The following is a 58,343-nucleotide window of genomic DNA, read 5'->3' on the forward strand; positions in this document are numbered from 1 at the left end:
CAATACGTATGCCCTGTTATCTTGCAAAATTGTTTACTTAATTTTATATACATTAGGGCGAGTTTCACCATCATTTGTAATTTAGTTGCTGATTTCCATCACTTCTTACTTCCTATTCAGAATTTTGTGTTGGCCTTTTTATGTAAGGCCATGCTATATGAGTAATACCAATAGTGTTTACAAGCAAGAAGACTCTTATATGATAGGTGCATTGAAATTCTCCATTTCCTTTGTACAGATCGAATTTTGCCCACGAGCGTTTGAGTAAATAATCTGTTTGTATGTGCATGATGTTCATTAGCTTTAAATTCCAACCAATTTTTCTTTTTATATTACCAATTTAACTTTTTATATCATATGTGAGGTTTTACCAAGGCAACATCTTGAGTGGTGCTTCAACCCGTTGGGTTGATGGCGCTTTTTATGCACCACTTTTGTTTCCAATAAACTTTGTTGTTGTATTTTACTGCATTATCACATATGTATGTTGTAACAATATTGTGGCTGGGAGACCACTGTTTTGTAATCATTTATTGAATTGCATTTCTGGTCAAGCTTTCCATGATTCTGTTATGTCTCCCAGCCACATTCTTTGGTAATTGTTTTTATAAATGGATTTCATTTGTCGTCATTTAAATAAATGACAAGATTTTTACACATAACCTGTCTTCTGTTATGTATTTTGGAAACAAACAGAGCTGCTATGTTGCCTTGGTCTGCCGGTAAAGTTTTAACATAAAAGTATTTGATATGTTAAATAGGCTTGACATAAACAAATTTGCTGGAATAGACTTTCTTGGACCAAGATTACTTAAACATTCAGCTAGTGTAATATACAAACCTCTAACACACTTAATAAATTCCAGCATAATCAAAGGGTCCTTTCCTTCGCAGTTAAAAATAGCAAAAGTAACTCCTCTATTTAAAAAGGGGGATAAATCAGACCCAGGAAATTATAGACCAATCTCAATCTTACCAACTATTTCGAAAGTCTTAGAGAAGCATGTAGCAGAAAATATACGAATCTTTACTTCTCACTATGATTTATTAATGAAAGCACAATCTGGATTTAGAGAATTTCACTCTTGTCAGACAGCTCTTACAAAACTAACTGATAATTGGCTGCATGCAATAGATCAAGGAAATTTCATTGGCATTACTTATTTGGATTTTAGCAAAGCATTTGATCTCGTAAATCATGATATACTTATTACTAAACTTAAATGCTACAATTTTGATCTTATATCGATTCAATGGTTTGAATCATATTTAAATGATCGAACGCAGAGTGTTAAAATTGGTGCGTACACATCTGAATCACTGCCTGTCACAGCAGGTGTGCCACAGGGATCTTTTTTAGGTCCTTTGTTATTCCTATTATATATTAATGATTTACCATTATCTGTTGAACATTGTAATATTGATATGTTTGCTGATGACACTACAATGCATTTTCATGGTGACAATATTTCATATATTGAAGCAGCTCTGAATCAAGACCTTTTTCAAATACAAAACTGGTGTCAACAAAATCAAATGATTTTGAATACGGACAAAACTAAGAGTATGTTAATGGGAACACATCAAAATAAATCAAAATTAGAAAACGTTAATCTTCATTTACAACTTTCTGGCCAACCCCTTGAAAATGTTACAACAGAGAAATTATTAGGTGTTCACATTGATCATAATCTTCAATTTACTAGTCATGTCGATGCAGTTTGCAAAACTCTTGCATGTAAATTATTTACTCTACGAAAAATTAAGAAGTTCCTTCCATTGCATACTAGAAAGCTATTTTATAACGCATTTATTTTACCATCAATTCTATATTGTCTATCTATTTGGGGTAACTCTCCTCAAACTCACATTGATAGAATATACAAACTACAAAAACGAGCAGCTAGAATTATTTTAAATGAAAAATACGATGCACATTCAATGCCCTTGTTTAACATATTAGGCTGGTTAACAGATCATGAACTTCTATATTTACAGAAAAGCATTCTGATGTTCAAAACATTCCATGGTATGACTCCTGATTTTTTTGAATTTCAAAGTTGTGGATCATACACAGTACGATCACAGACAAATTCAGAACTTCGTTTACCAAAATTTAAAACTAATTTATTTAAAAATTCTTTGCAATATTCAGGGGTTATTATATGGAATGAATCGCCTATTAGTATAAGGAATTCCCAATCCCTTTCAATATTTAAAAGTAGGGTAGAACATTTTTTACTTATGAAACGTTCTTCATGAAAAAAAAAATTATTCCTCTGAACTTATAATGAAACGAAAGTGTTTAATTTATTCTAGTGAAACATAATGTGTGTTTATATCTTATTGTTCCATGTTTGTGATTTTTGTCTTTATTATGTGTTTATATCTTATTGTTCCATGTTTGTGATTTTTGTCTTTATTATCGTATAAAACATTGTGTATGTGTTTTTAAGAAGGCCCCGAGGAAGACTAGTGCTCGCACTAATCGGATTACCTTTCTATAAATAAAGTATTATTATTATTATTATTATTATTAATAAATTCTGCTTCATATGAATATAAAAATAAGTCTGCTAATAACGGAGCGCAATTTGTACCCATGGGAATTCCAATAGATTGTTGGAATACCTGGTCTCCAAAAACCACATAGATATTGTCAATCAGAAACTCAAGCATCTTCTTGATGTCAACTTCAGAGTACTTATGTGTACAATCAGAATCTGTTTTAACAAAATAATTTTTCAAATGACTAATGACGAGGTAAGTAAACTTACGAATTCCATTTTTGTTGAAGAAGCAGCTGTCAATGATATCAAAAAGCCTGGATTTTAATTTGTCGTGCGGAATTGTTGTGTATAAAGTTGAAAAGTCGTAAGTTTTTATGCTGTTGATTTTTGTAAAGTCTTGTGATTTCAAATTGTCCAAAAGTTCTTTAGAATTTTTAAGTATCCACATCTGATTTACACCACTTCTTGAATATATAGTTGTACAGTACTCTTGAAGTTTTTCCTTCACTACTGTCAATATTTTAGTGAGAAGTAACGAAAGATGCTTGGTTGAACATTTACTGGAACCTGCAATGTATCTTTGTTTGTAAGGATTCTTATGAAGTTTTGGAATCCAATATATAAAAGGTAGTTCAAATTCATTTTGGCTCTGTGGAATATTAAAAGTATTCAAAACTGACAGGTGATTTTGAAGAATTTCTTCCTTAGAAAGAGTAGTATATGTATAAGTAGGACTACCACTCGTAGAATTAAATCCAAGTTCTTCTAAAATGCAATTTATATAATGAGCCTTACAAACGAAGACAATGTTGTTACCTGCTTTGTCGGCAGGAACCAGTACGTACTGATCGTGTAATCTATCTAATTCTTTTTTCACTTCTGGTTTATTGAACACAGAAGGATAGATGGTTTTCATTTTGCCCCTCAATCTTTTAATACGTGACTTTAACATGGATCTGATACATTTAATCCATTCTGACAAGGTGTCAATGTCTTCTTTTTCATATCTAGCCCATCGTCTGGCGTAATTTTCAACAGAATCCATAATATTTATGAAATTCTGACGCCAGTTGAAGGATCGGGGTTCCCTATATTTTGGACCTTTTAAAATAAGTGATCTAAGGTCCTCATTACGAACTATATTTACGTCACCTGTAATAACCTGTCCAGCAGGACTATAGTTATAGGGCGAAGAAGTACATGAACACGAAATGGGATTATTTTTCAGATAGTCGATATCCAGGCCATGTAAAGTATTTTTGTAATTGAAGAGTTTGGAAGCAATGGTCGAAGTATATTTGTAGGAAATACAAGGCGTAGTCTTTAACTTGAAATATGGCGGAATATAAGAGTGGACCCTTTTGTGATTAAGAATATTACTTATATTAACCGCGTCAATTCCTTTATTGGCATATTGAAGTTTAAGGAAAAGGCGGATTCTTTTAGCTGCATTTTCTGCCGTGAAACGTGCGGGTTTAAAAAGCCTATGATGTGCAATATCCATAATCACAGAACCGAGCCTATATTCAGGTGTCGAGGAATCTAAATTTGGATGTTCCTTGGTCTTTTCAAGAAGACTATTTAAAAGTTTCAAAGGGACAGAGTAAAGTTTGGTTCGAATATGATGTAGACCTAACTGTTGATTTACATAAGGTAGTAATGAATCAAAAGAGACGTCGTGTATTGCAGGTTTATTGTACGAACGATGTCCATGACTACGCTTACGTCTCTGAGTATTGTTAAAAAGTCAATCACATTTACATTATTACACTGCGGGCTTGTTAGATTTCCTACACTATCGACATTGTCATTACATCCATAGGGAAAGGCTGTGCCTAGTTTCCTAATCCAAAATTCTTCACGTTGTCTACGGAAAGGTGTACTCAAAGATGGACTATTTGTGTGGTGATAAATCTTTTCCAGAATTCTAACTTTCATTGATAAAATAGAATGATCAGGAGAATTAAAATGTTTATATAAAAGCTGCTGACCACCATGATTTATTTGAAATCGATGACCTGATATTCTTTTGTTAAGCAATCCCTTGGTTTCACCGACATAAATAAGTCCACACAGATTACATTCTATTCCATAGACAACATTAGAAGATTTGCAGTTCAGATTTTCCCAAGTTTTGGTAAAGAAGCTCTATCCAGTAAGATTACTGGTGAAAGAAGTGTCACTTATCAAAATGTCACAGGTTTTACAGTTTCGTACAGAACATTTTGAAACCGAAGACATTGGATCGCAAAAGGAATCATCCAATATATTTGTAATAGAAACTTTACACTCTTTCACTTTGGTATATGATGTATTGGTTTTATACCAAAACTGGGAATCTGAAGACTGCACATATGACATATGTTTAATATCCCTGAGGATAATCTGAGGGACACCAAATGAACTCCTTGAATCTGTGTCCCTTATAGACTCAAAGGAGTGACGCCTTTTTATACTGGGCGACGCGCCTGCCAGTATCATTTCGTTATTATTTGTACTCATGTTTGAATAAGTACCGAACGACAAGTATCCTCGGGGACAAATTGTCAACCAGCAGAGATACATGTTCGGTGGTTAAAATAAGGATATGGAAATAACGAACAGTATTCAATCTCAACGTCCATTAAACAAATACAGTGCAGGGAAATAATTTTGTTACAGCATCAATGCTGATTTTGGTGCTTCCTATGCTTGCTGATTTTGATGCTCTTGCTTGCTGATTTTGATGCTAGTTATCCTTATCCTGATCCTGGTTTGATCCTTATCCTGATGCTGGTTTGAAACTAGGTCAATGCTAGTAATGCTATTGGAAGTAGGATTATCCTGCCAGAATTGGATAATTAAAAAACAGCATCGCTATTTTAAGCCATTAAAAATAATTTTTGGGGTAATTTTTATTTGTAATTTGTATCAAATGACTTTCTTTTATCTGTTTTACTTTGGTCAATGCTAGCTCTATCCTTTGCTTGCTGATGCTGATCCAAGTAATGCTGTTTTTTTTTAATGCTGATGCTGATGCTAGTTCTATCCTGATCCTACTTATACTGATCCTGATGCTGGTTTATGTAACAGAATTAGTTCCCTGCACTGTATACAAAATAAGAGCAGAGCAAATTCAGAGCAAATTCATACTTTGCTTAGAAATTTCATACGTGAATTTCAATAATGGGTGATGAGCATTGGCTATAGAGAAAAGTTCATGAATCTCATTTTCATTTCCATGAAAAATGATAAATCCATCGTCGCGATAGAGACCGTAATATATTATTTTATTTTTCCCGGAAATTTGTTTAGAATTTCGTTGGTGATCTGATGCAAGCGAATATCACATTCAGATGGGGAACATTTAGATCCCATCGCACATCCTATAATTTGTTTGTAAATATTTGAATTAAATTCAAATATATTATTTTCTAGAATTAATCTGAGTATATAACTCAGGTCCGCTGTGGGCAGGGCTTGGATTGAGAATACGCTTCTGTCAAATTCTCTGTAGGCCATTTCAACGGCTGCGATTAGCTCCTCGATTTGCATATTTGTGTGAAGTGATGTTACATCATAACTGACCAGCAGGCACTCGCTGTGTGGTCGCAGACGTTCTTTTTTTAAATGAAGTCTGAACTATCCCTAATAAAAGTGCTCAAAGTATGAACAATGGGTGTTAAAAAATAGTCAATGTATTGACTTATGTTTTCTGTAGGTGCCTTTATTTGAGATATTATAGGCCTCCCTTGTGGGATGGCAGTCGTTTTGCAGTATCCATTTTGTTTAATGGTATTAAAGGTTTCAAAATCAAGTTTGTGTATTTTAGGGAGTAAATATAATCTCCCTATTTTAGTGCTATCAGCTTTGTGTAGAAAGTTATAAGTAATATCATCAAGAACACCCTTGGCTTTCATTTCATAGACTCTCTCATCTATAAGTTCCTCAAGATGTTTTAAAGTGCATCTGTAATCCGGCAGTAATACTTTGAGTTTAATTGTTGTTCACCTTCTTTAATATAATCTGATTAACGTATGACAACACTCCTGTTATTTTTGTCAGCTTTTTGATAACGATGTCATTGCGTTTTTTAAGTTCTTTTAATGCCTTATTTTCAAGCAAACTTAAGTTGTCAGCAGTTCTACTAACTTCCATAGATGACAATTCAAGTTTTGTTTTGTCAATATATGTTTGTATGGAGTCATTGGATAATACTTGTTCAAATCCACTTTTTACGCGGAAATGATGAATTTCAGTATTCTCATTAGGATCATGGAACATGTATCTACATTTCAGTTTTCCAGCAAATTCATTGAAATCTCTCATGAGTGAATTTTTAGAGTTGCATGAGCTAGGCCAGGGAATGAATTTGAGTCCTCTCGCCAGCAAAAGATATTCTTCATCAAACAATTTGTCCGGTGTGAGATTAAATACATGCTCCTGAGCTAAGAGAACTTTTGTTTTATCCTCTCTTTCTTTATGGGCTTTGTTATTATTGGCCCTGCGCAATTTGCGCTTAAATTTAGCGTTCCGATTGAAACGACGTGCCATTCTGATATGAATGCATTCAAGAACCAGCGCACATGGTAGGTCACGTGCTACAGAAAAATCCAACTGCGCATGACAAACAGACATATATTTAGTTATCATGAAATATAATGCAAGCTTTTTTACCTGTTTAATTTATCCCAATTAAAACAAAAAAGTGGTTATATCATTTCATGTGTACAAACTGAAAAGAGAAGTATCTCAGTCACAGAATTATGAAAGAATTTTAAAGTTATTAGTATGGACGGAATTTCTGTCCCTTTTTTGCATGGATGCGAGGTTTTTGTCTGGGGTGGATATGTCTCACGGACTCAGCACGGTTGACTGTGGTCCTTTCAGATCTGATCTTCATCTTGAATTCCAACAGGAGTTGGTCGAATTTCTCCTTCGACTCTCTAGTTTTTTTGTTTAGATCGCCTTTAGCCCATCCTGCGGCGGGAGTCGCCTTTCCTATCAGGCAAAATGCATCCCGACGGATTTCCCTGAGCTGGTCGTTAATTTCGTTGATTTGATTATCAAAAAAAATCACCTGATGATTTGAGAACTTTTTCCTTCATGGACTCGGTTTTAGTGTCCCAAAGCTCTTTGAAGGTTTGGGTTAGCTCGGGATCACCTAGATTAGGGTTACATTCCAATTGCCATCTCATATAGGGTGGCAATTCCCCGGAGGTTACGGCCTACGACATTCCTTCAAGGGCACATGCGATTTGGTGTCTTTTATGTAATCCAATGTCAAGTTTGTTGACAGCATCTGACACAATATCTGTGAGTGCCGGGTCCTTAGTTGCGTTTCTATCAGATCTGGGATGATCTATTTTAGATAGATCAAGGCTGTAATCAAACATATCTTCAGAATCAGGAACCATATTTTGTTCTTTTAATTGTTCCTGATTTCAGGGTAAATCATCATCCATTTTCAACAAACTTAAATCTACACTATGTAAAGAAGGTTTTCTAAAAGTTTAACTAGTTTGGCCAATGGTTTATGAGAGAGATTTAAAAAGATACTACGAAATTTTCGCTATTTCTGAATAATCTTCTCTTGAAGAAGGACGTGACATTCTAGCGAACATTTTTTTTTATTAATTTGTTTTTTATTTAGGACTCAAAAAAGCAAACAGAACATACTTTGACTCATGAGTTCTAGACAGATTATAAAATCAAATAAAATTACATACGTTCTTAGAGGTGATGAGACACGCTTGGAGCTTTTTATTTTCTTAAAGTTTCCGAATAATTTCACGACTTATTTTGATATAACATTTAACTCAAAAATATCATAATAAACTTGTAGTTCCTTACGGAAGAGCCCCATGCACACTTCACTTGTTTTTAATTTGTACACTTTAAAGTGTAAATTTTACACTTTAAAGTGTAAATTTTACACTTTAATCTGTAAATTTTACACATTAAAGTGTAAATTTTACACTTTAATCTGTAAAATTTACACTTTAATCTGTAAATTTTACATTTTAATCTGTAAATTTTACACTTTAAAGTGTAAATTTTACACTTTAAAGTGTAAATTTTACACTTTAATCTGTAAATTTTACACTTTTATCTGTAAATTTTACACTTTAATCTGTAAATTTTATACTTTAATCTGTAACTTTTACACTTTAAAGTGTAAATTTTACATTTTAATATGTAAATTTTACACTTTAATCTGTAAAATTTACACTTTAATCTGTAAAATTTACACTTTAATCTGTAAAATTTACACTTTAATCTGTAAAATTTACACTTTATTTTTAATTACCTAAACTGTTATCAGTTGTGATCAAACTGTCGATTTGTGATGTTTTACCTCGGTCACATGAAACAAGTATTAAACTGTGATGTTTACAATTGTTTGCATATTTTTAATTCACATGTACTGGTACATGTTTATTGGTACATGAACAGTTTAATTAACAGTAAAAATCAATGTCTCAAAGATTTTTTAATTTGCAGTTGAGTTTGAAATTACAAGTATATGGTTCTATGGTCAGTATGAAAATTACGGTCATTTTTTTAACGTAGCATCAAAGAAAAGTCATTTAATAAATATATATATAAAATTCATTGCTGTTCCAAATTATAAACATAATATAAACATACTTTGATATCAATATCACATTCATCTAGAACAAGCACATGTTTGCATTTGTTTGATATGCTCTTCATTTATATTCTAAGAAAAGTTTCACTTGTATCAGTAACACTAATTTGCTTATCATTTGCATTTATTGTAAAAGAGAAAAATCAGAATTAAATATTATCTTGCAAGATTAAAGTGTAAATTTTACAGATTGAAGTGTAAAATTTACAGATTAAAGTGTAAAATTTACAGATTAATGTGTAAAATTTACACTTTAAAGTGTAAAATTTACACTTTAAAGTGTAAAATTTACACTTTAATCTGTAAAATTTAGAGATTAAAGTGTAAAATTTAGAGATTAAACTGTAAAATTTACACTTTAAAGTGTAAAATTTACAGATTAAAGTGTAAAATTTACACTTTAAAGTGTAAAATTTACACTTAAAAGTGTATAATTTACACTTTAAAATGTAAAATTTACAGATTAAAGTGTAAAATTTACAGAGTAAAGTATAAAATTTACACTTTAAAGTGTAAAATTTACAGATTTAAGTGTAAAAATTACAGATTAAAGTGTAAAATTTACAGATTAAAGTGTAAAATTTACAGATTAGAGTGTAAAATTTACAGATTAAAGTGTAAATTTTACAGATTAAAGTGTAAAATTTACATATTAAAGTGTAGAAATTAAAAAAAAGTGAAGTTTCAAATAATACTACTACGCTTCCGTAGTTCCTGGAAATTATTTTGATCTACGAATTTTAAGGACGCGTTTGATTAACACATCCTTGCACCTTCAGAAATTTTAACAATATCCTTAATGATTCAGAAAATTAGCATTTTTTTTTATAAGTTTTGTTAAATTGGATATCTAAATATCGAACTGTCTACCGATTTGATATACAAATTACAATCTGCACATACAAAATTCTAAAAAAAACAAGAAATGTTTATAAATCAGTAAAATCCCCGCAACAAAATTTGTATTTTTCTAAATCCAAGAGGCATGATTCTGTCAGTAATTTCTAGTTCGTACGTAAAAGAGAACTTGATCGACATGTTGTTATGATAAATGTGTACATTGTACACCAAAATCTCATTTTATCATGTGCATACTCTTTAAAAGAAATGAAAAGAAATAAAGGTAAACTGCAAATAATTAAAATATTCATAGGTCAAAGGGACATAACTCTGAAAAAGACCTTACCCAAACAAGCCATGATCTTTATATTCTTATGGTAAATCTTTGTTACAAATTTCACTCAGTATGTGCAACTTTTGAGAGGAAAAGGAACGGACACTGCTAATAATTGGAAATTTTTCTAAGTCCAAGAGGAATTATTCTCTCAAGAATTGGTCGAAAGCGCAATGTACTCAAAACAAGACTTGACTTCGGTGTGCTTGTGATAAATCTGTTTACCAAATTCAATCTCCGTAAGAGCAACCTCTATGAAGAAACAGAACGGCAACTGTTGGTGGACAGACAGACAGCAGCAAAGCAATATGCCTTCCCTTCTTCGAAAGGGAGCATGAAAAAAAAAATTAATTGTTAAAATTGTATTTCCAATGCACATAAATATACAAAGAACTCCAGATTTTGAACAATTTTAATTTATTTAACAAAAATGTATTTCCAATGCACTTATTCATTTTTAACGTTATTTTGAATTTTCTGAATTAGAGTTTGAATATATTTTATTAATACACAACAGCATTTCTATCTGTCTTACATATCATGAATAAAGTTTGGTTAGTGCAAGTGTCAATCAAACACGTCCCAAAAGTCGTAGTTTTAATAATATCCAGATAGAATAAGTTCATTTTTTTTTTGTTACCAAGCGAAATGCTATTACAACAAATCATGATATTATACAAAAAAATTGTAAAAATAAAAAAAATATTTACATCAAATCTGCGTCGAAATAACTTTATTGGTTTCCGCAAAATGCCTTGTTTAAACATGTTTATCTAGTGTTTTTTATTTTTTAAAAACATTGATATTTTATAGAGAAAACATTTCATATTTAAGATTTGATTGCAATGTTAATACTGCAATGCCACGCCCAAACAAAGATATCCAGGCTAACGATGATACTAAATGGAACTCCATAATTTTTCAATGGGCTTTGCAATTAAAACTTTCCTTTACAAACCAATCTATTCTATGTGTCATGATACATGAAAATGACTTAAATAAACAACTTTAAATTATATTCTCTATTTTTCTTCTGCTTCCAGGTCAAATATATTTTAAACACTTCCTGAACTTCTCTAAATTTATTTTTAGGTTAAAACAAAATCTTGTAAGTTATAATGACTGCTCAATATAATGAAAGCAATTCTTTTAGCATTAGTTTCACGCTCTCTAGTCCATAATTATATGGGTTGTTTGATTACACAATCGAATTAAAAATATGGAGGTAATGAACATTATTCAAGCTCAAAATTCCATTACACATGTTACAGTATAGTAGCAGAGCAAACACATCCAAAATCATCAGAAGTTCATGTATAATCAGCTACCATCAATTAGCATCACATGCCGACTGGTCACTCCCGGCGTGTGCTTATTGAAAGGTTCAGGAAAAAACGGAAAAATCAAACACGACAATGCAGTGTATAAATGATGATCTAGCAGGAAAAAATAAGTCATTTCATTTAATTTGATAGATTATAATTTCAGACACATAGACACACAATATAATATAATATAAAACTGTATCAAATAATATATTTACATGTACTATTACATCAAACACAAACAAGATTGTCATATTTCACAATAACTTATGCCACATTTATTGCATAATTTTAAAATTTGAAATTCAATTGTAACTCGTGCTATAATTTTCGATGTTATAAAGACAATTTTGCACAACAAATATATTTTCAACATTCCTTCCTTCTTCCTTTCTTAAAAAAGGGAATACATTCTCCTGAATTACAATAAACAATGCATAATATAAAACAAAGCACTATAAAGCAAATCAGACAAACAAAATTAATGCAAAATTAACAGTTTGGTCTCTTGACATAACATATTTCAAGAGACAGAACTTTTTGTAAATCCAACCTTAATCTAAAAAAAAAATTGTACAATGAAAAGACAACTCATTAAGATTTGAACTTTAAATGATATAACTTAATGATTTACTGTAAATCACTTTTTTTATTTAAGAGAACTTTATATTTGCATCTACCAGCAGACATTTAATTTTCGCGTATGAACATATAATGAAATATGACATAGAACAATTACACAAAATTTACTTTGAAATGTAATGTATCCATCTTGCTTTAAAATACATTAGTTTCCATCTCGCAAAATTATTTTGCCCAAGAATATTTTGGAATTAATCAAGGTTTTTTTTTTTTTTTTTTTTTTTCAATTAAACTACCTATCTGTGAACAGGGCATAAAAGACGAACCCTGAGATCATCAAATGTGGAATCGGATGTCATAGAGACGAAAACATCCCCCTTTGATACGTCATACAGGCCGTGAGACATATGCATCGATCAGATAGAAAGTGGAAACATTTTCTGTCAAATTAACAAAAAAAAAAAAAAAAAAAAAAAAAACAATCACTCGGTATAAAACATGTCTGCCAAAGTAAGACACAATAATATAATATAGATCCTTACAATGTCAATAAAACCACAACAGACTTTGACGAAATGCTGACTTGAAGAGTGAAATCCCTGCATCATCAATTCAACTGTCAGAAGCCTGCCTCGGTTTAAATATTGGTTGAAATTGAAGAAAGCTTTTATATATTGAATACCTTGCAAGACGTTAACGTTTTCTACAAGTGTTTGCGAAATATGAATGCATAAATATGCAAAAATAAGGGATGTTGACAATTGGGAGGCTATAGTTCTCCAATTTGTTTCATGGTTAAGTTGTTAGTTGACCATCATCGCTTATAACCAGCTAAAAATTCAAGTATGGAACGGAAGTAACAGTTTGTTTGGTGCCATTTATTTCAGACTCACTAAGATATATCGAGTTGATATATGGATGAAAATTACTTTTGTTTATTTATTTTGCGGAAACGATACGTCTAAATGTCAAACTGAAGACCATAACAGGGTTTTCCTCCTCTCCTATGGAATAATTTCTCTATGAAAGCAGCATGCTCATTTTTTCAGCCTACTTAAAAGCCATAATGGGGTTTTTGCTCCATATGCCAGACAAATTTTAACGCTACTGGTATTAGGTAGCTTTAAAGAAAAGTATACTGAATCCAACGTCAATGTAATAATTCAGCACCATTTTGTAGTAGAAGTTCAATAATACTGTCATGACTACAAAAGCATGCTATGTAAAGCCGACTCATGTATTCATTGCATAAATTAACACAAGCATCGTTTTGAAATAATAAGTGGACAGTGCTGTAATGTCCGTTTTCACAGGCTATGGAGATGGGACTGGTTCCCTGATTGTCACATATATTGATGTCTGCCCCATTGTTCATTAAAAGTTTAACCATGCCTTCATTGCCATCGAAACATGCTACAAAAACAGCAGACTGTAGATTCCTTTAGTGCATAAATTTACATCAGCACCTGAATTAAATATAAGTTCGATGGTAATGCAATGTGAATTTTCACAAGTTATGCAAAGAGACCGGTTTCCATCTTTATCACATCAATTGATGTCGCTACCGATGTTCAGTAACAGTTGTACCGTGCTATCATGTCCATTCTCAGAAGCTATATTAAGAGGACTCACTTCATTCTTGTCGCATAAATTGATTTTGGCACCGTTGTTCAGTAACAGTTGTACCGTGCTATCCATTTTGACATGCTATTTAAAGGGGACTGGTTCCATTCTTCTCACATGTATTGATGTCAGCACCGTTGTTCGGTAATAGTTGCGCCGTGCTATCATGTCCAGTTGGATAAGCTACATGAAGATGACCATTCTTCGTACATAAATTAACGTCGGCACCGTTGTTCAGTAACAGTTGTACCGTGCTATCATGTCCAATTTGACAAGCTATATATAAAGGACTGTCTCCTTCATTATCTCGTAAATTGATGTCGGCACCGTTGTTCAGTAACAATTGAACCGTGCTATCATGTCCATCAAAACAAGCTATACAAAGAGGACTGGCTCCATCAGTATCACATAAATTGATGTCGGCACCGTTGTCCAGTAACAGTTGTACCGTTCTATCATGTCCATTTTCACAGGCTAAATAAAGAGGACTGAATCCATCATTATGACATAAATTGATGTCTGCACCGTTGTTCAGTAAAAGCTGTACTGTGCTATCATGTCCATTATAACAAGCAATAGAGAGAGCACTGGCTCTATTCTTGTTACATAAATTGATGTCGGTACCGTTGTTTAGTAACAGTTGTACCGTGTTATCATGTCTATTTTGACAGGCTATATGAAGAGGACTGAATCCATCATTATTACATAAATTGATGTCTGCACCGTTGTTCAGTACCAGTTGTACAGTGCTATCATGTCCATTTTCACAGGCTACATAAAGAGGACTGAATCCATCATTATGACACAAATTGATGTCTGCACCGTTGTTGAGTAAAAGCTGTACTGTGCTATCATGTCCATTATAACAAGCAATATAAAGAGGACTGGCTCTATTCTTGTTATATAAATTGATGTCGGCACCGTTGTTCAGTAACAGCTGTACAATGCTATCATGTCCATTTTCACAGGCTGAATAAAGAGGACTGAATCCATCATTATCACATAAATTGATGTCTGCACTGTTGTTCAGTAATAGCTGTACTGTGCAATAATGTCCATTATGACAAGCAATATAAAGAGGACTGACTCTATTCTTGTTACATGAATTGATGTCGGCACCGTTGTTCAGTAACAGCTGTATAGTGCTATCATGTCTATTTTGACAGGCTATATGAAGAGGACTGAATCCATCATTATTACATAAATTGATGTCTGCACCGTTGTTCAGTACCAGTTGTACAGTGCTTTTATGTCCATTTACACAGGCTACATAAAGAGGACTGAATCCATCATTATCACATAAATTGATGTCTGCACCGTTGTTGAGTAAAAGCTGTACTGTGCTATCATGTCCATTATAACAAGCAATATAAAGAGGACTGGCTCTATTCTTGTTATATAAATTGATGTCGGCACCGTTGTTCAGTAACAGCTGTACAATGCTATCATGTCCATTTTCACAGGCTGAATAAAGAGGACTGAATCCATCATTATCACATAAATTGATGTCTGCACCGTTGTTGAGTAAAAGCTGTACTGTGCTATCATGTCCATTATAACAAGCAATATAAAGAGGACTGGCTCTATACTTGTTACATAAATTGATGTCTGCACCGTTGTTCAGTAACAGCTGTACAGTGCTATCATGTTTATTTACACAGGCTGAATAAAGAGGACTGAATCCATCATCATCACATAAATTGATGTCTGCACCGTTGTTCAGTAATAGTTGTACAGTGCTTTTATGTCCATTTTCACAGGCTAAATAAAGAGGACTGAATCCATTATTAGTACATAAATTGATGTCTGCACTGTTGTTCAGTAATAGTTGTACAGTGCTATTATGTCCATTTTCACAGGCTGAATAAAGAGGACTTAATCCATTATTATTACATAAATTGATGTCTGCACCGTTGTTCAGTAATAGTTGTACAGTGCTATTATGTCCATTATAAGAAGCAATATAAAGAGAACTGGCTCCATTCTTGTTACATAAATTGATGTCTGCACCGTTGTTCAGTAATAGTTGTACAGTGCTATCATGTCCATTATAAGAAGCAATATAAAGAGGACTGGCTCCATTCTTGTTACATAAATTGATGTCTGCACTGTTGTTCAGTAATAGTTGTACAGTGCTATTATGTCCATTTTCACAGGCTAAATAAAGAGGACTGAATCCATCATTATGACATAAATTGATGTCTGCACCGTTGTTCAGTAATAGTTGTACAGTGCTATCATGTCCATTATAACAAGCTATATAAAGAGGACTGGCTCCATTCTTCTTACATAAATTGATATCGGCACCGTTGTTCAGTAATAGTTGTACCGTGCTATCATGTCCTTTATAACAAGCTATATAAAGAGGACTGGCTCCATTCTTGTTACATAAATTGATGTCGGCACCGTTGTTCAGTAACAGTTGTACCGTTCTGTCATGTCCATTTCCACATGCTACAGAAAGGGGACTGAATCCATCATTATTACATAAATTAATGTCGGCACCGTTGTTCAGAATCAGTTGTATTATGCTATCATGTCCATATTGACAAGCCACATAAAGAGGACTGACTGCATCCTTGTTGAATAAATTGATGTCGGCACCGTTGTTTAGTAACATTTGTACAGTGCTATCATGTCTATTTTCACATGCTACAGAAAGGGGACTGAATCCATCATTATTACATAAATTAATGTCGGCACCGTTGTTCAGTAACAGTTGTACTATGCTATCATGTCCATTTTGACAAGCTATATAAAGAGGACTGACTCCATTCTTGTTACATAAATTGATGTCAGCACCGTTGTTCAGTAACAGGTGTACTGTGCTATCATGTCCATTATAAGAAGCTATATAAAGAGGACTGAACCCATCCTTGTTACATAAATCGATGTCGGCAGCATTGTTCAGTAACAGTTGTGCCGTGGTATTCCACCCATTAAAGCAAGCAATATAAAGGGGACTAAATGCATCATTATAACACACATTAATGTTGGCTCCTTTTTCTAGTAATAGTTGTACTATGCTGCCTTGTCCATTTTGACAAGCAATGCAGAGAGGATTGATTCCATCATTATTCCGTAAATTGATATCAACACCGTTGTTAAGTAACAATTGAACTGTGCTACTATGTCCATTTTGACAAGCTCTCCACAGTGGTCCGACTCCAAAATTATCACATAAATTGATATCAGCATCGTTGTTTAGTAACAGTTGTACCGTGCTATCATGTCCATTTAGACAAGCTATATGAAGAGGACTGGTTCCATTCTTCTCACATAAATCGATATCAGCATCGTTGTTTAGTAACAGTTGTACCGTGCTATCATGTCCATTTTGACAAGCTATATAAAGAGGACTGATCCCATTCTTGTAAACTAAATTGATGTCGGCACCGATGTTCAGTAAGAATTGTACCGTGCTATCATGTCCATTATAACATGCTATATAAAGAGGACTGAATCCATCATAATCACATAAATTAATGTCGGCACCGTTGTTCAGTAATACGTGTACTGTGCTATTACGTCTTTTTTGACAAGCTATAAAAAGAGGACTGCATCCATCCTTGTTACATAAATTGATGTCGGCACCGTTGTTCAGTAACAGTTGCACTATGCTATCATGTCCATTTTGACAAGTCATATAAAGAGGATTGACTGCATCCTTGTTAAATAAATTGATGTCGACACCGTTGTTTAGTAACAGTTGTACTATGCTATCATGTCCATTTTCACATGCTACAGAAAGGGGACTAAATCCATCATTATCACATAAATTGATGTCGGCACCGTTATTAAGTAACAGTTGTACCGTGCTATCATGTCCATTTTTACAAGCTATAAAAAGAGAATTCTTTCCATCACTATCACATAAATTGATGTCGGCACCGTTGTGCAGTAAAAGTTTTACCGTGCTATCATGTCCATTTTCACATGCTACAGAAAGGGGACTAAATCCATCATTATTACATAAATTGATGTCGGCACCGTTTTTCAGTAACAGTTGTACCGTGCTATCATGTCCATTTTTACAAGCTATATAAAGAGGACTGACTCCATTCTTGTTACATAAGTTGATGTCTGCACCATTGTTTAGTAAAAGGTGTACTGTATTGAAATGTCCATTTATACATGCTTTATACAAGGGACTTTTTCCATTCTTGTCACATAAGTTGGTATCAAGACTTTTATTCAATAAAAGTTGCACAATGCTATGGTACCCATTTTCACTCGCTATAGAAAGCGGATTCGAACCATCTTCATGATTGATACTGATATCAGCTCCGTTTTTCAGAAGAATTATAACCGTTCTTTCATGTCCATTCTGACAAGCTTTCCAAAGAGGACTCGCTCCATGATTATCACTCAAATTGATTTTTGCGCCGTTTGTCAGTAAATAATGTACCATGCTGTCATAGCCCTTATAAGAAGCAATTTGGAGTGGACTGACTGAATTTTTCGTACATAAACTGCTGTCGGCCCCATTGACTAGTAAAAGTTGTACGGTGTTTTCATGTTTATTGTTACAAGCTTGATAGAGGGGAGTGATTCCGTTCTTGTCATATGCATTTAGTTTGGCGCCGTTGTTCAGTAAGAGTTTGACCATACTCTCAAGTCCATTGAAACAAGCTGTATAAAGGGCGCTTTTTCCATCTCTATCACAAGAATTGATTTCAGCACCTCTCTTCAGTAAAATTTGTACTGTACTCTCATGTCTTTTATAGCAAGCTATGTGGAGAGGAGTGTATCCATTCCTGTTACATAAATTAATTTCAGCACCCTTATTTAGTAAAATATGTACAGTGTTGTCATGTCCATTTTGGCAAGCAATATAGAGAGGACTTCTCCCGTTGTTGTCACAAGAATTTATTTTAGCACCGTTATTCAGTAAAAGCTGCACTGTACTGTCATGTCCGTTCTGACATGCTATAAAAAGGGGATTGATTCCATCATTGTCCGATGAATTGATTTGAGAGCCGTTGTTTAGTAAAAGCTTTACTGTATTGTCATGCCCATTTCGACAAGCTACATAGAGGGGGCTTTTACCATCTTTGTCACATAAATGTATATCAGCGCTATTAGTTAATAAAAGTTGCACAGTGCTTTGATGTCCATTTTGGCAAGCTATGTAGAGAGGAGTGACACCATCGATACCACACATATTGATTTTGGCACCGTTTTTCAGTAAGGAAAGAATGGTTTTATTACGTCTGTCTCCTTCTACTTTCTTTCCAATCTCTTTCAAATGTTCTTCAGTGTTTGCTGCTGCCAGAATTAATGGAGTCATGCTACAATAAGGGGTTAATTTATTAACGTCAGCATTAAGTCTAACCAATTCTTCAATTATTGAAAAGTTATGGAATACAGATGCAATGTGAATTGGTAAGAATATATACCACATTTCATCCACAGCTTCTTTTTTATATTCTAGGCTGAGGAATTTCAATAAATTTGAATCAACGTTGGCACATACAGCAGAAAATATTGGATATTCTTTTAACTTTGTTTGTGGCATACTGTTTAAGCAGAAAGAGGAAATATCATTATGGCAAAATATAATTAATCCAATTAAAGGACATGTTTTTTCTTTTAAATCAAGGAATGCAAGTCTTGACAAACCAAAGCTCTCAAATACATTTAAAAATTCTGATCCTTTTCTCTTACATTCCATATTTGTAAGAAGCTCTGGAAACTTTTCCAACGATTCTACCTTTTTCTTAAAAGATTTGATCACGCTTTCTTTCCTAAGACAGGGATTCAAAAGAACATCGATAACATTGTCTGTCTTAATATCAGAAATAAGTCGGTCTACAAGATCATCAACGTACTCTTCAGGAAGGTAAACAGTGAAAGGATCGCGATCTTCCTTTTCTGTATCTTCTTCTATCATCACCCGACGTCTCAGAAAACCGCTGTCTGCGTACTGAATTGTCTCTTGTGGACAATCCACACCAAACACCAGAGTCGTTATCTCCATAATAAAGTCGTGAAGGAATTGGAAAGCATTTCCGACACGTTTGACATAAGAGCGGTTCAGTTCATGTAGAGTACTACGAATGATTGAAACATGTGTGTTTTCATGTAACTCACATATTCCCAAAATGTTTTTATATTTCATCATAAAAATATCATTTCTTACAATGCTATCAATTTTCAAATTGTTTTTGAAAGCTACAATCAAGATAAGTGAGCAAAATCTTTTCTTGTCTATTTTCTTCCAAATTTCAATTTCTTTTTTAATAAATCTGTACGGATGTTTGAAAAAATCAACACCGTTTTTATTGTAGTTTGCCTCCCTTGAAAAAACCTTACAAAGCAATGGAAAATAAGCTTCTGTTTTGATTATTTCGATAACAACCTTTTCCGATAAATGCAGATTCTTTGAATACTGATTAAAAATCGATTCTTTCTCTTTCACAGTCAGTCCGTTCTCTTTGTTGTCGATTTCTACTGCAGTGGATTCATCAAATAAGTTACCCTTGACCCTTTTGTCATAAAATATACATCTTCTACATGATATCAATAGCTTGTTCTTCTTCAGGCAAATCTCCAGTGTTTTCTCTAAACTTTTCCATGAGTGATATAAAACTTCATCTAACGATTCCTTACCTAAAGGATCATTGAATACAAATAATATGCGATTTTCTGAGACTCCAGATGAACAGATCTTTTTAACTTCTTCCAACTTATCCACCGGTATGACATTCCATCCCTGCTCTTTAAGAATAAGTGCAATATGCTGAATTATTGCAGATTTTCCGGACCCAGAATTTCCAACCACAGTGATAAGGTTAAGACTTTCAAGTTTTTCTTTAACCACTTCACTAGCTCTTGTAGAAATAAAGGTAATATCGTCTTCTCGCCAATTATCGAGAATTTCCTTTACCAGAGTGTTTTCTGTAACAGATATATCCTTTTAAGATTATTAAGTGTAATAAAAAACAGAATATATGAAATTAAAATGTAATTCATTTTTTTTTTATAAAACCATATAATTGTCCACTAAAATTGTTTTATCAAAATAATCTGAATTTAGTATTGAAACATATTATATTTACATTTACAATGTCTTTGTCCGAGATAAAATTACCAATTGTTAATGTAATTTATTTCATCATGAATGTTTTGGCGCGGTTCCAAAAAAAACACGTGCAGGGAGGGACAACACCTAGAGAGAAGCAGGCTTGGAGCCCGTGGATTGGCGGAATCAAAGCATGTATATTGCAGATTTTTTGAATTCATGAAGATGATCAATGGATTGGCTTGTGTGATAATTTTATGCATTCGGCGTTTATGCAAATTATCACACAAGCCAATCCATTGATCACTTCGTGAATTCGAAAAATAAGACAGTTATTCCTTAAATAAGTGCAACATATATTAACTACAAAAAGGTGGGTAATTTAAAGGATTTGGAAATAGAAACGAATGTATGTACTGACTTTAAATTGTGGTTTAAGATGAGGTACAAACAAAAATATGAATGGAAAGGATGCTCAAGCCATAGCATAGAAAAAATATGAGAATGAGATTATTATTTAATGCAAACAAAATAACATCAAATTTCATTGAAAGCAAATTTTTTTTAGATATCTTACAGAAATTTGATTGTTTCACATCGACAGAAATGCAATTTATCGCCCTATCATGATGTAAATTTGAATTCACTTGGAAAAATAATAGTTAACTTGCCAACATGATAAAATTGCACTTTCTTCACTCCAGTAAATCCAAAAAATATACATTACAAATGGATAAACGGGCAGTCATTGATACAAGTTAATATCCACCATATTTATTGACTGCATCAATGTGAATGTTTACCGTATAATGCTACGTTCCCACTGTCGTGCGGTCAGTTACGCACTTCACGGTACATCAATCGTAGTGTTTTTATTGAATTTTATACAAAGATACGAAGAGATGTGTATAGGGGCCTTTTCATACGTTTCGTTACGCTTTCATGCGCTATTCACACGATGGATAAATTTCATGTGATCCGATCTCTGACGATCTAACTACCGTTCGGATAAGATGAATTACGTTCCTATAGGATTATCAAGATTTAGTCGAAAAAGGACCTCGATCTGTGACGAATATCACGATCCAAGTTCTCGATTAGAAAGGTTCTCCCACGTTTTAATACGTTCTCGTATGGTATAGTACGTCCATCGTGCACTCTTGGGCTAATGTGTTATAGAATAACACGTTCATTGCAATGTCTTTCACGATCAGGATCCAGATAGAACAAGCTTTGATATACGATTGTACCCTGACAGACATATATTTGGCTACACTAGGTCTATCATATTTTTTCTATAAAAATTGAACAAAACATAAACATACAATCAATAATAATGGCAGAAATAAAGGTTGATGACAACTTCAAAAACGTGGTGTTTGTATTGTAACTATGGTCATACTGTAGTCAAAGCACAGCAAAAGCAGCAGTAAAGCTGTTTATTCTTTTTCTTTTCTTTTCTTCACTGATAATGCCTCTGATCGAACGGGTTCGGGTCCAGAAGAAGATATGATTTCCCTTCTTTCTTTTTTGTACCTGTTTTAGGTGGCATTTTAAAAATATTTTCCAAAACTCGGACTTTTTAAATTGAATTGGGAAAAAAACGTGTTCAATTTTCTCGTTATTTTTGCATGCTTAAGTATTTGTAATATAGCCTGGTTGTCCGTAACAAAGCGTAAACACTCGTGTCTAATGCGTTTACTTTCATACGTCCGTATCAAATCGTCTCTAAGCGGGATAACACCGTGTCAGCAAATGAGCAGTAGGGCCATGCGAAGTGTTACAGATAGTGACAGGACGTGAGATATCGCAACGAATTGCCATTCTGCGGGATGTTTGTCTTTTCCGAGGTCGATCCCGATGATAACGATATGAAAGCAAGATTTGATGCGTTTACGTACGATGCAGATGAGGTTAGTTACTATGTAGTGGGATTTGATGCAATGATAACGATTAAAATCTAATCGTGTTAATCGTAGAAAAAAGTTTTGATAGTCAAATAAAATTTCACAATCAATACGATAGTCGCGAGTGAACACAAGATTTGTATCGGGTTGATACGAGCACTACGATTTTTCACGTTCGAGTCCCCGATATCAATCGTGGCGCCAATCGTGATATTGGGAACATAGCATAAGATAAATATAGAATGATTTTGTTAAAACAAGATTAAATGAAGTGAACAACTGGGGGTTTCTGACTCATATATCTAGTGGTAGACTAGGCTTTTACAGTAGCCTAGGGATATGAAAGTGTTACATTACTTCCTCAGAGACATATACATCAGTTTCAACACTGGCATGTAAAAACAACATGATACATATTCAGGTTGTAATTTTTTTAGTTCGTGTACAACGCGAACTCTCATAGATTGAATTCATAAATTACGATTACGTTCTTTAACCGATAACAAGACGGATGTTTTTGCAATCAATTGAACATTTTGCAATATTGTTTGAACCATAGTTCCGACGTCTAGTAGGGCATCATGGAAATATTTTTGCTAAGCAAACTTTTGTTCAAACTGCAAAAATCTTAAGGAAACAAATTCCACATGATTATATTGAGAAACACTGATCTCCGCTATATATCTTATATTGTAAATATTTTAATGACTGTATTTATTATAGTCACCTTTGTTTTCGAACTTTGTTTTCAATTCTTGCAAATCCTGCTCCACAGAAGATATTTTTTCCATTAGAGATTGGCTATTTTTGTATTCTTCCCTAAGTTTTTCTATGACTGTTGTTTCGTACTCCTCTTCTAAAGCCTGACTTTGAATATTACTCAGTCCAGACATGTAGTCTTTCTTTGTGTACGTTTGTAGCCTTTGGCAGATATCAGTTATGATTGACCACGTGTCATCAAAGTCTAAAAGTGAGGTAGAAGCCGAACTTATGTGTCCAAACATGTTGTTTCTTATCAATCGTATCCTCTCAACGTCATCGCCGATTGTTATTTCTCTTGCTGACGGCATCGTGTTTCCTCCCCAACTTTTTGTTGGACTAGGAATCTTTGTACATATATTTCTTATTAGTGTATATAACAATGTAATATCAAATTCTTTATAACCATCTGTTTTGGCGCCTATGAGACGAAGTTCTTGCTCATGGCGTATGTTTTTATAAATCGATGATGCTTTCACTTTGCTATAGACAAGACCAGGAGGTACCTCCATTTCTAAGACATCTCTACAGGCCTGGGTCAGTTCTTCGTTTATTGCCATTCCGAGCTTTGCAAACCTAGATCGGCCGCCAGGGTCTGGTCCTGAGGCCATTCTTTGGGTTCTTGTTGTTTAATTAACACTCTGAAATGAAAATGACTTAATTTATCAATTTGATATTTTTGCAGTTTTAAACGGAGACATTACAAAGTTAGGAGATCGTTAATTCTCCTTCTTAAAATTGGTGAACTTGAAAGGAGATGGTATTCATGAGTTTTAATCTAATAGGGACACTACATTTTTTTTTAAATTTATCTGTTTATCTCTTTGAATGCGATACGTTTACCTTGCCCAAGACATTTAAAAGGGTGTGGCTATGGATTTCATATTCCACATGTGTATTTCTTGTTAGAGGACCTTTTTTGCGGTACCCCCAAATTTGACCATGTGGCCTTGACCTTTGCGTTTTACCCAGTTTTAACAAAAGGTTAACCATAGCTGCTATAACTTTTGAATGGTCAAAGCTAAGGCATTCATACCTCAATATGCACAAAGGAAAAAGGCTACATATGGAGGTTTCTATGCAAAATATCTAATTAAATTCCATAATTGCTCTAGCTAACGCACAGAAAATGTTAATGCTTGTTTTTCTAATACATTATTGGTACCCACGACATGTGACAGCCCGTACACAAAATGACGTCATATAATGACGTAAGCGACCTCTACTACACAAGCTAATAAGAAACATCAACAAAATAGCTTCGACTCAGGGGTAAACATGTACCATACTTTGTTTTACAGAAAGAAGGTAGAAAGGATATTCCAAGAATTTAAGATATTGCTTCACAAATATCCGTACTGCGATTATTTAATTACTATTCGTACAGTTTTAAGTTTAAATAGGGTAAACATTCATAGTTCAGTGTAAGTTTCCTAAAATGTTTATTGATTAAGAAAGTTATAGGATTACTGCATCAATTTTATTAATTTTATCTATATTCCACCTTATATTGTACATTGTTTATTTAAAATTAGAAAGGATACGCCCTTGCATCGACATACGTTTTTGATGTGATTTATTTCCTTGAATGGGAGAGAACAATGACGTCATAATGTGTATTTGCATTAATAAACCGTGGGTACTTATATTGTGTTAGAAAATAAATTTGAACTTTCTCTCTACATAAAATATACAACGAATGAATTTTAATTAGCTCATATGCACAGAAGCATCCATATTTAGCCTTAACTCACTTGCGTATGTTTATTGTGACAAAGCTTTTCATTGAGTATGTATTATTGTATTTTGTTTTCGTCGATCTCGAGAATTTTTCAATTTGAATCGTTACCAGTTGCCGGTGGAGAGTTGCAAATGTTGTCCTGTTCTCAGTACTCAGCGCTATTGTGCAGGAAGGGAACTTTTTCGTGCCAGCACCAACCGCGACATAGGACCTCGGTTTATACGGTCTCATCTGGAGAACCAGTTTCCACGTACCACAGTGAGATTTGAATCTCCTTTAATTGTTTAAATTTTTTTCAAAGTGCGTTAAATTTGAGATCAAATCAACGCACATTGAAAACATAATTATTTTCAAAATGAGATAAAATCCACCATAAGTTACTCCTTTTGAAAAAAAATGTGTATGGCTTGATCAACATTCTTGCAAATCTTAGGTATGATGAATAATTTAACATGTTTGATAACTCTTCAGTGATTGGGTTGCTTTAGGATGTGAAAGTGAGCGATTTTGATTGTTCTTTACTTTGAAAATTCCTTCTCTCTTATGAATTTTTTTTTACTGTACATATAACATAGGCATCGGTACCAGTGTGGTGGGAGTTGGACATACAAATATTTACCAAAGATATTCAAAATAAAAGCATTGAAAAATTGGGTTTACCTTAGGATGGGGGTGGGTTTTCGTGGGGTTCTTCTTTCAAATTGCTAAAGACGGCTATATAAAATGTATAAGAAAAAAGAGTTGGTCTATGAGTCTTTCTATTCGTCTTCTCATTTTGATAACTGACACTTCTTTCACCAGTAATCTTACTGGACAGAGCTTCTATACCAAAACTTGGGAAAATCTGAACTACAAATCTTCTAATGTTGTCTATGGAATAGAATGTAATGTGTGTGGACTTATTTATGTCGGTGAAACCAAGTGATTGCTTAACAAAAGAATATCAGGTAATCGATTTCAAATAAATCATGGTGGTCAGTAGCTTTTATATAAACATTTTAATTCACCTGATCATTTTATTTTATCAATGAAAGTTAGAATTCTGGAAAAGATTTATCACCACACAAATAGTCCGTCGTTGAGTACACCTTTCCGTAGACAACGTGAAGAATTTTGGATTAGGAAACTAGGGACAGCCTTTCCCTATGGATGTAATGACAATGTCGATATTGTTGGAAATCTTACAAGCCCGCAGTGTAATAATGTAAATGTAATGGGACTTTTTAACAATACGCAGAGACGTAAGCATAGTCATGGACATCGTTCGTACAATAAACCTGCAATACACGACGTCTCTTTTGATTCATTACTACTTTATGTAAATCAACAGCTAGGTCTACATCATATTCGAACCAAACTTTACCCTGTCCCTTTGAAACTTTTAAATAGTCTTCTTGAAAAGACCAAGGAACATCCAAATTTAGATTCCTCGACACCTTAATATAGGCTCGGTTCTGTGATAATGGATATTGCACATCAAAGGCTTTTTAAACCCGCACGTTTCACGGAAGAAAATGCAGCTAAAACAATCCGTCTTTTCCTTAATTAAACTTCAATATGCCAATAAGGGAATTGACGCGGTTAATATAAGTAATATTAATCACAAAAGGGTCCAGTCTTGTATTCCACCATATTTCAAGTTAAAGACTACGCCTTGTATTTCCTACAAATATACATCGACCATTGCTTCCAAACTTTTCAATTACAAAAACACTTTACATGGCCTGGATATCGACTATCTGAAAAATAATCCCCTTTCGTGTTCATGTTCTTCTTCGTCCTATAACAATAGTCCTGCTGGACACGTTATTACAGGTGACGTAAAAATAGTTCGTAATGAGGACCTTAGATCACTTATTTTAAAAGGTCCTAAGTATAGGGAACCCCGATCCTTCAACTGGCGTCGGAATTTCATAAATATTATGGATTCTGTTGATAATTACGCCAGACGATGGGCTAGATATGAAAAAGAAGACATTGACACCTTGTCAGAATGGATTAAATGTATCAGATCCATGTTAAAGTCACGTATTAAAAGATTGAGGGGCAAAATAAAAACCATCTATCCTTCTGTGTTCAATAAACCAGAAGTGAAAAAAAAATTAGATAGAGTACACGATCAGTACGTACTGGTTCCTGCCGACAAAGCAGGTAACAACATTGTCTTCGTTTGTAAGGCTCATTATATATATTGCATTCTAGAAGAACTTGGATTTAATTCTACTGGTGGTAAGCCTACTAATACATAAACTTCTCTTTCTAAGGAAGAAATTCTTCAAAATCACCTGTCAGTTTTGAATACTTTTAATATTCCACAGAGCCAAAATGAATTTGAACTACCTTATATATATTGGATTCCGAACCTTCATAAGAATCCTTACAAACATAGATACATTGAAAGTTCCAGTAAATGTTCAACCAAGCCTCTTTCGTTACTTTTCGCTAAAATTTTGACAGTAGTGAAGGAAAACCTTCAAGAGTATTGCACAACTATATATTCAAGAAGTGGTGTAAATCAGATGTGGATACTTAAAAATTCTAAAGAACTTTTGGACAATTTGAAATCACAAGACTTTACAAAAATCAACACCATAAAAACTTACGACTTTTCAACTTTACGCAGGTAGGTTGAGGTTACAACCAAATATTCTACTTGCCTATATTATATGACGTCATAGTAAGCTATATGACGTGAAATTTTGAGATAACAATTTCTTATTATCGATATATAAGATTGATTTGAGATCGTAAAAATCATTCAAAATATGCAGAGGCATTATACGAACAGAATTTTGTCGTTTCTGGGTTTCTGTAGTTATCACAGGGGTTAAATACAAAATCCGTGACGTCATAACTGTTGATCATGCAGTAGCAGAGTGAAAGTGAAACGTAACGAGAATTCATGTAAACAAACACAAGAAAACGGAGTTTAAAAGCTTTAGAATGAATATCATGTGTGATTCATGTGGGATTAAAGCTTATGAATAAGGTATGGTAATATATTTTTACAATTTCTTCGTAGAATTAAAGTAGGGAGGGTGTTTACTTGCCGATCATCCTTTCCTTTGTCGTTCGTTACTAATAAGATGCAAAAGTTCAACACTACGCCGCACACTTTGAAACTTAATTTTTGTTTCTATCTAAAGTTCTTATTCAATTGTTTTTGAAAAGTGCTGCTAGAATCGTATGGTTTACGTAAGGAGAGTAGGATTCTAGCAGCACTTTTCATGGTACATAGATGTTTTAACATAATTATTACTACAAATTGAAATGAATTATCCCCAAGGTAGTGTTGAACTTTTTACTTTTTCATTAAGACATATTTTCTAATTATAGACGTCACGTAGTGACGTCGTGGTGAAGTGCTTCATGTAGTAATAGTCCCATTGAAGTCTATAGAATGCATAATTATAACAAAAGTTTTAAGCTTGACTTTTCCGATTTATTAGTGTAACCTTATTATAAAAAAGTCTTAATTCGCCGAATTCTGGTCCATGTGCTGCCTTAACATACCCGCGTATACACAACAAATCCCCATGACAAATTAAAATCCAGGATTTTTGATATCACTGACAGCTGCTTCTTAAACAAAAATGGAACTCGTCAGTTTACTTACCTCGTCATTGGTCATTTGAAAGATTATTTTGTTAAAACAGTTTCTGATTGCACACATAAGTACTCTGAAGTTGACATCAAGAAGATGCTTGAGTTTCTGATTGACAATATCTTTGTGGTTTTTGGAGACCAGGTATTCCAACAATCTATTGGAATTCCCTTGGGTACAAATTGCGCTCCGTTTTTAGCAGACTTATTTTTATATTCATATGAAGCAGAATTTATGCAAAATCTTTTACGTGAAAAGAAGAAAACACTTGCTGTGGCCTTCAACTCGACATTTAGATAAATCGACGACGTATTGTCAATTAATAATGATAATTTCCATTCTTACGTCGACACGATATATCCTGGTGAGCTTGAGATAAAAGATACCACAGAGTCCGACACTTCTGCTTCATACTTGGATATTTTACTTGAAAAAGACACTTATGGTAATCTAACAACCAAGCTATATGATAAACGTGATGACTTTAACTTTTCTATCGTCAACTTCCCTTACTTATGCAGCAATATACCTTCATCACCTGCATACGGAGCATTTATATCTCAGTTGATTCGATACGCAAGGGCATGCTCTACGATTGAACAATTTCTTAAACGAGGTAAATTATTGACAAGCAAGTTGATGAAACAAGAATATCAACAGTCTCGTTTAACGTCATCATTTCGTAAATTTTATGGTCGATACAAAGACCTTGTCAGCAAATACAATTTATCATAGAATGAAATGCTGACTGACGTTTTTCATACCAATTGTTAGTCCATTATTTATACACTGAATTGACCACGGATTTTTTCCGTTATTTCCTGATTATGACAACGAGCACACGGCGGGTGTGACCGGTCGGCAGGTATATTTGTTTAATGGACGTTGAGATTGAATACTGTTCGTTATTTCCATATCCTTCTTCTCCATATTCTCAATAAGGTTAAATGACTACATGTACAAATGAAACGTTCTTCAAAAATTGTTAATATTATAATGAAAATGAATCTTTCAATTACCTAATTCTTAGTCTAGATTTTTTTTACATGTAAAATGTTCAAAGTGCGTTAACTGTCCCAATTGTAAAGTGCATTGAGTGTGTTCCAAATTTAACACACTTTGAAAAAAGAAAAAAAAAATTAATGTGCTTTGCTTTTGTCCCAATTTTAACGCACTTTGAAAAACATTTTTAAAATGCAGAATTCTTTTTCAAAGTGTTTTGCCACACTGATGTTTTAAAATATCCGCGTATGGCACTTACGGAAGGGAATCACTGCCAAAAGTCTATGTACAGGGTGTCCCAAAACATATGTTACACTTTATATCACCTATAACCTTATCAAATTAATAGCATTTAGAAAGATATTTTTTCAACTTCTAATGTAATACCATACATTTAATCTGACTGACAATTTTTTGAGAACTTTTTATTTAAGAATCAAGTAATAACCATGTCCTAATGTCGTCATCATATTTTGATATGGAACCATCAGACGAAGAGCTGGTAGAAATTGTAAAATTTTTATTTATTATCGGTCTAAAATTGCTACTTCAGTCATTAGTACCATAATAAAACAACATCTTGTTCTGAAGGTCCTCTACATAATTCTAATTTACATGTTAATGAAGGTATTTGAAGATAAACTGTTAGAATATATGTTGTTTTTACAGCTTGTTGAATGAAAACCTCAGGGATTGTGTTCAAACTATTTCAATTTAATGGACGTCATTTATAATTAACATGCTGATAAATGACAAGATATTCTAAGGAAAAAGTATTGATGATTAATAAGGAAATTGTGGCAACCGTATGCTTCACAAAAAAAAAATTATAACAATTTTATTATATACTTTAAATTTCATTATTGTAACTTGAGACATAAAATTTTTATAACGTTTTAAAAGTGTAACATATGTTTTGGGACACCTTGTATATTGCTTTTATTCTTATTCTGCCTACTTCTTTATGCTTTGTTATTATTGTAATTAAATGTCACTTTATTGTTTTCATATTTGTCTTTATTACATTTCACTTTGACTTCTATCCTTCTTCATTTCGCCCTTACTTCTATGTAACTTTATTCTTGTAAATTCATTTTACTTTGTATTTCTTTTTAACTGATATAGTTTCTTAAATGATTATCTCTTTTACGAATGTGAATTCAATCACACATAGAATGAAGCGTATTCAATGAAGACGAATACAAGTTGTCAAAATTTAGTACTGCATTATACCGCTAGGTGGCAGGGTTGTTCGCTACGAGGGAATGGCATTATCGGGTACATACCTGAACTTATAACACACATCATTTAAAAATTTAAGCTCGATTGATAAAGTATTAAGGTAGAAAATCTCGAATAATCCCGGCCCGGGTTTGCTTACATGTACTTAGTTTTACAAACACACGTAGCGAACAACCCTGCCACCTAGCGTTATAATGCGGCACTAAATTGTGACACTTTGTATTCGTCTTCATTGAATATGCTTTATATTATGTCTGATTGAATTCACGCTCATAGAAGAGATAATCATTTAAGAAACTGCATCAATTCAAAAGAAAGTAGAATGAATTTACAAGAATAAAGCAACATAGAACTAAAGGCAAAATGAAGTCAAAGTGAAATGTAATAAAGACAAATATGAAAACAATAAAGTGACATATAATTACAATAATAACAAAGCATAAAGAAGTAGGCAGAATAAGAATAAAAGCAAGATACATAATTTTTTGGCGGTAATTCCCTACCATAGGCACTACATATACAAGAAACACATATTGACGCAAGGGTCAAAAATTGGCCGCAACTCAATTGGTCCTTTCATTGAAGCAGGCCGAATTTTGAATGCTTTATCTTATTTGTTATAATTGTTTTTTTTTTATTTATCTGTTAATCAATATGATATTAATTATTAATATGCGACATAACAGGATTTTCCTCCATACGTAATACATGTACATTACTACATGTACGTATAAGAACCATCTCTCTCTGAAGTTTGATGGTTTTTAAGTAGTTTTATTTTTTATTTTTAAAACTAAAGTTTAAAGTCATATTAACCATAAAGATATATAGTTTTACTTTAATAAAAACGAAACAAATATGTGGGGCTCTTAGCTCGCCATCAGATCATGTTACAACCCCCCTCAATCACTCTACATCCCCTTCTACAATTCTCCTCTAAGCTTGCTATCATAATATAATATATCATATTATTATAAGGTCTATATATATTCCCTATATAATCTATACAAGCGCAAACAATTCATAACACTGTATATTCACCGGATTTTAGGTCGTATTCACCGGAGAGGCATTGCGCGTGCAACGGCATTGTGACGTCACAATCTAAAAATCAAACAAAATTGTAAACAATGGTTTCAACGGCCGCAGAGAGCTACGTATCTGAGCAGGAAAACAAATTATTCAAACCTATTTTAGGATTTTTTTAACATTTGGACATTAATATTTGGTCTTAAACATAGCGAAACTCAGAAAGGAAATCACGGAGGTTACAAAATGGAGACTTTATTTTTATTTTCAACGATGGAAGATCGCAGAGGAAAATGATGTCATCATAAAATAAAACAATTATGGACTCTTTTGGTGTTGAATGGGGTTTGTTATTCTTATTCTTTGTTACTCGCCTCGGTCAATATGAATATTTTTCAGGTAAATAACAAACCATATTCAACACCAGAAGAGTCCATAATTGTACAATATTGTTTTTTCTGCCGATGTTATTAATTATGCGACCACATTTGTTGAAAAACGGAAGTTACATATTTAACATAGCGACCATGGACCTGATTGTGTGCGCTTTTCCAAGGATCTAAATCTCAATCTCACTTACACTTAATGCTTGAAATTAGTTTCAATCCATAATGAACTATGATTGGTGAATTACAGTAGAAAAATCATTTTAATCTGCACAGTAACGTGAATACTATATTTATGTTAAAATTGTTAATATAACACGTCTGTTTCGTATCATCTGATATTCTGTAGACGAATTTATTTTTACGTGTCTAAAATTCATTGTTTTTTCTTTAGAAAGCTACCATTCTTGTTGGTTTTAAATTCACAATAAATAATTTATAAATATTCAGGCGCTATGCCTGATTGGGTATAAATAAAATGAAATAATAATCACGATGGTATTAGTTTCAAGAATATTATGAATTTTGAACAAAGTAAAATTAAAAACAACACAATATATTCCACTTTTACAGTATTTCAGACGACATGTTAGTTGAGATGTGGGCTGCCCTCAATTACATGTTTTCCAAATAACAACACGAAGGTCTGCTAAGAGAAGTGGATGTAGGCGATAGCCTGTCTACTTCTCTAAAGTGAATACCAAGAGTATCACAAAATGTAACTGTGTTTATTATAAACATGTATAAAAAAACTTGCTTATGCTTTCTTACTTTGAATATTCTTATAATTCTCCATGTTAAAATATTGTAGCAAAATGGCGGTAGTTATTGATTTTTATTTTCATCGTTTAAAGCTGTACCTGACCAATAAACATTTCGCTTTGTAGACTTAAACATGAGTCATTTCCCTACTTTTTTATACTACCAGGATACTTACAGATTCTTAAAGCATAATCCAAGCAAAAATACCCAAAACATGGTTTCATAAGAATAATCCATTTTGTACATTTGATAATGTGTGTAAGAGGAAATGTAGGCCAGACGCCATTCATGATATTTGAGATCGGTATTTGCGGTTTTTAAATCTAGAGTGAATAATCGAATACCCACTGTACTGGATGGATAGGCTTTTTAAATAACCATGTTCAAGCGAAAAGATCGACTTTATTTTTGCAATACATTGTACTGAGTGAATACAAGAGGCCCACGGGCCTTATAGGTCACCTGAGTATCATTAACAACTTTCCAGCGATTGTATTTGGTTCGTGTTTTAATCCAAAAGCCATGAAATTCACAAATTTTGAAAGAGGCACAACTGCTTATCAAAGGGCAGATTTCAAAGCATTTATTTATTTTTAGTCATAGTACCCTCCTGGTACCCCTGACCCAGCGGGCCTGAAATTATTTATTTTGAAAGAGACCCCTTTCTTCATTATAAGGTCAGCATTTTTTTATGTTTAGTTTTAGTTATGAACATGAGAATAAAAAAGTACCGAAGGAGAAAGAAATCAAAAAATTTTTGCTAAATCAATTATCAACATTTGTACATTCTTTTTATGCTATCCCAACAGGCTCCTTACCACTGGACAAGTAATGCTTACAAATAGGAAAGTAGAACATTTAATTGCTTATTTCATCATCTGCCAGTTTGGGCCAGTTACAGTCCCTGAAACGTTTTACTTTCCCATTTTTCCGTTCGCTCACCGTTCGTTCACCGTTCGTTCAGCGTGCGTTCACCGTTCGTTCAGCGTGCGTTCACCGTTCGCTCTCCGTTCACAGTTTTGCGTTCACCGTTTACCGTGCGCTCGCGTTCACCGTTCACAAAACGTTCACCGTTCGCTCTTCGTTCCGTTTAGTTTGCGTTCACCTTGCGTTCACCGTTCACTTATCGTTCAGTCTTTATTGTCATTCGGAACTCCGAAGTGAAAGGACTTATTTTTTTTATGGTAAGGATTTACACGTTTTTAAATTAAATAACTAAGATATCGTGTTTGAAGAATAATTATTTCAAAGCAAAAAGTATCTACGATATATATATTTCTATTATTATAACTTAGCTGTTACTTTATCCATTTTTCCCTTGAAAACAGAACATACATGTAAGTAGAACGATGCTAAAATATTAAAATTTAAATAAGGGCAATGTCCCTAAACAAATACTTATAGCGCGGCATTTCGTTATAATATAAAAGACGACAAAAAATCGTTAATAGATTAATAATAATCCAAGTCTTTTACAAGACAAGAATACACGAAAAATATGTCTAACAAGTTTTTAAAGAAAAAAAAAACAAAAACATGCTAGAACTATATATATGTATGAGAATTATGAATAGTACTACAGATATTCAGTTAATTAAATATTTGTAGAGCGAATTAAATTGTTAGTGTGATTTTAGATTTTAGAAAAGACAAACTGTTTAAAATTTAATACAATAGAATTTTTGGTTCTACATTACGTATATAAAGTGTATCATTACAAAGGAAAAAAACCTTCCTTCAAGTAACTAAATATGAGTTTGCCATTCAGCATGCTTAACAGCCCCCCCCCCCCCCCGGCACCCTTTCTCCCGAAATCAAATTCTTAGTTAGTATTTTCAGTATATATTAATTAATATTCAATGTGTATTGTACATGTAACACAGAAAAAAATATTCTATATATATACAAACATCAAAACAGTCATTACATGTATATACATACATGTGCCGACAGTGGTATTTTGATTTGGCAGGGATTATGTTTTAAATTCAATTTCAAACTTAATCCTTCCAGGTAAATACATGTATTGCAATTATTTATTCATTTTTTCCGTAGGAAAGCGAAAATCAATTTTAGAAATGATGTAAACAAAATGTTTAAACTTCTCGGGAATACGAAGTGACTCTTTGACTTCGGCATGTTCGGTGAAGCGAGATTTAAACACCTCCATTGTGTCGAATTATTTTGATTGACAGGACAAGCACGTGCACTTGGAGTGAATCGTTTGAACGTGAAAAAAAACGATGCTTACTGTCAAATGGATTTGTTAATAAAAAAAATGATTACTTTGACTGCCTGGAATATTAAAAAAAAAAAATAATATATGAATTTTTATTCGATGCAACAAATCTCTCTCTCTCTCTCTCTCTCTCTCTCTCTCTCTCTCTCTCTCTCTCTCTCTCTCTCTCTCTCTCTCAAGTTTCTATCACTATTACATTTGTTATGTTAAATAAAAACTATGACAACATATTTATTATTTATTTAGTTCTGAAACTTTAATCTATCACAAATAATTTGAATGCTTCTATCCATTATCTTGTCCGAGTATAATCATGGTCGGGAAATGTCTTCAGATATACATTTACATGTAAAACTTAGCTTAGAAAATAACCAGACAAATTAAAAATAACTAATAAATATATAATATTATTGCATAAAATTTTTTAATACGAGTGAATGGTGCAATATGTCAACAGACCTTTATAAATTAATAAAAAAAAATGGTATTTTACACGGAATCGCCGTGACATCGAAATATATATTATTTAGTTTGAATCTAATAATTCATTCTGTAAGTATAGTAGTTTTCTCCTCTGAAGTCCACATTATTTTAATAGTCAAAAGAATAAGCAGATTTATTTTATTAGTAAATTAATTTTAACTTTTATACGACAGGTGTTCGGTAACAAACACACATGTTTTACGGCAATAAAAATCGTGTTATTAAAATATTGATTTAAAACATCAAACGTATGTGCAGAAAAAAATGTTTCAATTATTTATTCACTTATTTATTTATTGTTTATTTATATATTAGCATCTAACATTAGAATATAACAGAATAATTTAAATGCAAGGAAAAAATCTGAGGCAATCCGAATAAATTTTTCATCTTGCGTTCACCGTTCGTTCACCGTTCACCGTTTGCGCTCCGTTCGCGTTCTGCGTTCACTCACCGTTCTCCGTTCACACATCGTTCACTAAGTTGCGTTCAGCGTTCACACACCGTTCGTTCACCGTTCGCTCTGCGTTCGTTCACCGTTCGTTCACCGTTCATTCAGCGTTCGCTCACCGTTCAGGTGGGAAAGTAGAACGTTTCAGGGACTGTATATAAATTTTGTGACGTTGGTCAAAATATATTTTTTAAAAATCAACTCTTTAAAAGTCTTTAAATATATCTTCATTTTTTAAAAATGTGTTAGGTGGATGTGTAGACATTGACTCATTGTTCTAAAATTTACTTGATGCCTAAAATTATAATTCCTATCATAAAACAGACAGGGAGTATTGGGGAGTAGGGTGATACAAATGATACTACATGCCTGTATATATTTGTATATTCTTGCCTTTTAATAGTTGATTTTTTTTTATTTCTTCAGGTTATTGTTTATTTCTTCCTCGAATGGACTTTAACTTCTCCCATAGTTTTATTCATTACATCTGATGCATAAGCAACCCTTTTCTGAAGAATGATGCTTAGACTGTAAGCTATAACAGAGACCTAAACAATGTCTCTGGCAATATGCAATAGCTACCACGGGCAGTTTACAAACCTGGGGGAGGAAAATAATTTACAGACACTGTCTGTGACAGATACTTTTGAAACGAATACATAATTATCTCACCAGCATGTCATTGTGCAACAAAGTCGTCAGCATTTTATTTGTCCTTTAACGGGTGAAACGTTTTGAATGACACTCGTATCGATGAATTTTACACTAAACCAAGCTATCTTCTAGTTCTCAGATCTAGCTTTGTTTACCCGCCGTTTCATCTAGATAAAACCGAAAGTGCGAGTTCGTAAGTTTGAAATCTCAATCCCGACTTAAATTTGACATCGGAAAGAATTTTTTAAATTTTTTTTCTGAAAATTCAAAACCTTGAGCGGAGGGTTTGTAAAACTGAAAATAAAATAAACCCTGGTCTTAAATATGTAATTATATCATTGGCATATTAACCAGGAGCAAAGGATAAGATGTTCAAAAATTCATGCATTTCACTATATAATCATTAGAACCCCACCCTAACACAAGAACCCCTGACCCTGGGGACATAAAATTCACAATTTTGGTAGAGGCACTCTTGTTCATCATAACAACGTACTTAGTTAGTTAATTTAATATCCAGGAGCAGAGAAGAAGATTTTCAAAGAAATAATGCATTTTCACTACCTACTTAGTGAGCCCCGCCCTAGCACCAGAACCCCTGACCCCAGGGCCATGAATTTCACAATTTTGGTAGAAGACTCATTGCTAATTACAATCATGCAAACAGTTTGACTGCTTAATGTCCAGGAGTAAAGAAGAAGATTTTTAAAGATTGCATTATTCTTGGTGGTTTTGGCCCCACCCCTCAGGCCCCAGGGGGGCAGGGATCATGAAATTCACAATTTTTGTTCCCCTTTACCCATAGATGTTTTTTGCCAAATTTGATTCAAATTGGTTCAGTGGTTGCAGAGAAGCTGAAAATGTTCAAATAATAACGCACGACGCACAACGCACGACGACGGACGAAAACGGATAGCAATAGGTAACCTGAGTTTACTCAGGTGACCTAACAAGAGTCCCAGGGCCACAGTGCTCACCTGAGCACAACAGGCTTGAATTTACTCCACCCCCCCCCCCTCCAGGCGTTCATCATTTGAACAAACTAGAATCTACACTACCTAAGGATGATTCCATATAAATATCACTAATCAATGCTTTGAAGTACTTGAAAAGAAGATTTTAAAAGGTTTCCCAATATATCCCTGTGTAAAATTTGGGTCGGCCATTTTGGCCCCACCCTTGCCCCGGGGGTCATGATTTGAACAAACTTGTATCTACACTACCTGAGGATGATTTCACATGAGTTTCATCTTTCCTGGCAAAGGGGTTCTGGAGAAGAAGATTTTTTTTAAATGCCATTAATTTTTAACAAATTCATGATTATCTCCCTTTTGAAAAGGGCATGGCCCTTCATTTAAACAAACTTGAATTCCCTTCACCCAAGGATACTTTGTGACAAGTTTGGTTGACATTGGCCCAGACGACAACGACAACGACAGACGAAGGACAAATTTTGATCAGAAAAGCTCAATTGAGCCTTCGTCTCAGGTGAGCTAAAAAGCTGATTTAAGATATGATAACAAATACAAGTGCTTTGTTTAAAAGTTAGCATTACATTAGCATAAGCTTTAACATATTTTCATAACAAGTATACATATACTTGTAATTGCTATTTAATTGATTACTAAAAATTTTTGTAAGCATGATTACTTCTTTATTTCTTCATGAATGCAATGGTGAAAAAGAAGTGTATAAAATCGTGATATTTGATCATATCAATTAAAAAATATTAAACTTATGAAGTTGTTTCGCACTAATAATTTTTACATGAAATAAAATTTTGTAAAACCGCCTATTACATAAAGATGTTTAAATGGCTATGTCCATTGATTCCTCTCATACACTTTATTCAATGAATAGGATGGGTGCACATAAGCTATAGGATTTGGGCCCCAATGTTTACGCAATATAGAATTACAGAGTTCATAAACTGTATGTTTTATAGGTAAAAGTCTTATCCTTACTACACTACATATATAATATCCTTCAATATATTCATAGTCGCATGTCGTATATGAATCAATTAAAAAAAGCACATAACCCAAATTTTATTATTGGCGAAGTACATAATATAAGATCAATCATACCACAAATTAGAGTGTTCCAAAGAGCGCATAATGGTTAATCACTATTATAGTGAGATTTCGCTATATTTTCAGCCGTATTTGTCCTCGATTTCATCAGATTACATATTTGCTATTTATGGCGAAAGTCATGGTGAGTAAAACAGACATACATTGGAAATAAATTTACATTTTAAAAATTTTATGTATGTTGATACTTTGTAATAATGCGACCCGCTTTTTAAAACGGAAGATACATTTTTATATAGCAACTGTAGATTGTGTTTTCTTTCACTGAGGTCTAAATTTCAATTTCTCTCATACTAACAATTTATGCTTGTAATAACTTTTAATCCTCATTGAACTAGGAATGTTGAAATTACGGTAGAAAAAAATCAATTCAGTATGAATAGTAACAGATATGCTATATTTTTGTTAAGATTGTTTAAGGAATCATTTTCTAGCTAGTATAGTATGCCATGGCATCAACATTGGTGGGAAACATGGGATAATTTGCATAACGGAAGATGTCCAGTGCATACTATACTAATTAGACAGTGATTCGTTATATTTCTATTTCATTGTAAAATAGAATTGTAGATTGAGACTTTAGAAATGTATAATAAGATTTAAATTACACGAGGATTCCTATCCAAATTTTCAATTGTCTTTGCCCACTGACGTCAAAAAATGGCAGCCACATGAGATATACATGCATATTCTGCCTACTTAGCCGCAGAATCAGAGACAGATATGCAATAGATTTGCATGCATATTAGGCCTACTTAGCTCCTGACCTATTGACCTGCCTGAATTATATCCCGGTAGAATTGATTTGACATTAACTCCGCTAATTTTCAAATAGTTATATATCACAGAGAGAAAAAACTAGAAATTGTAATATTAATACACAATATGCCTGTTATGTTTAATCAGATATGTCGTACTGTAGACGTTTTTAATATCACGTGTCTAAAATTTCATGGTTTGTTAGAAAGTTATCTTTCATGGTACTTTTAAATTCAAGGTGAATAGTTTATAAATATTCAGGCACTGTACGTGTGTTTGATATAAATGAAGTGAAATAAATGTCACGATGGCTTAAAGTTTACAAAAATGATTAAATCCTTAACAAAGTAAAATTAGAAACACCGTATTATATCCCACCACTACAGTATTTCAGACGACATGTTTATTGAAGTGTGGATCGCCTTCATTTTCCATGTTTTCTAGATAAACAATTCGAAGGTCTGCAAAGAAAAGTGGATGTAGGCGATATATATACCAAGAGAATCACATCATATAACTGTGTTTATTATAAACATGTATCAAAAAAGTTGCTTATACTTTCCTACTTTGTATATTCTTATAGTTCTCCGTTAAAACACGTTCTAGTAAAATGGCGGTAGTTATTGATTTTTTTCATCGTTTAAAGCTGTACCTGATCAATAAACGTTTTGCTTTGCAGATTTTATGTGAGTTATTTCCCTATTTTTTCCAATTATATAAATACTTACAGTTTCTTTAATCATAAATCAGGTGAAAATATCCAGAACATGCATGGTTCCTACAAATAATCCTTTTGGTACATCTTGATAATTTGTGTAATAGGAAATATTTACGTTAGACTCCATTGATGATATTTGAGATCGGTATTGACGGTTTTTAAATCTATAGGCCTAGTGAATAATCGATTATCCACTGTACTGGATGAATAAGTTTTTTGTACCTCTGTTCAAGCGAAAAGATTGTTTGTATTTTTGCAATATAATGTACTGAGTGAATAAAAACTGATTTTAAGATATGATAACAAATACAAGTGCTTTGTTTAAATTAAAAGTTTACATTAAATTAGATTAAACTTAAATATATTTTCATTACAAGTTCTCGTTTTTTGCTAATTAATTGATTACTAAGAACTCTTGTAAGCATGATTACTTCTTTATTTCTTCATGAATGTCCATTGATTCCTCTCATACACTTTATTCAATGAAAAGGATGAGTGCACATGATCTTTAGTTGGGCCTCAGTGTTTACACAAAAAAAAATAGAGTTCATAAACATTTTGTTTTACAGGTGAACGTTTTTTTTCATGATTTATTTTTTAAAAAAAGTGTCAATTCGTCGAAAGTTGATTTGTGTGCTGCCTAAACATGTCCGCGAAAAATACTACATACACTGTATATATTATATCCTTCAATTTATTTATTTTCGCATTACGTATATGAATGGGTCAAAAAGCACATAACCCAAATGTTATTAAAGGCAAAGTACATATACAAGATCAATCATACCATAAATTACACGGTGTATAGGCATAACGGACCCTTTTCGTTGAAACGGATACTTTCCGATAAAAGCAACAGACACTTTCCGTTGAAACTACCCTCGAACCAACACATGTTCAAGAATTCATGTGTTTTGAAACTTAAATCTTAGGTAAACCAGTACATTATACATTCCACGGAACGTGGCTGACGTTGATCTTGGACGTGAAAGTCAGTTTTGTTTTCATTTTACGGAGATAGCCTCTAAATAGCATTATTTCTGTCGTACATCAGTGGTTCATCAATATTGACAAGTCATTTGGACAGACTTTTGGGTATAAATTGGCTGTGTTACAAGTAGCATATGGGCGTATTATTTAGAGATAAAGATTTCAATATGTGTGCGTTCTGATGTTTTTGTTTTCACTGTGTTTTAGATTTTAAAAAAGTAATTTTTGGCGAAGTTTTATAGTAACGGACACTTTATGATTTGGAAAAGGGGACGTTCAGCTCATCGCTTATTAAACGTAAGTTTCTATGTTTTAGGGCCTGATCAAATCCCAAATCTCTGGACAGTAACTCCGTATGAAATATATTTATAAATTTTTATTTTAACAACAGGTCTACTGAAAAATTGGATATAAAAAGAAATATTACCCCGATATAACTCAAACACTATCAGAATAGATGGATCAAACTGTTCAAAATAAATTGTTGATAAATAAAACCCGTAAGATTTCACAGATTATATTCTTGATAATGTATATCAAGATATTTAAAATGAATCATTTAATGCAAATTAAATTTTTCTTTCATAAAATTAAAATATATAATTATGTATTCATACAAATGATGTTACTTTATATATATATATGTTACACTCATATAATTATCTGTTACTGTGGCCAGCTTTAAAAATTGTTTGCTTGACCTCTCCCCCCATCTTTTTAACCAAGGGTTTCTGATCGTTCTCTCCTTATAAAGGGGTGCCCGTCAGAAACCCTTGGTTTGCAAAGATGCCTCTAAAATTAGTCCATCTCAAGTCCTTTTTAACCTCCTAAAAGTCGAAGCATGACTTTTTATGTAATCTGGTAAATAGATTCAAGAAATTTGGCATTGAAATCGAAATTTTTTCAGAATGCTTTTCTCACCCATACCTATCCACCCTTTCTTTCATTTTGAGTCGGAAAAAGGTAAAAAAACATTATTTTGAAGGTGGCAAGAAAAGCATTTTAAGATATACAATTTGAAATAACATTATTAAAGAGAAGTTCTATTAGAAAATAAATTAATACCGGTATTTAGCGGTACACCTTTGCTCCATTTTATGACTTTTTTTTTGGATAAAAGACGGTATCAAATATTAAATTCACACTCGAGCCCCCCCCCCCCCCCCTCCCCCAAAAAAAACAACTTAATTCACATTTGTTAGTATGAAATGTTGTATGTTGATCCAAAGTAAACTTCGTAAAATACATATATAGTATTGGGGGGGTAGTTTTTTACACGTTAATACACGTTAAAAATTTCCCCCCCCCCCCCTAATTTTTTCAAAGATGCAAGTTTTTCAAGTTTTGTTTTTTTTTGCGTTGGTTTTTAATTTTACATTATTATCATTCTTTGCATGTATATCCTCTTCCTTATATTAAGTATCTTGATCATTCGTCTATTTTTTATATACCCCCCTTTTTTTTTACGTGTTAACCCAGAGCAGCAAGAGTGAGAGGGGAATTCCCTAATGAAACTTTACATAAAAACAAATATACAGTAAAAGACTATTCTCCGAAAGAGGGGGCACTAAGACCTTATAAAAAATTGATAGATTAAAAGTGCATGTTTAACTTTTATTTATCCGTTATTTCCTGATTATGACAACGAGCACACGGCGGTTGTGACCGGTCGGCGGGGGTGCCCCTCCTCCATTGCACCTGATCCCACCTCTGATGTTTCGGAGGTCCTGTTTTTCTGCTCTTATTTTTTATATTTGTTTATTGGACGTTGAGATTGAATACTGTTCGTTATTTCCATATCTACCTCAAAGTCAAATAACAATGAAAAATGAAAGTAAAGTTTGGTTACAAACTTCTTCTCTGGATATGTAGGAGATTTCTGACAAGTCAAATAAAAAAGGGAGTTTTAAATAAATAGTCTAATTAGTAATATGTGAGATAATTTTTCAAATGATAGCTTAACTGAATAGCATCTGAAAAGGTCCGGTGCCCGAAAAGCATTTATTAAAATTACTGCAATGCTTCATGCTTCATAAGCATTGCTGGGTTTTTATATTCACAAGAACACATCAATATTCAACTTATAGTATAATATTAACGATTTAACGCAAAAATCTACAATTGGAGGGGCCTTGTCTGCGCGATGGCTTGTTTTCAAATAAAAACGTTTCATGAGCTAAATAGGAAAATGCATGGCAATAAACAATAGCTTATAAGGTATATCAATATCGCTGATATTCCGTGGAAGCAAAATTTTCACTCACTAACCCTTTCCTTTTTTTAAATGAACTCATTTTTGTCGAGGACTCCATTGTTGTTTTGAAAATTTAGCAGAAAGTATCCGTGACTTCTGCTGAAAGGGGCCCTTTCAGCGGAAAGGGTCCGTTATGCCTATACACCGTGAATTAAGTGTTCCTAAAGCACATAGTGGTTTATCACTATGATAGTTATAATATTCAATTTATAGTATAATTTAACGATTTAAGGCAAAAATTACATTGGAGGGCCTTCGTCTGCACGATGGCTTGTTTGGTCAAATAAAAACGTTTCATGAGCTAAATTGGAAAATACATGGCAATAAACAATACAGTCCCTGAAACGTTTTACTTTCCCATTTTTCCGTTCCTCACCGTTCGTTCACCGTTCGTTCAGCGTGCGTTCACCGTTCGCTCTCCGTTCACAGTTTTGCGTTCACCGTTTACCGTGCGCTCGCGTTCACCGTTCACAAAACGTTCACCGTTGCTCTTCGTTCCGTTTATTTGCGTTCACCGTTCACTTATCGTTCAGTCTTTTTTATTTGGAACTCCGAAGTGAAAGGACTTATCTTTTTGATGGAAGGATTAACACGTTTTTTAATTAAATAACTAAGATATCGTGTTTAAAGAATAATTATTTCAATGCAAAAAGTATCTTCGAAAATATATTTTTATTATTTATTATAACTTCGCTGTTACTTTATCCATTTTTCCCTGGAAAAAATACATTAAGAACATACATGTAAGTAGAACGATGCTAAAATATTAAATTTAAATAAGGGCAATATCCCTAAACAATACTTAGAGCGCGTTTCGTTATAATATAAAAGACGACAAAAAATCGTTAATAGATGAATATAATTTTACACGCCAAGAATACACAAAAAAATATGTCAAACAAGTTTTTAAAGAAAAAATAAACACAAACATGCTAGATCTATATATATGTCTGAGAATTATGAATAGTACTACAGATACTCAGTTAATTAAATATTTGTAGAGCGAATTAAATTGTTAGTGTGATTCTAAACTTTAGAAAAGACAAACTGTTTAAAATTTAATACAATAGAATTTTTGGTTCTACATCACGTAAATAAAGTGTATCATTACAAAGGAAAAAAACCTTCCTTCAAGTAACTAAATATACGTTCGCCATTCAGTATGCTTAACAGCTTCCCCCCCCCCCGGGACCCTTTCTCCCAAAATCAAATTCTTAGTTAGTATTTTCAGTATGTGTAAATTAATATTCAATGTGTATTGTACATGTAACACAGAAAAAATTATTCTTTTAAAAAAACATCAAAACAGTCATTATATACATACATGTGCCGACAGTGGTATTTTGAGTTGGCAGGGATTATGTTTTAAATTCGATTTCAAACTTAATCCTTCCAGGTATATACATGTATTGCAATTATTTATTCCATTTTTCCGTAAAAAAGCGAAAATCAAATTTAAAAATGATGTAAACAAAATGTTAAAACTTCTCGGGAATACGAAGTGACTCTTTGACTTCGGCATGTTCGGTGAAGCGAGCTCTCTCTCTCTCTCTCTCTCTCTCTCTCTCTCAAGTTTCTATCGCTATTACATTTGTCTTGTTAAATAAAAACTAGTTAATCGAATTCTTTCCATTCTGTTTGATCAAAAGATCAACAGAGATTTAATTTCTTTTCGGCGCGAATTATCAATTTTAATTGCCGGCAGGGGAGGGGGGTAGCCAGGGTCAGAATTTTTTTCGCTAGCCTCTCCTGTTAGATCATATCTCACTATTAAATTAATGAAAGAATTATGGTAGGTATTTACAATCAAAGGGAAGGAAAGATATTATGTCTGCCGAAATTGGGACAAGTCCCCTACCCACCATTCCCCGACAAATACCTCTGAGGTCTTGATTTTCTCGAGATCTCAGCTTTACTTAAACTGGTAGTAGTATATTATTTATTTTCTAACAGCTATGCGAGCGATTTTTTTTGTGATGTATTTTTTAAAAAATCAATATTTAAAAAAACATCATTACTATACTATGAGATAAAATTATTACATAAGCAAATGGCCGTGATTTAATTAATAAAATCTGTCGAAAAATGATGAAGTAAGTTTTTAAATGAACCTAAACGTTTACACCTCTTTATTTGATTGAACCAAATAATCAATTGATTGCATCCGAGTTTCCGGTCAAGGGTGAAATGACGACGAAATATCCCGAAGAAACTTACGTCTTAGTCGTGTATTCCAGGTTATATTTTTAGGAACACGAATGGAAAAAGTGACAGTATTAAAAGATCAACAGAAACGTGTGAACAAATATAAGAAACATAATTCATAGCAATATGAGTGGTTCAGGGAAAGGAGTGAGTCTACAAAGGAAGGTGTACTTTTTCTGAGTTTAGTTTGTTTACAGAAAATTTTTTTTTTTTCTTATTTTGATACAAGTTGCCCCCCCCCCTACACACCTATAAGCACTTCTGCAATGTTCTTGGTTTCTTTTTCGGAAAAGTTAACCAAGTTACCCCCCCCCAACACACACACGCACGAATTAGGATTTTCGAGAACAATTTAGGGTTTTCTTTTTAGGAGGGGGGGGGTCCGATCGACCTATAAACCATTTGTACAGGGCGCGTTAGTTGCAGAACTGTAGCTCTCAGAAAAAATGTTTTGATAGACCGGTATTTCAATATATGTATTTTCGGAGAGCTACATGTAGTTCTGCATATACGGGCTGAGTACATTTGACATACATGTATTACTTATGTAAGGACCGTCCTAATGTAAAGTCTACGATAAAAAATATAAACAGAAATGAACAAAGAAGAAGTACGATAGAATTTACAGCGATAAATCAGGAAAACGTATGAATAGCTAACTACATGTATTTATAACTGTGTATCAATGCCACTGCATTTGCATATACTATATTTTACTCGTATTCCGTTCATTATTATGCAGTTTATTTGTTTGACTTACAGGTTCTTGACGTAACGTTAAATTATTTTTCTTACTAAAAAAATAATAAAACCCACCTACCTAATCTACTGAAAATATATTATTTGTGCATAAATTTTGCTTGCATTGTAAATATATTTTTGAAGGGTCTTGGCCTTTTGTAGAATTTATTCTTTATTGTCTGTATTTAAACCATTTTCTGCAAAAAGCGAATGGCGAAAACGTTTTATACCTTTACCAACTTTGTTTGTTACGTCACAGTAACGTTACGTCATCGATTTAACGTAATAAAAGTTTCACGGCACTGTACGTAATTTGAACTTCAAATCGGTACGGCAGCGAAAAGGTTAAAACAGAAATATTGCATATCCATTACTATTCATACTAAAATGATTTTTTTCTACTTTGTATTCAACATTCCTAGTTCAATGAGGATTGAAAGTATTTCCAAGCATTACACGTAAATGTGAGAGAAATTGAGATTTAGCTATAGACTATGGTGAAAGCAAACACAATCCCCGTTGCTATGTAAAAGACATAGCTTCCTTTTAAAAAAGTGGGGTTGCGTTATTAAAAGTATGAGCAGAAAATATAATAAAATTTTTAAAATGTAAATGTATTTCAAATTTATATCTAATTTTACACACCATGACTTTCGCCATGAATAGCAAATCTGTAATCTGATGAAATCGAGGACAAATACGACTGAAATGTAGCGAAATATAGTGATAAACCACTTTGTGCTTTAGGAACACTCTAATTCACGGTGTATAGGCATAACGGACCCTTTCCGCTGAAACGGACCCTTTCAGCAGAAGTAACGGATACTTTCTGCTAAATTTTCAAAAAAACAATGGAGTCTTCGACAAAAATGAGTTCATTTAGAAAAAGGAAAGGGTTAGTGAGTGTAATTTTGCTTCCACGGAATATCAGCGATATTGATCTACCTTAGTAAGCTATTGTTTATTGCCATGCATTTTCCTATTTAGCTCATGAAACGTTTTTATTTGACCAAACAAGCCATCGCGCAGACGAAGGCCCCTCCAATTGTAGATTTTTGCGTTAAATCGTTAATATTATACTATAAGTTGAATATTGATGTGTTCTTGTGAATATAAGAAACCCAGCAATGCTTATGAAGCATGAAGCATTGCAGTAATTTTAATAAATGCATTTTCTGGCACCGGACCTTTTCAGATGCTATTCAGTTAAGCTATCATTTGAAAAATTATCTCACATATTACTAATTAGACTATTTATTTAAAACTCCCTTTTTTATTTGACTTGTCAGAAATCTCCTACATATCCAGAGGAGAAGTTCTGTAACCAAACTATACTTTCTATTCTTGTATTGTTATTTGACTTTGAGGTAGATATGGAAATAACGAACAGTATTCAATCTCAACGTCCAATAAACAAATATACAAAATAAGAGCAGAGCAAACACGGACCTCCGAAACATCAGAAGTGGGATCAGGTGCCATGGAGGAGTGAGCATCTCCTGCCGACTGGTCACAACCGCCGTGTGCTCGTTGCCATAATCAGGAAATAACGGATAAACAAAAGTTAAACATGCACTTTTAATCTATCAATTTTTTATAAGGTCTTAGTGCCCCCTCTTTCAGAGAATAGTCTTTTACTGTATATTTGTTTATTATGTAAAATTTTATTATGGATACTTCTCCCTCTCACTCTTGCTGCTCTGGGTTATACACGTGAAAGAAAAAGGGGGGTATATAAAAAATAGATGAATGATCAAGATACTTAATATAAGGAGGAGGATATACATGCAAAGAATGATTATAAAGAGAAAATAATAACGGAAGGAAAAAAAAAACTTGAAAAACTTGCATCTTTTAAAAATTAAAGGGGGGGGGGGGTTAGGATAAATTTTTAACGTGTATTAAACGTGTAAAAAGTTACCCCACCCAATACTGTATATGTATTTTACCAAGTTTACTTTGGATCAACATACAACATTTCATACTAACAAAAGTGAATTAAGTTTTTTTTTTTATTTGGGGGGGGGGGGGCTCGAGTGTGAATTTAATATTTGATACCGTCTTTTATCCTAAAAATGTCATGAAATGCGAGACAAAGGTGTATCGCTAAACACCGGTATTAATTTATTTTCTAATAGAACTTCTCTTTAATAATGTTATTTCAAATTGTATATCTTGAAAATGAACATTTCTTGCCACCTTCAAAATAATGTTTTCTTACCTTTTTCCCACTCAAAATGAAAAAAGGGTGGATAGGTATGGGTGAGAAAAGCATTCTCAAAAATTTTCGATTTCAATGCGTAATTTCTTAAATATATTTACCAGATTACATAAAAAGTTATGCTTTGATTTTCTGGAAGTTAAAAAGGGCCTGAGTTGGACTAAGTTCACAGGTATCTTCGCTAACCAAGGGTTTCTGACAGGCTACTCATTTATGAGGAGAGAAGCGTATCAGAAACTCTAGGCTAGCAAAGATGCGGAGAGGTCAAGCAAACAATTTTTAAAGCTGGCCACAGTAATAGATAATTATATGAGTGTAACATATATATAAAGTAACATCATTTGTATGAATACATAATTATATATTTTAATTTTATAGAAAGAAAAATATAATTCGCATTAAATGATTCATTTTAAATATCTTGATATACATTATCAAGAATATAAACTGTGAAATCTAACGGGTTTTATTTATCAACGAATTTATTTTGAACAGATATGATCCATCTATTCTGATAGGGTTTGAGTTATATCGGGGTAATATTTCTTTTTATATCCAATTTTTCAGTAGACCTGTTGTTAAAATAATAATTTATAAATGTATTTCATACGGAGTAACTGTCCAGAGATTTGAGATTTGATCAGGACCTAAAACATAGAAATTTACGTTTAATAAGCGATGAGCTGAACGTGCCCTTTTCCAAATTATAAAGTGTCCGTTACTATAAAACTTCGCCAAAAATTACTTTTTTAAAATCTAAAACACAGTGAAAACAAAAACATCAAAACGCACACATATTGAAATCTATATCTCTAAATAATACGCCCAAATGCTACTGGTAACACAGCCAATTTATTCACAAAAGTCTGTCCAAATGACTTATCAATATTGATGAACCACTGATGTACGACAGAAAAAATGCTATTTAGAGGCTATCTCCGTAAAATGAAAACAAAACTGACTTTCACGTCCAAGATCAACGTCAGCCACGTTCCGTGGAATGTATAATTTACTGGTTTGCCTAAGATTTAAATTTCAAAACACATGAATTCTTGAACATGTGTTGGTTCGAGGGTAGTTTCAACGGAAAGTGTCTGTTGCTTTTATCGGAAAGTATCCGTTTCACGAAAAGGGTCCGTTTTGCCTATACACCGTGTAATTTATGGTATGATTGATCTTGTATATGTACTTTGCCTTAAATAACATTTGGGTTGTGTGCTTTTTGACCTATTCATGTACGTAATGCGAAAATAAATAAATTGAAGGATATAATATATACAGTGTATGTAGTATTTTTCGCGGACATGTTAAGGCAGCACACAAATCAACTTTCGACGAATTGACACTTTTTTAAAAAAATAAATCATGAAAAAAATGTTCACCTGTAAAACATAATGTTTATGAACTCTGTATTTTTTTTTGCGTAAACACTGAGGCCCAACTAAAGATCATGTGCACTCATCCTTTTCATTGAATAAAGTGTATGAGAGGAATCAATGGACATGGCTGTTTAAATAACTTTATGTAATTTGCTGTTTTATCAAATTTTATCTCATGTAAAAATTATTAGTGAGAAACAAATCGTAAGCTTAATATTTTTTTAATTCATACGTTCAAAGATCATTATTTTATACACTTCTTTTCCACCATTGCATTCATGAAGAAATCAGCAGTAATCAAGCTTACAAGAATTTTAGTAATCCAATAAATAGCAATTACGAGAATAAGGAATATTTGATATTTATTCCCCCCGAACATATAATCTTTAGACAATAAAAAAAATATTGGTCCAAACGAATTTTGATTAATCAACAGAATACACCTGTATGTTGTAAACATAACAGTTCGTACTAATGTGTCGCCTGTATAGGGTTAAGATAAATAAAGCCCCTAATTACACCCAAATAAATAATCATTATCCGTCTCACAGAATAAATTTACATATAACAGAAATACAGTGCAATGTTTAATCTTTATATCAAATAACGACAGCTCCCTTGCTGCTTACAAGAACAAAAAGATTTATATAGCCGCAAAACTTTGCTCTCTTGAAACAAGACGTTTAATTAATCTGATTTTTTTTTTATAACTTAAATCTTTAATTAGCAGTAGTTCAAAAAAATAAAGAAAGCCATATGACATTAAAAAGCAATTTAGCTTAATAAATTACTGTTAATACGTATACCTTTTATTCAAAAAAACTTTTTTGTGTTTTCTTAGAAACAAAAAATATTTCTTGCGTATAAAATAATTATTATTAAATATGAACAATAAAAAATACTCTAGAGAAAATTTCTTTTAAGTACAATATCTCCATCTCGCTTTTACATTCCAAGTATCCATCTAAAAAAATCATTTGTCACAGAAAATTTGGCGATTAACAGTACGGCAGTAATTACTAAATTTAAAAGAAAACAAACAATCCACACAAATTTTTAAAAGCAATAAACATCTGAAAACCAAACATAAACCCGAATTTCAAGCACTACAGGAGTAGACTCAGGTGCCCAAAATGAGAAAACATACCCTTTTGATCGATCATACTTGTCATGTTTTTTTTCAATGGACAGAGGCAACAGTCTTTTGTCAAATTAAGTACAAAACAGACCATCACTTGGTATAAACATGTCTGTTAAATTAAACCCATTCATGAAAGGTTATATTTGCTAACTATGCAATTGAAAAATATAATATAATTTCCGAACATTCGAACATGAAACAGAAGTAACAGATTTTGTGGTGTCTTCGATTTCAAATTCACTAGGAAATAACAAGTCGACATATAAATGAAAATAAATATTGATACTTGTAATTGATAATACGTCGTCGATATATCTAAATGTTGAAATGAAGGATACATCATGTGCTTTCTTCCTCTTATGTATTTCTTTTTTTGAAAAAAGCTTTAATTCTTCATGATAGTATCCTGCTCATTTTTGCAATTTATAATCAAAGCTAAAATTGACTTTTGCTCCATATCTCAGAAATAATGTAAACGCACTTTGTATTGAGAAACCACTGAATCCATCGTCAGAATAAAAAGTCTGCACCATATTGTAGTAAAAGTTCAGCAATGCTGTCATGACTATATAAGTATGTTATGCACAATGGACTCTTATTGTCTTTATTGCATAAATTGACACAAGCATTTTTTCTAATAATAATTGGACCGTGCTGTAATGTCCATTCTCACAGGCTATGTAGAGTGGACTGGTTCCCTCGTTGTCACATAAATTGATGTCTGCCCCTTTGTTCAATAAAAGTTTAACCATGCTTTTATTGCCATTGAAACATGCTAGGAACAGCGGACTGCAGTTTCCTTTATTACACAAATTTACATCAGCACCTGAATTCAGTAGAAGTTCGATAGTGCTGCAATGTGAGTTTTCACAAGCAATCCAAAGAGAACTGTTTCCATCCTTATCACATAAATTGATGTCAACACCGTGGTTCAGTAAAAGTTGTACCGTGTTATCATGTCCATTTTGACTAGCTACATAAAGAGGACTGCATCCATCACTATCACATAAATTGATGTCTGCACCCTTGTTCATTAACAGTTGTGCTGTGCTATCATATCCATTTTGACAAGCTACATAAAGAGGACTGGTTCCATTCTTGTTACACAAATTCATGCCTGCACCCTTGTTCAATAAGAGTTGTACCGTACTATCATGTCCATTTTGACAAGCTAGATGAAGAGGGCTGGCTTATTGTTGGTACCTCAATTGATGTCAGCACCGTTGTTCAGTAACAGTTGAACAGTGCTATCATGTCTATTTTGACAAGCTATACAAAGAGGACTGGCTCTATTGTTTGTACATAAATTGATGACTGCACCATTGTTCAGTAACAGTTTTACCGTGCTATCATGTCCATTTTGACAAGATATATAAAGAGGACTGGCTCCATTGTTGTTACATAAATTGATGTTGGCACCGTTTTGCAGTAAGAGTTGTACCGTGCTATCATGTCCATTTTGACTAGCTACATAAAGAGGAACGAATCATCTTTATCACATAAATTGATGTCTGCACCGTTGTTCAGAAACAGTTGTACCGTGTTATCATGTCCATTTTCACAAGCTACGAAAAGAGGACAGAATCCATCTTTATCACATAAATTGATGTCGGCTCCGTTGTTAAGTAACAGTTGTGTCGTGCTATCATGTCCATTTTGACAAGCTATATAAAGAGGACTGACTCCATCACTATCACATAAATTGATGTCGGCACCGTAGCCCAATAAACAAATAATGGTTTTATTGCGTCTTTCTCCGGTCTTTATATCCATTCCCGCCTCTTTGAAATGATCCTCGTCATTTGCAACAGCTAATAATAATGAAGTCCACCTGTCATCAGTTGTAAACGTGTTTATGTCAGCACCAAGTCTTACTAATTCTTCAATTATTGAAAAATTATGAAAAACAGAAGCAACATGAATAGGCAAAGAGTCATCCCATATTTCTTTCATTGCGGTTCTTTTGTAATCTTCACTGAGGTAATTTAATAGGTTTAAATCACCATTCACACATATAGCAGAGAATATAGGATGTTCTTTCAACTTTGTTTCTGGTATACTTTTTATGAAAAATAGAGAAATGTCAGAATGACAAAATACAATAAATCCGACCAAAGGGCATATTTCACTTTTAAATGAATAAAGGAAATCAAATCTTGTGAAAAGATCTTTCAAATAATTTTTGAAATTCCGATCTATCTAATTCACATTTAATTTTTACAAGCTTTTCGCATTGCAATTGACTTTTTCCTTAAAAGAGTTGATGACGCTCTCTTTCCTTAAACATGGATTGAGTAGAACATCTACAATATGTTCTGTTTGCATGTCAATGATAAACCTGTCCACAAGATCATCAATATACTCTTCAGGAAGGTAAACATTGAAGGGATCGCGGTCTTCCTCTTCTGTATCGTCTTCTATCCTCACTCGACGTCTCAGAAAACCACTGTCTGCTGTACTGCATCGTCTTGTGGACAATCAACACCAAACACCAGAGTCGTTATCTCCAAAATAAAGTCGTGAAGGAACTGGAAAGCATTTCCGACACGTTTGACATAAGATCCTTTCAGTTCATGTAGAGTACTTCGAATGACTGAAATATTTGTGTTTTCTTGTAAATCACACATTCCTAAAATTTCTTTGAATTTCATCACAGAAATATCATTTTTTACAATAGTATCGATTTTCAAATTGTTTTTGAAAGCTACTTTTAAGATAAGTGAGCAAAATCTTTTCTTGTCTATTTTCTTCCAAATTTCAATTTCCTTTTTAATAAACCTGTGCGGATTTTTAAAGAAATCAACCCCCTTTTCTTTGTAGTTCTCTTCCCTTGAATAAAGCTTACAAAGCAATGGGAAGTAAGCTTCTGTTTTGATTATTTCAGTAAAAACCTCCTCGGATAAATGAAGATTCTGTGAATACTGATTAAAAATCGCTCTTTTCTCTTTAACAGTCAGTCCATGTTCTTCGCTATCAATTTCTACTGCAGTGGATTCGTCCAATAAGTTACCCTTAACTCTCTTGTCATAAAAGACACATCTTCTACATGATATCAATAATTTATTCTTCTTCAAGCAAATCTCCAGCGTTTTCTCTAAACATTTCCATGAATGATATAAAATTTCATCTAACGACTCCTTACCTAAAGGATCATTGAATACAAATAATATCGGGTTGTCTGAGTCTCCAGAAGAACAGATCTTTTTAATGTCTTCCACCTTATCAACTGGCATGACATTCCATCCCTGTTTTTTATACATAAGTGCAATATGCTGAATTATTGCAGATTTTCCCCATCCCGAATTTTTCCCAAACCCCTGTGATAAGATTAAGACTTTTTAAACTTTTCTTGAACCACTTCACTTGCTCTTGTAGGAATGAAGGCAATATCGTCTTCTCGCCAATTGTCAAGAATCTCTTTTATCAGTGTGTTTTCTGAAACAGATAAGTTTTTTTTAGAGGTAATAGGTATAAAAAACAGAAAATAAGAAATTGTATTTTTTGTAAAACTGTATAAGTGTCCACTAATCTTGTTCTTTTAAATACATCTGAGTCTGAATTAAGTTTTTGAAACATACTATTGGATTGTTAATGTTGAATGCAACATATGTTCACAACAAGTAAATATGTAATTTAAAGTATTCGGAAATAGAAAAGAATGTATGTACTGTCTTTAAATTGTGGTTTATGATGAATTACAAGTAAGAAATATGAATTAAAAGGTTTCTTTTGCCATAAAATAGAAAAACAAATATGAGTATGGGGTAATTATCTAATGCAAACAACATAATATAAAAATACATTGCAGGTAAGTTTTTTTTAAAGATCTTACGACAACTTAAGTGTTTCATATAGACAGAAAACAGTTAATCGGCCTATTATGTTGTAAATTTTGAATTGACTTTGGGAAAATAATAGGTAACCTGCCAACATGACAAAGAATGGATTGACTTAACTGGCCAGAAAAAATGCCGTAAATTTAAGTTTCATAAAATGTTTATTTTCTTATATCAAATAAGCCCCTAATATATATCTTAACAGTGTATTTTACATGTAAAACGCCGTTTTCTGGGTAAAGTAAATGAATATCGAAGGCAGGATATATGAAGATTTTTTAAATATCAATAGATAATCAAAGTCATGCGTTTTTCATCATCTGAATACATAGCGCATGTTTGTCTAGACATCAGTTAAAGTTACATTGATATAAGAAATATATTTTATGATGACATCTGACCTCATCAGAAATTTGTATATATTATAAATATTATAAGATTTAGTAAACACAACCATATGTTGTATAATTTAGGTCAGATATTGTTTGGCTAACCCTGACAAACAGAGTTACATGTATTTTGGGACAGCCTAGGTTCACAACTTGGTATTTATTTATATTACTTATTTTGATATTTGTCAATATGTTTCGTAAATTATATAAACTACTTAAGTTACTTAAGTTTATATGCATATGATGAAATATGGTCAAATAAGAGTTATTTGTCTTTAATAGTATTTATGAGTGATAATGAAGATGAATAGAAATATCAGTGTAATATAGATCAGTCAATATTAGTCCATCATTTATAGACTGAATTGACAACAGATTTTTCCGTTACATGTATTTCCCGGTCATGACAAGGAACATACGGCGGGAATAACTGGTCACTGCGGATGCTCACTCCTCCATGGCACCTCATCTCACTTCTGATGTTTCGGAAGTCCGTGTTTTCTCTGCTACAATTTTGTATTGTTATATGGACTTTGATATTGAATTCTGTTCGTTATTTCCATACCCTTATGCTATTGGAATACTTTGTGATAAAATATACATGTATACCTATATCAAATAAAACATTCATTATGTTTACATGTTTTGTAGAGTTGTTATCCAACTATAATTATTGCTTTCGCAAATTAAAAAGAACTGAATATTCATCTTATTATACGGAAATCCGGTTACATTTTCACAAAGAAAAATGTATTCTATAATTAACTAAAATATTATTAAAAGATATTCTATCCCGATTGGGAATATATTCTTAATTACAAAATATTGTCGATATTTCTACTGTGCACCTTAACTGTACTGCGTGTTTATACATATAAATACACCAAAAGTTGTGACATAGGCCATGCAGAATATAACCCATAATGATTATATAAGAAATATGACTCTGTGGTAGCTTGTCCAAATTCCTGGTAAAGTACCCTAATTTTATGTTGAGAGGAAACTTTATAATCCTAAAATTGAATAACAAATTCTTAGAGAAAATTATATATTTTTGAAAAGCTAGTGGTCTGACCTTAAAAACAGTATTTATTATAATCACCTTTGTCTTCGGATATTCTTTTCAATTCTACCAAATCCTGTTCCACAGAAGAAATCTTTTCCATTAGAGTTTGGTTATTCTTATAATCTTCCCTAAGTTTTTCTATAACTGTTGTTTCGTACTCCTCTTCTAGGACCTGACTTTGAATATTACTCAGACCAGACATATAGTCTTTGTTTGTGTACGTTTGCAGTCTTTGGCAGATATCAGTTATGATTGACCACGTGTTATCAAACTTATTATTATTATGTGTCCAAACATGTTGTTTCTTATCATCCTGACCCTCTCAACGTCATCGCCAATCGTTATTTCTCCTAGAGACGGCATCGTGTTACCATCCCAACCTTTAGTTGGCCGTGGAATTTTTGGACATATATTTCTTATCAGTGTATATAACAATGTTATGTCAAATTCTTTATAACCATCTCTTTTGGCGCCTATAAGACGAAGTTCTTGCTCGGGACGTATTTTCCTATAAATTGAAGACGCCTTTACTTTGTTGAAGACAAGTCCAGAAGGTACTTCCATTTCTAAGACATCTCTACAGGCCTGGGTTAGTTCTTCGTTTATTGCCATTCCGAGTTTTGCAAACCTTGAACGGCCGCCAGTGTCTGGTTTAGAAGCCATTCTTTGGGTTCTTGTTTAAAAAACACTCTGAAATGATAATAGATTATTTTATCAATTTAGCGGTAATTAAAGCATATCTTACGTTCTAAAATGACCTTTTGTTATTTTTGCAAAGATACCCAGGGATGTTGTTTTGTCAGGTTTTATAGCGAGACGTTACAAAGTTGATAGATCGTCAATTCTCCTTTTTAAAATTGGTGAACTTGAAAGGATATGGAACGCATGAGTTCAAAATCTAACAGAGACTGCATTTTTCTCTAATTTGTCTTTTTTATTTCTTTATCCGCAAAACGTTAACTTTGTCCTATGGCTTTGAATTCATATTTCACAGGTGTATTTCATATGACTAGTTCATCTCTTTTGGTTCTACAAAATTTGACCTTGTGATCTTAACCTTGCATTTGACCCACTTTTACAGAAAAATTGACCTTGGCTATAACTTTTGAATGGTTAAAGCTAGGGCATTCATGCATTAATATGTATATACTAAGACTGTAATGTTTCCAGATTTATTTTGGATATGACATTCCGCCTCGTGAAGAGGGTAAAAAACTACAAGCAAGAATCATAAATGTAAATTCAAAAAGAATATTAAACATATGACAAATACATCATCTACTTTTACCAAAAAACATAATAATTGAAATTTACAATAATTTCTCGAACTTGACTATAGACTTACAGACTGATATTTAGCTAAAACTTATCCAGAAATGTGAATTTAACAGTATTATAGGTATAAAACAATTCAAATATG

General features: G+C 33.0%; 3 protein-coding genes across 3 annotated transcripts; all 3 read right to left on the reverse strand.

Moving 5' to 3' along the window:
- Positions 1 to 13,933: 13,933 nt before the first annotated feature.
- LOC134239340 (serine/threonine-protein phosphatase 6 regulatory ankyrin repeat subunit B-like) lies at positions 13,934 to 17,280 on the reverse strand. Its single transcript, XM_062721503.1, has 3 exons — positions 17,264 to 17,280; positions 14,781 to 17,168; positions 13,934 to 14,693 (listed from the first exon to the last, which is right to left on the reverse strand). Exons 1-3 carry the CDS (start codon positions 17,278 to 17,280, stop codon positions 13,934 to 13,936), a joined length of 3,165 nt encoding a protein of 1,054 aa, XP_062577487.1.
- Positions 17,281 to 17,656: 376 nt separating this feature from the next.
- LOC134239341 (serine/threonine-protein phosphatase 6 regulatory ankyrin repeat subunit C-like) lies at positions 17,657 to 24,172 on the reverse strand (the record flags this gene model as incomplete). Its single annotated transcript, XM_062721504.1, has 5 exons — positions 23,504 to 24,172; positions 20,238 to 20,745; positions 19,677 to 19,898; positions 19,245 to 19,364; positions 17,657 to 19,136 (listed from the first exon to the last, which is right to left on the reverse strand). Coding segments are annotated over exons 1-5 (2,973 nt in total), but the record flags the coding sequence as incomplete, so codon positions are not given.
- A 28,035-nt stretch (positions 24,173 to 52,207) lies between these two features.
- On the reverse strand, positions 52,208 to 52,744 carry LOC134239343 (ankyrin repeat domain-containing protein 29-like). Its single transcript, XM_062721505.1, has one exon. It carries the CDS (start codon positions 52,742 to 52,744, stop codon positions 52,208 to 52,210), a length of 537 nt encoding a protein of 178 aa, XP_062577489.1.
- Positions 52,745 to 58,343: the final 5,599 nt, after the last annotated feature.

This window comes from Saccostrea cucullata, unplaced genomic scaffold (assembly GCF_032062105.1).
Source record: "Saccostrea cucullata isolate Sc308-1 unplaced genomic scaffold, CSIRO_AGI_Scuc_v1 ctg3024, whole genome shotgun sequence".
NCBI lineage: Eukaryota > Metazoa > Mollusca > Bivalvia > Ostreida > Ostreidae > Saccostrea > Saccostrea cuccullata.

Coding starts and splice junctions, on each gene's coding strand:
- LOC134239343 (XM_062721505.1), bottom strand. CDS start 52,744: ATGAATTTGTGTAACAAGAATGGAACCAGTCCTCTTTATGTAGCTTGT.
- LOC134239340 (XM_062721503.1), bottom strand. Junction 14,694..14,780: donor CATGATAGCATTGTACAGCT/GTTACTGAACAA, acceptor TGGACATGATAG/CACAGTACAGCTTTTACTCA.